At 36.7% G+C, this 72,089-nt stretch overlaps 2 protein-coding genes and 1 non-coding gene across 7 annotated transcripts; all 3 read right to left on the reverse strand.

The window, feature by feature from the left end:
* Positions 1 to 27: 27 nt before the first annotated feature.
* On the reverse strand, positions 28 to 13,841 carry GTF2A2 (general transcription factor IIA subunit 2). Of its 2 annotated transcripts, XM_012783002.3 has the most exons (6): positions 13,687 to 13,839; positions 9,741 to 9,852; positions 7,818 to 7,939; positions 6,509 to 6,613; positions 2,918 to 3,044; positions 28 to 321 (listed from the first exon to the last, which is right to left on the reverse strand). In XM_012783002.3, exons 3-6 carry the CDS (start codon positions 7,887 to 7,889, stop codon positions 296 to 298), a joined length of 330 nt encoding a protein of 109 aa, XP_012638456.1. In that variant the 5' UTR covers positions 7,890 to 7,939; positions 9,741 to 9,852; positions 13,687 to 13,839; the 3' UTR covers positions 28 to 295. The 2 variants fall into 2 exon arrangements, with proteins under 2 accessions (XP_012638456.1, XP_012638455.1); XM_012783001.3 differs by lacking the exon at positions 9,741 to 9,852 and having other exon boundaries at positions 13,687 to 13,841.
* Positions 13,842 to 18,223: 4,382 nt separating this feature from the next.
* Positions 18,224 to 40,267, reverse strand: BNIP2 (BCL2 interacting protein 2). Of its 4 annotated transcripts, none has more exons than XM_076004432.1 (11): positions 40,029 to 40,267; positions 34,388 to 34,494; positions 33,068 to 33,135; positions 32,269 to 32,445; positions 30,448 to 30,624; positions 27,004 to 27,106; positions 26,011 to 26,160; positions 24,461 to 24,547; positions 24,032 to 24,130; positions 23,276 to 23,311; positions 18,224 to 19,443 (listed from the first exon to the last, which is right to left on the reverse strand). In XM_076004432.1, the coding sequence occupies exons 2-11, from the start codon at positions 34,435 to 34,437 to the stop codon at positions 19,392 to 19,394; spliced, it is 999 nt and encodes a 332-aa protein (XP_075860547.1). In that variant the 5' UTR covers positions 34,438 to 34,494; positions 40,029 to 40,267; the 3' UTR covers positions 18,224 to 19,391. The 4 variants fall into 4 exon arrangements, with proteins under 4 accessions (XP_075860547.1, XP_012638452.3, XP_075860548.1 ...); XM_012782998.3 differs by having other exon boundaries at positions 26,011 to 26,142; positions 40,029 to 40,266; XM_076004433.1 differs by lacking the exon at positions 23,276 to 23,311.
* A 15,848-nt stretch (positions 40,268 to 56,115) lies between these two features.
* LOC142871635 (U6 spliceosomal RNA) lies at positions 56,116 to 56,222 on the reverse strand. The gene has a single exon (XR_012919868.1). It is a non-coding gene; the product is annotated as a U6 spliceosomal RNA (small nuclear RNA).
* Between the last annotated feature and the right edge of the window lie 15,867 nt (positions 56,223 to 72,089).

A 72,089-nucleotide genomic window follows, 5' to 3' on the forward strand; every position in this document is an offset into this window, starting at 1 on the left:
ATAGCTTCACCAGTCATTACTCGCATAGAGTTTTAAAATGAGTTTATTAAAGAATATTCTTAGGAAGGCAACAAGTTTTGATTTGTCATTAAAAAAAAGTTATGTTTTTGCATGCTGTAAGAGGCTGTAAGGTAAGAGGCTACAGAGTTATAAGCTTCTTTCTACTGGAATTTTCATATAACACAGTGTAATCATTTCTGCAATGCTAGAATAAATTAAAAAAAGTCTCTTCTATGCTTCTCTTCAAAAAGTGATGAATAATAGAAGACAGCATAAAAAAGGCATTGTTTTCTATTCATTCTGTAGTATTGGAGCCAGTATCTAGGAAACAAAGGAGAGAGAGAGAGAGTAAATTCAAGGAGCAACTTAATTTTAAATTTGAATATTTAAGAGTATCTTTTAAAAAAGAAAACAAGACTAATGGTGGTAGTGGTCCGAAGGGTGGGGAAGAATAGGAGGCAAGTATGAAGAGGGAAGTTGACCATGGAAATACCTTGAGAACTTCAATAATTTTTCTTCTAAGGTAGAGATAAAAAGACATATAGCTATCCATGGTTATGCTAGATAAAAACCAGGGTGAACCACATTTGGTTCATATAACTACTATGTAACCACATTTTTTTCAGGTCCTCTGTCCTAAGATTTTAAATCACAAAGGATCATAACATATCATCAGAAAGAGAACTGTATTTAGAGATATTTCCTGGTAAGATGTCAAACACTTTTTACCATCACAGGCCGGTTCTAGCTATTATCACTTTTTCTCTGCTTCTTTATTAGAAACTCAACTTTATTTCAGAAAGTCGACTTTAGAATAAAATGGACTTACTTTATAGTAGTCCCTCACTTATCTGGCATCATTCAGGAATGTATTTTTTTTTTTTTTTTTGGAGAGAGTCAGTCTCACTCTGTTGCCTAGGCTAGAGTACCATGGCGTCAGCCTACCTCACAGCAACCTCAAACTCTTGGGCTCAAGCAGTCCTGCTGCCTCAGCCTCTCAAGTAGCTGGGACTACAGGCATGCACCACCATGACTGGCTAGTTTTTTGTATATATTTTTAGTTGGCTAATTAATTTCTTTCTATATATTTTTTTTTTTTTTGGAGAGATGGGGTCTCACTCTTGCTCAGGCTGGTTTCTAACTCCTGACCTTGAGTGATCCACCTGCCTTGGCCTCCCAGAGTGCTAGGATTACAGGCGTGAGCCACCGCGCCCGGCCAGGAATGTATTTTCTTAATCATTTAAATTTACCTATACTTGTAAATGCCAAACCATTTTTATTTTGGAAAGAAAAATTTCTACAATTGCAGTCTTTTCTGTAGGTATATAGTAAATGGAACACAATCTTAGCTTTTCTTGAATCTTCAACAATTTTTTCATCGAAAATCAATAACTACACTGTGCTATAAATGGGGGAAGCTCCTCAGAAACTACTGCTGACTTGTTACTTCTCATCTGCCAAAGTTTGCAAAAACAAATAATGTTGTATCTTTAAGTAACACACTCTAAGGACCACCAGATAGGACATATCTTTACATGGACACTTTGATATTATTAAGTTTGTTTAGAGGCCTTCTTCACTGACTTTTTGGTTCTTAGCTATGGTTCAAATGGCTGAAATGGACTATTAATCTACATCTGTGTTGTCCAATATGGTAGTTGTTGACTAGCCACATGTGCCTATTTAAATTAATTCAAATTAACTAATAGAAAACTAAATAAAATTAAAACATTAAGTCCCTCAGTTGTCCTACCCACATTTCAAGTGCTCAATAGCCATGCATGAAAAATGTAGACATGAAACATTTCCATCATTATAGAAAGTTCTACTAAACAGTGCTGGTGTATATCATGAACTCATTTTCACAGAGGTCCAGGAATTATAAATGCCCAAATTCTATAGTCTAATAAAAACTTAAAAACTGAAGGGTTATGAGAATGCTATTAGCTTCAATTACAGGAAAAATTATGAAAAAAATTATACATTATCTCTCAAATATAGAAATGCTATTATCTTGTGATCCAAGAAATAGTACCACCTTCATGGGAATTAAAAAAAAAAAAAAGACCTAAATATAAAATTGTTTCTTATTATAACAACAAAAAGGATGTAAGTATCTGATTACTATATTAAAAAGGCAACTATGCTTATATTCTCAAAATGATTATTCCTATTTAACCTTAACGATACAAATCATTGTAATGTTGCTAGGTTTAGAGACTTCCTCATTTGGAAGAGACTATTCTTAAATAGCTGCTCTAAATACAAATGGTTCAGATTATAAAGCAAACATAAGCATATATTTAAAATACCATTAGCAAAATGGATAATGAATTGTGAAACAGAAAGCAGTAATGTATAGCTTCTGAAACATTGAAGGACCTAACAAGTTCCTAGGTCTGGTGTGGAAAATTCATCACACAGGTGTAACAGATTAGAGGAATGGATATTTACCATTGTGACTGCAAGGTTCTTATGGTTAAAATCTGCTTTAAAATAATAATCACATATAAAATTTTATATTTCCAGCAACACAGAAACCAGAGAATATATTGTCAAAATTAAACACTTCCTTAAAGAAAAGTGTCCATGAAAAGCCTGATAAAGACTTAAAATTTATGACTACAATAGGGAAGAAAAGCTTTTAATTTGCTTTTCTTCTTTTCCATACAAATTCAATGTGTGTTAGTGGTCTGTGTGTCATTTGAAACGTATATATACCTAAAGTCAGTTAAGAGGTCTGTTTGAGATCTGGAATTCAGAATCTAGTTGAGACAGAAACTAGGTCTCCATCAGGGAGTTGATCATTTGGACATTTTCCCTGTTGGGCTTTTCATACAGATGAAGATTTTCTAAAGACTCATAGAAACAAGATTTCACGTAGTTTTGCTTTCACAATAATTAGGCAAACACTTACTTTTACCATCACAGGCTACAATTTTCACTTTATCCACTTTAATAAGTTCTGTCACCTCTCTGAATTCAACATCATTCAATACAAAAGTCCACACGTTATCGCAGAATCTGTACGTATTTAGAGAGCCCTTTAAAACAAAACATTTAGACATACTATGAAAAGTCATCTTTTCCTCTCACATTTTTCTCTAAAGCAATTTAAGAGAACTTTCTACTAAGTACATAATTAAAACAGTATGTTTAATCCTTAAGATTTTCCTTCATTTTAATCCTATTTACTTAAAAAACAAGGACAACTTTAGATAAATTTGCTGAGAGTTAAAAACTATTTCAGTTAGCAGACTATTTTCAGCACTGTAAAAGCCTGCAAATTACTTACCTGAAATATGAAGAAAGGTGGAATGAAAACTTGAATTTGTATTTGTACTGCCCTCATGTGGCTAAATTATGAAAGTTCATTTGAATTTTTATGAAATACTTTCAAAAAACTACATATTTTGTGTATGTTAATTCTCCATACTTATTTTAATCCTGTGACTTAGCTCAGATGCATTACTGTATTAGCCACTAAAACTACAATATTCATTATCCTGTGCAACTTGCATTCTTCTAATTAATAAAAAAGCTGTTAAGGAGCAGGAATACATATTTGAGCATTAAAAGGAAATTTTACTTTATTTTTACAGATAGGGTCTCGCTCTGTCACCCAGGCTGAAGTGTGGTGGCATGGTCATAGCTCCTGTAACCTGGAATGCCTGGGCTCCAGCGATCGTCCTGCCTCAGCCTCCTGAGTAGCTGGAGGTGTACACCAACATACCCAGCTAATTTTTAAATTTTTTGTAGAGATGGGGGTCTCACTATGTTCCCTGGGCTGATCTTGAACTCCTGGCCTCAAGTAATCCTTGGCCTCCTAAAGTGCTGGGATTACAGGCGTGAGCCACCACACTGGCCTAAAAGGAAATTTTAAAGAGTGTGGTGAAAGTCAAGGACAGATGCTAACCAATAGAATACAACCAAAATCTGAGATACACACATGCACACATATAGTCACATATGAAATCTAGCATTTGATAAGGCATTTAAATGTCTAAAATCTTCAATTCAGAAAAAAAAGCATCAAATGCACAAATACTCTCTGCAGTATAATAATAATATTAAAAATTGGTAGTAGCAGTAGATTCCAGAAAACAGCATGTGTCAGGAGGTCCTAAGGTGAAGGATATCATGGACAACCTTGGAAAACTTTTGCCCTATCCTATGACAATATTGGGAGGTCAATGAAGGATTTTAAGCAGAGGAGTCACATGATCAGATCTGCACTTTTGGTGATGACATGAAGAATGGACTAGAGGGGAATACGACTGAAGGAAGAAGACCATCTAAGATGATGATGCCTCTTAGTTGAATCAGAGAAGTAAAAGTGGCTTTACTACAGTAGCAGCAAGGAGATCAATAGAAACACAAAAAGACTTAAAAAAGGGAAAACAAAAATGAAGAGACTTTTAAAAGGTAGAACCAACAGGACTTGACAACTATAAATATGGTGGGGTAGGGAGACAGAAATATAAGGTAACTCCAAAAGCAATATAGCTTTGAAAATAAGATTACCAATGTATTATCTCTCTTGTCCTGGCCATGTGCTCCACCAAGCTAAACAGAATGCTATTTGCAAACCTTCTGGACTTAAAATTGGCTGTAACCAAGGAGGGAGCAGAGTGATGAAAGCCTTAGCTAGAACAGTAACAGCAGGGGAAAAAAAAGCAAGAATGGAAAAGTCCTGGTCAAGACTGAGTATTTATAGCTTTTGGAAAATAGAAAAACTTACAAAACACTATGCAAAAGAAATTCAAATGTCAAATTACTGTTAACTTTTGCTAACGAGATCCAAACTACAAACCCATAATAATTCAACTAGAAGATTATTCAGCCCTTGTGAACTTTATAGCCTCCACCAAATTTTCTACATGGGCAAAGTATATATATTAACATGAATCAACTGGGCAGGTTTTTACATATGGTTATACAAACACACACAAACTAATTTTGCCAGAATTGTTACTATTAAAACTTCAAGAATCCACTGGTCGAATTTTATAGTCTTAATTAAAGATACATTTTACTCCAGAAAATGTTTTGTCACATGAAACTGATAAGAAACTTATTTATATGAATATAAAATACACATGGATTTTATCCCTTTAATAAAATATAAGTCAAACTACCTTGTCTATCATGTTCATTTTTGTATTTACAATATCTAGAACAATGTCTGGTATATAGCAGGCACTCAAATGTTCATTGAATAAATAATAAATTTTTCCTTTGTGTTTTTCATCACCAATAAAACCAAAAATAAAACCTAAAATACTAAGGTTCTTTTAAATGCAAGGTAACCTCTAAGTTCTTTTTATATATTCACTATCACATATTTTATTTATTTTTAGTTTTTTTTTTCTCTTTTGCTCCTTGGAGTATGGAAGATTTTTATATATTTTAACCTTTTAATGTCTATATTTTGGTTACACCTTGTAACATAAGCATAAATATTAGATAAATATAATTGGCAAATAACCAAACATCATTATAAACTATGTTATATGACTTCTTCAATATCATCATATTATGGTAAAATTATTTCTATTTTACCATAATTTTTCCGATGGGCCCGTAATTTGAATTTACTATGAAATTGGAACATAATTTTGTTCAGCTCTGAATGGATGATTTTTCAAAGAATAAATGACTCAAATGGGATTAAGCTATCAAAATAGACTATTATCTACCACTAGATCAAGTTTTGTTTTGTTTTTTTTTGAGACAGAGTCTCACTTTGTTGCCCAGGCTAGAGTGAGTGCCATGGCGTAAACTTAGCTCACAGCAACCTCAAACTCCTGGGCTTCAAGTGATCCTCCTGCGTCAGCCTCCTGAGTAGCTGGGACTACAGGCATGTGCCACCATGCCCGGCTAATTTTTTCTATATGTATTAGTTGGCCAATTAATTTCTTTCTATTTACAGTAGAGACAGGGTCTCACTCTTGTTCAGGCTGGTTTCGAACTCCTGACCTTGAGCAATGCGCCCGCCTTAGCCTCCCAGAGTGCTAGGATTACAGGTGTGAGCCACTGCGTCCGGTCTAGATTAAGTTTCTATAAGCCATGTTATCAAGGAGTGGGTGGGAGATAACATGAAGTTTCTAGCAATAACTGTGTACTTCCCTGATATGGGTGAAAGCCAGAGTTTGAAACATAACTGTGAACCTAGGAGATTACTCTGCCACTTACCTTCAGTCCTGCTGATAATGTTTCAGGTGTATGAAATCTCTGGAAGTCTTCAGGGAAGGTAACCAACATACACAGGCTGGTTTGTGAAACAATGGAATAAAAATCTACAAGCAACTCTATCTCACATTAAGTGGATGAACTTAGTAGTATACAGTTGATTGAAAAGTATTATAATTGAGTTATTAAAAAATAAATTCCCTAATTTGATTAAACCATTTCTTCCTCTTATAATTAATAAATATGTAGGGGTCCTAAAAAACACTGTTGTAACAACCATTGGTGCAGGCTTCTAGATTTAGGAAAATATCCTTACCCTGAAATTGACTCTGTTCCTGACCCTCTGAGCCAACGCTGAATTTATAGCCTTATCAAACTGAAGTAGAACTTGAAGGGCAAGTTGGGGGGTAATCTGTTGAGACTGAGAAAAAGTAAAGGTCATAAATCCTCTTAGCAGGAAAACATCAAAGTAGGTAAAAATATATACATTTTTATCTAAAATTTAACTGAAGTTAACCAGAGCCTCCAAACTAGAATTCTTTATTCTCCTTTGCCAAAATTGACAATGAAGAAGCAAAGCCTGAACCTGAAAATATCTTTTGTACCATCTGGACACAAAAATAATTAAAAAAAAAAAAAAAAAACCAACATGCTGTGATGCTACAAAGCCAGAATAAAACTTTGTCTATCTTCCTTTCACAGTGTCCGGAAAGAGGTTTTCAGTAACTTGAAGAAACCATTTCTTTTAAATAAAATACATAGGGCCTATATTAAAAAAATGTTAGATATTATGAAAGCCCATAAAATATATCAACAAATGGAAATACTTAATTTGTTCTTAGATGTAACGTTTACATTAAAAAGTTAATTCTCTTAAAATTAAAATATAAATTCAAAATTCTAATTTAAATCTAAAAATACTGAATTGGACAAAATTATCTCTTTTTTTTTTTTGAGACAGAGTCTTGCTCTGTTGCCTGGGCTAAAGTGCCGTGGTGTCAGCCTACCTCACAGCAACCTCAAACTCCTAGGCTCAAGCAATCCTCCTGCCTCAGCCTCCCAAGTATCTGGGACTACAGGCATGCACCACCATGCTCGGCTAATTTTTTTTTTCTATATATATGATTTGGCCAATTAATTTCTATTTATAGTAGAGACGGGGTCTCGCTCTTGCTCAGGCTGGTTTCGAACTCCTGACCTCGAGCAATCTGCCCACCTCGGCCTCCCAGAGTGCTAGGATTACAGGCGTGAGCCACCAGCCTGGCCTGGACAAAATTATCTTAAAGCTACATAAAATGTAAATCTAAAACCAACAATCATCTAAATATTATTTTTCTTCTAAATATGAGTCTAAAAACTAACAATCTTAATTTTTATGTTTAACAAAAAATTTTGAAGATTTAGCTCTATTCAACTGTATCATTGAATCATCATTATATTTTATGTTCTGTTGTCAGGATGGTATAATAAACAGGAATCTCAGGTTAATTATCGGTGAGTGCTACTGACTTGCTAGGTCAAATAGTCTAAGCGACTTTACCTCATATCTCTTTGCACGGGATAAAGGATATGATGAGAATTATTGCAGACCCATCGAAATAAAAATGTTTGATTTTCAGTCTCACCTGTATGAGCTCATCTAGGCTCTCCTGAAGACTGTTTCCCAAAGTGGTATTTCTGTATAACTGATATGCCATGGCTTTAGGAGGAAGAAATTGTTATTCTTATTCAGGCTTGCATTGATGTCCTAAAAATTTAATATAAAATTGTTAAAAAGAGATCATACTGTAACATTATAAATTATGTAATACAGCCTACTTCATATAGTGTAAGATAGTATTAATACTAGTATCATTCTTAGTAATTGCAAGTTACTATATAATAATTTTATAATTACAAGGAATAATGTTTTTTCTCTTTTCTGTAATTTTGACACAGGCATTTATACTCCTTTATACATTACAGATGTTATATTTATAAAAATGTATTATCTTTACCACTTTTTCAAAAGTCTGTCTTCTACAGCAAGAATTTTTCATGTACCATCCTATTTGCTGTCAAGTCACTGATGCAGACAATCTTAGCTCACATTTGCATGCCTGCCCCTTTATTTTCTTGTTCTCTTAAAATCCAGTATTTATAGAGTGCCTACCAAAAGGATGGCACTGTTACAGGTACCAGGGAGAGGAAGAGGACTAAAGATATATTCCCGATCCTAAATTTACATCCTGGAGAGGGTAATGGACATACAAAAAGGTTAAATTCAGTATAAAATAAGACTTATGATAGAGATACACAGCTGCCTGTGTATCTAAGCCATGGAGGTTGCCTGCGGACCAAGAGAACTGGCTCAGAAAATCTTCCTAATTCTTCAAACTGATTCTTCAGTTTGAGAAACGAATCCACATTATTAGTGCAGTAAGTATGAACAGAGAGTGGCTGAAAGAGATGGCATGGAAGGACTTATTCTGCAGGAGAGGTTCAGGCAATGGGGTGCCACTGAAGCATTTTGTATAAAAAAGGTCAAATTGGTTTGAGTGTGAGATTAGAAACAGATGGGTAGAAATATATAGTCAGAAGAAATAAGACTCGGTTTTGATAGATCAGTAACATGACTATAGTTAACGTTAATATATTGTACCTTTAAAATAGCTAGAAGAGAATAATTCAAATGTTCCTAGCATAAACATGAATATTTAAGATAAAGGATATTCCAATTACCCTGATTTAATTATAGGAATGTATATTATCTCATGTACCCCAAAACATAAATCTATTATGTATCAATAAAAAAAAAAAAGAAATGGATGAGGGATGAGGGCTTAAAAAGGGTAGCAGTAGTACAGATTCAACAAATACTAACTGAGCTACTACTTGTCAGGTATAAGATCCCTGACCTCATGGCGCTTTCAGTCTAGAGATGGATGGGAGGAGATACATTTCAGTAATCATCAGGTAAAATTCAGCAAAATTAATGGTTACCCATCGGTCTTCACATCACATGCCTTGTCTGCATTTGCTACAACAGATCATTTCTGCCTTTTTGAAATATTTCTTTGACTATGGGACACCACTCTCAGTTATCTACTATCACCTCACTAGATACTACTAAATTTCTTGTTTTTTCTTGCTGGTTTCTCCTCAATTCCCTGACTTCTAACTACAGACCTGCCCTAAGGCTTCTTAGGTCTTCTCTACTCCACATGCTTCACTCCCCCCCAATTTGTATCTTCACCCCTGAATTCTCCCTTTGTACCCATATACAAGGGCTGTCCGGAAAGTATTTAGCCATTGTCAATGTAATTTTTCATACCACATGGCTGGATACTTTCCAGACAACCCATGTATAAAACTGCTTACTTGACAATGGATAAAAATATCAAGCAGGTAGGTCAAATTAAATTTATGAAAAAAGCAAATTCCTGATACTACCTCTCCAAATTTGCTGTTCTTGGTTTTATCCACCTCAGTAAACAGAAAATCTAGTCATCCAGTAATATAGCCCCCAAACCTTAGAGTCAACATTAACATCTTTCTTTTTTTCTTACCTGACATTCAATCTGTCAGCCAATCCTTTCAGCTCTTCCTTCTAAATAGAGCCAGAATCTGACAACTTCTACCATCTTCAATGCTATCACTCTAAGTCACCATCATCTGTGACTAAAATTAATGTGACAGACCATTAAGTGGTCTCCCTCTTTCCACCCTTCCCTATCCCAGCCCCATCCTCATAGCAGCCAGGCTGAGATTTTAAAACATAAGGCAAATCACATCATTGGTCTATTCAAAACCACCAATGGCAGCATCCCATCTCACTCCAAGTAAAAAACACAAAGTCCTTCCCATGGTTTGCAAGGGCTACAGGATTTGGCCCCCCACTGTCTCCTACCCCTATCTTTATCTACTAAATCCCCCACTCACTCTGCTCCAGTTATAGTGGTCCCCTGGTGCTCTTCGCCATGGGAAGCATGTTCCTTCCTGAGGCCTTTGTGCTGGCTGCTCTTTTTGCTGAGTGTTCTTCCCAGATACCTGCATAGTTCACTTACTCATTTGGTTCAGATCTCTGCTCAAATGTCACCTCATCAGAAAGGTGTTCTGTGTCCAAGCTATAAAAAAGAACTATCCCTCTTCCTTCTCATACTGCTTTCATTCATACCAATAACTGAAGTTGATATACATATGCTTATTCTGTCTCTATCTACTAAAATAGATGATCTATGAAGGTGGGGACTTCAGTTATATATCTGCCACCTAGAACAATGTACGTAGTAAGTATTCAATAAGTTATTTGTTGAGTGAATAAATAACTTAATGGCATATCAAAGCACTAATATCAAATATGAGAAATGTGATACAAAATTTTCTGCTTTACTGAGGAAACTGAAGCAATGAAAACTTCCAGACTCACAACCACATCTAACTACCTACCAATATCCGTGCAGGTTGAACATCCCTTATCTAAAATGCTTGGGACCAGAAGTGTTTTGGATTTTAGGATATTTGCATCATATTAACTTATGGGTTGATCATCCCAAATCCAAAAATACGAAATCCAAAATTCTCCAAAGAGGATTCCTTTTGAGTGTCTCATTGGTGCTCAGTTTTGGTCTTTGGAGCATTTTGGATTTGGGATGTTCAACTTGTACCCATATACTCTGCCTTCCTGTTTGTCACCATAGTTGAATTCTACATGCTTTTATCTAAATCCAATCCTTCTACCTTTGTATCAGGTGTTATCCCTTCTAGTGTACTGGAGGATACTGTTCTAACAATTTAATTGTTCTTTCTCTCCCTCACCATCAAATTTCCTCTCTCTACAGATCATTGCCATCAGCAAACAGGTGGCTAATTATCTTTAAAAAACCAAAACCCCAAAATACTACCTTAAACCACTTCCCCTGTCAGCTACACTCTATTTCTCTTGTTCCCCTTTCCAGAAGGACTTTACTTAGAGTTGTACTCACTCTCTCCCATTCTTTTTTGCCCCCATTTTCTCTTTTTTTAATATTTTAAAAATTTTCTTTATATTTATTTTTTCTTTTTGACTGCCATGTGAGTTTTTTTTAATATTTTTAAAATTTTCTTTATATTTATTTCTTTTTTTTTCCTTTTTGTCCCATTTTCTCTTAAACTGACTTTTGCCTCAGCCCTCTAATGAAACAGGTGAAGGTCACCAATGGTATTGCTAAAGCTAATCTTCAATCCTCACCAGAGGAGAGCATTGCACACAGCTGATTAGTTCCTCCTCTTTGTTAAAGGATCTTTGCTCGACTTCCCGGACACTACACTTTTTGGGTTGTCCTTTTAACTTTAACTTGCTGGTTCATTCTTCTTTATATTGTTTGTTGGTTGATTCTCTTCTCCCTAAACTCTTAATGCCAGAGGACACAGTCCTTGGTCCTCTGATACTTTCTGTCTACACCTACTCCTTAGTGATAACAGTCACTCTTACAGCTTTACATACCATTGCTAATGAATCACAAATTCATACACTGTATTAGAACTTCTCATTCCTAGATATAGCTGCCTACTCAGTATCTCTACTTGTTATCTTTTGTGTTTCAGTTGAAATAATGCCATACTTCTATAGGCTTAGGCAAAACCTTTGAAGTCACCTTCCACATCCAATTCCTAGAAAATCCTGTAAGGTCTACCTTGAAAATGCATTCAGAATCCAACCATTCCTCACCATCTCCACTGCTATCACCCTGGCCTTGGCCATTATCATCATGATTTGGATTACTATAATAGCCTCCTGACTGATTTCCCTACTTCTACACTTGCCCTCCACACTGTAATCATAACTCACAGGGCGATCTTCTAAAACATAGTTTAGAGCATGTTTCCTTCTCTACTCAGAATCTTTCATGGGCTGGGCATGGTGGCTCATGCCTGTAATCCTAGCACTCTGGGAGGCTGAGGAGGGAGGACTGCTTAAGACTGAGAGTTTGAGATCAGCCTGAGCAAGAGTGAGACCCTGTCTCTACAAAAAATAGAAAAATTAGCCAGGTGTGGTGGTGCACCTGTAGTCCCGGCTACTTGGGAGGCTGAGGCAGGACTGCTTGAGCCCAGGAGTTTGAGGTTGCAGTGAGCTATGATGATACCACTGCACTGTAGCCTGGGCAACAGTTCCTTGTTGAGACCCTTTTGAGACCCTGTCTCAAAAACAAACAAAAAAACTCATATGGCTTTCATCAGTCCTTACAATGATATGGCTACCATGATGTCACCTACTTTATCTACTATTTAAGCTCTCCCTCTTCCTCCCTTTGCTCATTCCTCTCCAGACATTGGCTTCCTTGCTATTCCTCAAACAAGACAGGCTTAAGAGGCTTTGTAATGGCTGGCTGCTCTTTCTGCCTGAAAGGCTCTCCTCAGCTCTTCAGTTGGCCAATTCTCTTAATTCCTTCAAGTTTTTGCTCAAATAGCACCTACTAAGTGAGGCCTACGCAGACCAACATATTTTAAATACCAATTCCCACCTCCACTCTGGAACTTCCTCATACGCCTGCCTTATCTTCTTGCTCAATTTCTTTGATGGTACCATCGCCTTCTGAAACATTATACATATAATGTATTTCTTTTACATTTATTTTATGCATCCTCCAATAGAAGGTAAGCTCTATGAGGGCACAGATTTTTGTCTGTTTTATTCACTGAAGTAAACTAGGCATCTAGAACAGTACCTGACACACACAATAAAACATTTGTTCCATAATGAATGAAGGCAAACAGTGTGGGAGTGTGTGTGTGTGGGGGGAGTGTCAAAAGGACAAGGAGGTATCAATAGGGAGACCAAAACTTTACAAAGTAGGAGATTAAAATGGTGCTGTGCCCCATTTGACAAAAGTCTAAGAGTCATCCAGAATTCAGCTAGTTATTTAAACGTTAAAATTACTCGCTTTAATGATCTTAAATGCGGTTATCAGCTACAGAAATTTATTACTCCTCTCTCATTTTGCAGTCTAGAAAATCAGAAAGCTCCAAACTCGGAAGTAACCAGTCCTAGTTTTTCTTGATTAAACCACTCTGCTTAAATTCGTTCCTTTGTCGGGAGTTCGCACGAAGAAAGTTGAAAGCAGACTCCAAACGAACGACGAAACACAGAAAAGAGACACTTAAGAAATGCTCCCTGCAATCCGGCATAATAAACACAAGCTGCTGCTGGCCTGGATGCTTTAAGACATGCACCTGGCTGCAAATACGGTGCTGAGCTGAGGACCTCCCCCCCCCCCCGCCCCCAGTCACTTCTGCCGGCGCCGGGTGGACAACAAGCCTCCCGCCACAGGACGTAACCGCCCCCGGCCGCCTCGCCTCCCTTCCTCGGTGCCGGCCGCAGGGCCCCGCCGGCACCGAAGTCGGTAGCGGGCCGCCCGTGGGAGGGAAGAGCCCTCCAAGTCGCCCTCGGAGACGACCCAACCGACCGCAGCCCGAGCTCCGCGGGCCGGCGGGGAGCGCGGGCCCGACTTCCCCTCCCTGTCACCCACTCCCTACCTGCGGCACAGGCGCCTCCCGCCGCAGAGCGGACAGAAGCGGCCAGGAGTCGAGCGCGACGTTCCCACTCCTCGACCGCGGGCTCCACTCACCGCAGAAACCGCAGAGCTGGGCCGACGACCCGGAAGTGCTCGCGGAACCTGGAAGTGACACCCTGTCCGCGGGCCGGGAGGCCCCGCCCAGCCCGCTCTCGCACGCCACTCACGCGCGGCGAGGGGAGGGCGGGGGTGTGCCGAGAGGAGGGGCGCGGGGCCGGAGCCAACCCTGGAGCGGCGGGCAGCCTTCCTTTTCGAGTTCACCCACCCGGCTCACAGGATTGTAAGGGAATTTTATTTTTAGGAACTAATCTTGTCCACTGTTAGATGCGCAATGAAAGAAAGGTAGGACGTTCACACTTTATGCCTGACGTGTGTTCAGGGTAATACCGTTGAAGACCTTGCAATACTACATTGAAGTCAAATTCTGAAAAGATTACAGCAGGGCATCTTTTTACCACTCAAAATAGGGCGGCAATTAATTTAGACTGGCAAGCTTTTATAATAGTTTGTGACTGATTCATGAAGAATTTTAATTCGGAAGAATTTGTATTTAAAATTTGTACCCAATATGCAAGACAAATACTTCAATATGTATTTCGAGTTTGCACAATCCCAAATTCCTGTAGGTGCCAGGATGCATGGGTTAAAACAGCTGTAATGTGTAGAGCAGTGTAAAAACAAGTGCTACCAACTGGGACCTCTGGGCAGGCCCTTAAACTATCTTTACTCCTACAAGGAATAGAAAGCCCTCAGACTATAAAAAGAGAAACAAGACTAAAGGTCTTAAATTACTTGAAAAGGCATGTAAGGTAATTCAGAGCAAAAAATCGAGTAGCATAATGGAAGACAGAAAAATCTGATAAAATGAGGCAAAAACAAGTTTTCCAATTTATTTATTTAAATTCATTAACGTTGCAAAAATATGTGCAACAAATCAAGACAAGTTATTTGTATTCCTAATAGGTCAAAGGAAAAGAAAATATATTACATCTGCTTAGTAAATCAAGACCAACCCTAGTATTTCTTACAGGGACCACATCAACATCTTGCACACACAGACATCAGAACTAAATTTCTCACACTGTAAAATGACAGTACTAGACTAGGTAGGCAGCATCATCCTAATAGTAGTAAAATGATCACAGTACAGTAAATTTTGGCTTAACTGACAGCATGTGAACTTGTGGTAACAAAAATATTTTTGAGATGTATCCCAAAGTGCGTTAGTGTCTAACAAACTTTGAATTGTGTTCTATGTGACTAGTGCCCCAAGGGCTAATGCAAGTCAGTGGCCTTGAACACCACCAATATGTACTAGCTATGTTTATGTAAATAAACAATGAACCAACTGTTCAAGGGACATTAAATTTTAGAAAGTCTGTATACAAACAGTGGAGTAGCTGATAATGTTATTTTTCAAGTTCTTCCTCAAACAGAATGCAAAAATGCATAAACATTTCAAAATGCAAATGTTTTCACCTCTTGTAGAATGTTTCAAAATCAACTATTTGAAACAAAAATCTTATTTTTGTTTTTTGAGACAGAGTCTCACTTTGTTGCCCAGGCTAGAGTGAGTGCCATGGCATCAGCCTAGCTCACAGCAACCTCAAACTCCTGGGCTCAAGCGATCCTACTGCCTCAGCCTCCCGAGTAGCTGGGACTACAGGCATGTACCACCATGCCCAGCTAAGTTTTTCTATATATATTAGTTGGCCAATTAATTTCTTTGTATTTATAGTAGAGACGGGGTCTCGCTCTTGCTCAGGCTGGTTTCGAACTCCTGACCTCGAGCAATCCGCCCGCCTCGGCCTCCCAGAGTGCTAGGATTACAGGCGTGAACCACCGCGCCCGGCCTGAAATAAAAATCTTAATATCATTCTTTAATGAAAGCACTAAACTCTTGATTTTCATCTGATGCTTGATTTATTAAGTGCTTTACGTGAATTTTTAATAGCACATTTTATTTAGTTCTCAAAACATAAGAAATTAAATAGAAGATCTATTATAGTCACAACTGTTCTATCCAAATTTTAGTGTCACTCTTTACTGTTCAACATAATATACTACTTTATTTTCAATTATCATTTAGAACTTTAAGGGAAAGTTACATTACTGAGTCTCCCTATTGATCTGATTCAGAATCTCAGGAAGGGCGGAGGGAGATGAAGAGCTCATCATGTAATTCTTTTGTACGTTTAGAATATTGAGTAGATAATGTCACACTTCCCTTACCAGTTGGCCTTTCCATGTAAGCCTAAGTTCTTGACCTTCTCCCAGCAACTCCAACTACACAATTCCTATTCCTATGACAAGATAAACTATTTAAACAGCAAAGTAGGTCTACTTATAAGTACATTTATTCCTCCTTTTACTCCATCCCTATATTTGTTTGTGATCCATTTCTCAAATATCCATAGGCTAGGGGAAAAATCAGGCACAAAACAAAATAGAATGTTGTATCAATCTCTATTTTCAGCCTATTGCCTCCTCCCACCTTACTGAGCAATCTTAATAATTTTCCTCATACAACAGAGGAAAAGAAGGATGAAGCTACTGTCACCTTACATACAACCCTACTTAACCTCATCAAGAAACTGGCCTGTTCTACCTGATATATCATAATGCTAATTTATCCATCAACTGAAAAAATCTTAAAAGCCACTTTTGTATTAAATCAAACACTTTCCCAAATTCCCTGAGCATTCACATAAACCACCAAATAGAAATGCCTATATAGTCATTTTAAAGTCTTTATCTAAAAGCAGATTCCTTACTTTTTTCAATTTTGGAAGTGCATTTCAAGAAATTCTACTTATAGATATATACCTGTCAATCAGCAGATTTCAGTATTCAGTGCAGTTACTAAATAGTGATGTCCATTTTGGAAGACTACATTAATGTTTACCAACTGTGAAATATAAACTAACTCAATACTAACTTCAGTCTAAGCACTGTAATTGCTAACTAACCCTCTCTGTTCAAACTTGTTTCAGTATGAAGAGACAAAGAAAGCAGAGGAAAGTAGGAATTCTCAGCCAAGATATGTATTATGAGCCTTTCCCCCTTTGATCCATGGTCTCCTTATTCATATATTCTGTGGGTAGCCTTTTGGATATAAGAAATGGTGTCACCAGCTGCCACATACAGTACTTCCCTTAAGAGGGACATATTCAGTGACATCTTAGATAACAGCTAAGTCTTTATCCCCTTTTAAAGGTTTTCTTTCTCTTTCTAGTTTTATCTTTCTTTCCAACTACACTGCTAGACCCTACTTAGAATCATATTTCTTCATACCCATCCCTCCAGGTTAAAGACTATTAAGCTTAAACTGTGGGGTCAATATAACATCTTCCCTTGGTGCTTTCTTAGAAATATGACCAAGCAGAACACAGAATCAAATCACTTCAAATGAAAAACTGAGTAAAAAGGGGCACTCAGAGCCTATGTGTAACAGAAAATAGTGACAGAAGCATCAAATTAAATAAGTCAGATCCATGACCACAGCAGAAAGATAAAATAGCAGAATTATATGTAGTTTCACCTCAATTGGTAAATGGAATAATGTGAGAAAATATTACATAGCTATAAATTATAAATAAAGTTAAATGCTTTTCTTTTAACCTACTAGTTATGACCTTAGCTGTCACAGTTATGTAACATTTATTGTTGGGCATATCCCTATACCAGATTCCATTAAAGTATAGGTTAAAGCAGATTATGTTTTTAATCTAGTGATTCACAGCACATCCCAAGGGTACCACTGTTCCCACTGAATTTCAATGTTTAACAGAATATAGGCCACTTCTATCTTAAAAAGATACTTAGAAAAGCATCACTTTTGCAACAAGTTCTATCTGTAATTAGGAACAATGCTGCAAAAGCTAAATCCAATAAACACACAAAAACTGAAATTATTCTTTTGTGTTTTTCAAACTGAAGAATCAAGTATATGGTGGAAACTACCTAGTAAATCTATTTAAAAAATCCTCATATGGTAAATTCAGAAGGAATGCCTAAATTGTTATTGTTAGTTTGCTTCTTCAACACAAAGTGTTTCTAAGATGTGAATAAGCACTAATGGTTTTGGCCTAATTCACTCTAACGACATTAGTTCAGGATCTGCTGAGGAATGTCTCATCCTGGGAACCTTCTAGCATCTCCCATAGTTGGATTATGGAGTTAGCATGCCAAGTTTATGATTGAGGACAAAAAGTAAAGGAAAATTCCCTTTTGTAACAGAAACCTACTAAAAAATGGCAATGGTAAAAGCCACGTGTGTGTTCAGTCTGTAATAGAAAAATAAATCTTAAAAGCTTAGCTCACGTCCACTTCAACTTTGCTACTCCAGGCCAAAATACCTTACGGAAAGTGTTGGAGAGTAGTGTGACCCTCAGATTTGGAGGGTATTAAGTTTACTAAATGTCTAAGAATCTCTCACATATGTAACACAATATTGTACCAATCTGTTGTTTTAGAATGATTTTGTGGGTAATCAGCTCTGTTTGGAGGCACAAACACAATTTATTTCAATGTAAAGGTATTTAACATATGAAACAATTTATATGCTTTGTACAATATAATGACATAATAAAGACTTACAAAATTAACCTAATTTGCAGTATTGTGAAACATTATTCAATACAAACTTGAAAGCACACCATATTTGACTAGGTCATACAACTCTTGAGTTCAAATAACTGATATGGGAAGTATTTTGGTAAAGTGCCCACAGTGAGAACAGTTTAAAAAGCAGCCCCTGTTTTCTACAGAAAAAGCTGTGATAGTGATCACAACTTTTTGTGATCACAGTCTCTGCAAAACTACACAGCACTCGCCTTCAGGGGAGCAATACCCTGGACACACAGCTTATTTCACATTAGTGAACAAACTCAAGATTTTTATAAAAGTTCTGGCTTTGGGCCAGAAGATAAAATGTCCCATATATACATGTATAAAACCCCCAATTTCTCGCTTCTTAAATTCTCTAGTTCTAAAAATGGCTTTTTGACTTGTCTTTAAGTTTAAAAAGGAAAAAGTGTGCAATGCACTTTGAATTAATAATATATAAATGAGAAAGATGCTTGTGATGGTACTAATCTACTTAGAGTATATACATGATCTTTGGGTATTGTGAGAATCAGTTTAACTGTCCCTCACCTTATGAGCAACTTAATTTTCTAAGTTACCCAGGAAATGTACTTAACCATTTACAAAAACAAAAATCCTAATACACACTTTACAAAATCATGGTCTTATTTACCTGCACATTTTCCCACAAGACAGGTACATATTAAAAAATATTGCTCAAAAACATAAAAATATATATTATTTCTTTCCTTTACCATTTATGCATATAAATATTTTACTGAAGAAAATGCATCATTCAATAAACAAATGCAAAAACTGCTTTATATAAAGTGTGGTTCTCTGCTATGTAGCAATATAACATATAAAACGATTACAATGTAGTTAGCTATTAATGAGCTAAATTCAAGATAACTTGCAAACCAATACAGCAGTGAACAGTCCCTTGAGTCCATTAGGAAAAGTCAAGTCAATTTTCTAACAGATTACATAAAAATATGGGCCAATAAGTGCATTATAAATGCAAAAAAAGCATTGCTTCATCAGCACATTCTTCAGTCTTGTTTGGACTAGATGCCAAACTTACTGTTCACTTTTCGGTTCATCTTGTTTTCCATTAAGCTCTTGATCAACTCTGTTTAAAGAAAAATATACGATAATAAGACACAAGCAACTGAACAATTTTCTTTCTAAAAATAATGACTATGTTTAGCATAGAAAATTATTCTGTTAAAAACAAAGCTTTGCAAAGAAGCAGACATAGTAAAAAAGTTGCCCAACATTATTTCCCCAACCAGAAAAGAGAATTTTAAAAGACAGAGGACACTGGCAAGAAATGTGGCTGTTGTTTCTTTAAAGATTTTAAAATACTTTACATACAAATGCACATAAACTTTCTTAAAAGTTCAAATTACAAAGGCATATTAAAATGGTGACTTGTAGCTTGGCTCCAGCAGGGATCCAAGTGGTAAGACTGGGAGGAAAAACAACTCCCTGAAAAATGATTTTGTTAACTAAAATATGAAAGTGCCACTAATGCCATCAATTGATCAATTAATATTTTTAAAATTCACTGAAAAAAACGCATATGTATAAAAACCACAATTGTTCTCCAAAACCTACCGGTACACTTAGTCTGTGAATGCCTTTTATTTATTTTGATGGTAAGAAGCCATAAGAAATTAACATTCAGAACTACCTAATGTAGATTAAAAATCTCATTCAATTGTGGTGTTGGACAAAGTTCTTATCAAAATTTAGGCATGTGGGGATTAGGATTTCATAATTAGCACATAGTAATTACAGACAACCCTTCAAAGATAATACAAAACAGTCCATTACTATTATCTTTGTAGTAGTTTGAACAACTGATGTGAGATGTTTAAAATAATCTGGTATGATACAGAAAGACACTTTTCACATTTGTTTCTATTACTATGATCACCTGAGCATTAATGAATCAGACCTAAAAGCAAACCTTAGTTTGTGGTAAAGCCAGATAGATGAACATTTTAAAATATTTTTAATATTGGTATCAAAAATTGAAAGGTCTTGATAAGGCAAGCAAAATATATCCAATCTTTTCAACATGTGAAATATCCTTAAGCTCACAGCTTCTATGGCTATTCCAAAAAAGGGGAAAAGAAATAGCCTTAAGAAGTTCATAATTATTTTAAAATACCATTGCAACATTTTAACAATTTGTATCTGCCTAGCCATACTTGCACTGAGTTGTTTGAAAGAAATATCTGAAACATTTAAAACTGCTCTATACTTTTCCCACAACTGTCAGGCTAGGTAGATCCTGGCATGGCCGAGGACACTGGAGCTCACCTTCCCTGGCATTTGTTTGACCCTCTTCTCCATAAGCCCTTCAATAAAATGGTTTGACACACTCTACTCCCCGCAAAACAGCTATATTTCAATATTCATAGTTTCTTACTCTCCTTAGCACCAGTATTTATCATGGAGATGACACCTTAAATAAGTTGCCTTGCACCTATCTTCCTGTAAGGTTTGGTTTTAAAAACATGCCTTTCTATTTAATTCAAAAAATTAAATCTCATCACTTTCATACTGACAAGGATTTAGTATTATTATTATTATTTTGAGACAGTCTCACTCTGTTGCCCGGGCTAGAGTGCTGTGGGATCAGCCTAGCTCACAGCAACCTCAAACTCCTGGGCTCAGGCAATCCTTCTGCCTCAGCCTCCCAAGTAGCTGGGACTACAGGCATGTGCCACCATGCCCGGCTAATTTTTTTTTCTCTCTCTATATATATTTTTAGTTGGCCAATTAATTTCTTTCTATTTTTTTTTTTTTTTAGTAGAGATGGATCTCCCTCTTGCTCAGGCTGGTTTTGAACTCCTGACCTTGAGCGATCCACCCACTTTGGCCTCCCAGCGTGCTAGTATTACAGGCATGAGTCACTGAGCCCGGCCGGATTTATTATTTTTTAAGGCCCAAGAAACTCTGTTCAAAAGCTAAGGGCCTGAAAGATATGTGTAATGATCCTATTTAAGGTTAAACACAAAGGAAAAAAACTAAAAATAAATTACAGATTATATTTTGAATTTTAACTACTTGTTTGGCAAATGCACAGCAATGCCTAGAAAGGAATGAGCAATCAGCATGATCTAAAGTCATTGTCTAGGGGGGAGAGGGAGCAAGGGCAATGTATGTAACCTTAACATTTGTACCCCTGTAATATACTGGGGGAAAAAAAGGGAAAAACCCAACCACTAAATAAATAAATAAATACAGTAAGTCACTGTCTACATCTCTATGTTAAAGTTTGGTTAAACTGTAAAGTGTCATACAGAAATGTAAAGAATGATTCTATGACATGGCCTACTGAATTCTCAGTCATCAACAGAACCAAAATATGTTCAAAGTTAAGAATGTTTCAGTACCAGCTAGTTACAGCTGGTTCCTTAGAATGGTTAAATAACAACATATAAATCTCTCACCTTAACTCTTAAGAAAGAAAGATTGTATTTTTTCTTTTTTTTTTTTTTGAGACAGAGTCTCACTCTGTCACCCGGGGCTAGAGTGCTGTGATGTAAGCCTACCTCACAGCAACCTCAAACTCTTGGGCTCAGGCTCAGGGAATCCTCCTTCCTCAGCCTCCCGAATAGCTGGGACTACATGCACGCACCACCAGGCCCAGCTAATTTTTTTTATTTTTAGTTGTTTGGCTAATTTCTTTCTATTTTTTTTAGTAGAGATGGGGTCTCGTTCTTGCTCAGGCTGGTCTCGAGCTCCTGAGCTTGAGCAACCCTCTGCCATGGCCTCCCAGAGTGCTAGGATTATAGACGTAAGCTACCATGCCCAGCAGAAAGATTGTATTAAACTATGCTTTGCTAACTTAACTGTCAGTATTTTAAAAATCTATTAAGAGGGTCGGCACAGTGGCTCAAGCCTGTAATCCTAGCACTCTGGGAGACCAAGGTAGGTGGATCACTCAAGGTCAGGAGTTGGAGACCAGCCTGAGCAAGAGCAAGACCCCATCTCTACTAAAAATAGAAAGAAATTAATTGGCCAACTAAAAATATATATATAGAAAAAATTAGCCGGGCATGGTGGTACATGCCTGTAGTCCCAGCTACTCAGGAGACTGAGACAGAAGGATTGCTTGAGCCCAGGAGTTTGAGGTTGCTGTGAGCTAGGCTGATGCCACAGCACTCTAGCCTGAGCAACACAGTGAGACTCTGTCTCAAAATCAAAAACAAAAAAATCTGCTAACAAATTAGATCCAAATTCTACATTTTTCTAAATTACAATAAAAAATCATAGCTATTTTATATAACCCTTGCCTTTCATCTTTTATGCTAAGATATTAATAGATAATAGTTTGTTATGCTCAAAGCAGAAGTGTTCAAAATTAAATTTAAAATAGTAAGCAGAGTGTTTAACTGTTAAATGGTACATTGAACTTTTAGGTATTTTATCACATGTAGAATTTGACTGGTTAGCAAGCCATTTAATTTAAGCATAAAGGGAAATCAATGTTGGTTAGCCAAAGAATATATGCATTGCAAATATAATCATCAACCCCAGGGAAATAAACTGATTCCTTTAAAAAGTCTGCCTAAGTATTTCAAAAAGACAAGTTGGAGATTTAAAGAGGATGGTGAAACAGATAAAGTCTTAAAAGGATTTAGTGTTCCAAACAGTATTCTTAGTAATTTCTCTGGTTTCACCATTAGCATTTCTTCCTTAGACCAAAAAGGAAGAAGGGGCTATGGTCTTTAATTTCTAATTGGCATTATATTAAAACAAAGTGAATCCAAGTCATATTCAGCATTAGAAATTTTGGATTCGCTCTATATTTGGAAGTTGGGGTATATTTATATTTACAAATGCTATTATCTTTGTTTAGAAGCTAACCAACCAATAAGGAAGAGTTAGTCTGTGCAATGCAAATGGACTAGTCTAGATGCAACCCATTCAAGGTGTGCATATACCTTTTTTGTTTCTTTTTTAACTTTTCTTCTTCATACCTTGGTAGGGAAGAGTTATTTCAGTAAATATACATGTTATGAGGATGAACACAAACTTGAAAAAAGGCACTAAAAATAAACTCATTTAAGTTTGCTGGCAAACCAAAAATATTTAATAGATGGTGTAGAAAGTAAAAACTGACTTAATAAATCTGGCTTTGACACATTAAACAGACTAAAACCATAGGTTAACAGAACAAAGAAACTTTTTAGATGCATTGTGATGCTCAGGTATTTATGTTAACAGCCTTCTACTAAATCCTTTCAGAAGTTAGATGGAAGTATGTGAATTTGATAAATAGAACAAATTCTAGTCACTGGAAAATATTAAGGTTATGCTGATTTAAATATTTATTTCCTTAACAATATGATTATTCAATGCCATGATGAGTTTACTCAAATTTGGAGAGCACCATGTTCAAGTTTGGAGAATGTTCCTTAGTAACCAATCAGAAAATCATCTCTTAGATTGCAGTCTATAAAAATATAAATGAATCACAACCAGAAATCATTTCTCCTAGTTCTTCAACTGATAGCCTGATGAAAATGAGGACTTAAGGGGACAATGAGGGGAAATGGTTTCTTCCTCTTTGTTACCAAAAAAAGAAGAGCAGTTACAAAATATTAATAATATAGAAAGAATGAGTATTCAAAAACATTACCTCTTGCACATCAAAATATAAAGATCCAATACAATTAAAGAAATAAAATAAAACATACTGTTTTATGCATTCTGGTATGCCAACATATTCCATGGGGACAAGTTCCGCTAGTTCTGCCAAATTAAAGACGTATCTAATTTTTTGGCTGAATTTTGAGCTATGGAAGAAAATAAAAATAATTATCTCAATATTTCTCACCAATAGAACTGACAAGAAATTTATACAAGGAATTTTTTTTAACAGTCAGTGGCATTTTGAATGTCTACAACATAAATAAATGATAAAATGATTCAGGTGACAGATATGTTAATTATCCTGATTTCATCATTAAACACTAAATGCTTGTATCAAAATATCACTCTGTATCCCATAAATATATACAATTATTATGTGTCAACTGAAAATAAAAGGGGAGAGAGCAGAATAAAGTAAAAAAGACCATAAACAAAAACACCAAAAGACAAAGTGAATGGCTCTAGAAAATTACCTAATAAATGGTCTTGTAACAGCCAGAAGTGTTCTGATAAACCAAGAGGGATGTACAATGATTAGAGATTTTAGGTTTTTCCGTAACCTGGAGTTTAAAAAAAACAAAAGAAAATTAAAATATCTCTATAAATTCTAAAGCTAGATGTTAAGACATCAGTATGTGTAAATTTATACAAAATAATTGAAATATCTCATGCTAGAGTTCTCATTTAGGTATGATACTCAGGAAAACAAGAAAATTCTCTCTTGAATTCCAATGGTCACTCCTACTGCTATGACATGAACATTACTTCATTTGGCCAAAGCCTGTATTAAATGTCCCCTAGAATTCATTCACTTGTCTTCAGGACTCTGTGAACTAGGGGAAAGAGGCCAATATTGAATACAAACGTAAACTATTTTCATTTTTTAAGACAGGGGAGAGATTGGTACTAATTTCTTCAACATCTTGAAAGGCACTGTGCAGGCAGAGAGGTAGGAGTGGAGATGACACGAATCAGACAAGAACAAACATGAATCAGATCTAACTCCTATTCTTAAGTTGATGAGTTTAAAATTTTGATTAAAAATTAAAGCATTATTCTAGACCTCTTTTTAAATGATCAAATAAAAACTGTTGTTGTATCATTTATATTTCACACACAAAGTGATCATTAAGGAGATATTTATATATATATTTAACCACAAGAACTAAGCAATGTCAAGTTTAGACATGAAGAGAAACCTATTAATGCATCTGGTTTAATTAAACTAGTTTCAATTAGCTATGGCTAAATCAAATCAATTGGAAGATCAAATTCCTTCCATTAAGTATTGATGACTAAATCCCAAGAGAATACACTTCTAGTTCTTGTTCCAAAGAAAAGATTATGGCTAAAGAAGTATCTTTAAGAAACATAAAACATGCTAAACACTATAAATTACGCAAAACTCAGAATGTAATAAAATTATGGCCAAAATTAATTTCCTTCAAAACCTTCTAAAACACTATCTTTATAAATGAACAGAACCTGTTATGAAATTATTACTATGTTATTATTTTTTTTGAGACAGAGTCTTCTGTTGCCCTGGCTAGAGTGCCGTGGCATGAGCCTAGATCACAGCAACCTCAAACTCCTGGTTCAAGCAATCCTCTTGCCTCAGCCTCCTTAACAGCTGGGACTACTGGAGTGTGCCACCATGGCTAGCTAATTTTTTCTATTTTTAGTTGCCTGATTAATTTTTTTTTCTATTTTTACTACACTTGATCTTCGCCAAAAGGCTGAGAAGCGATTAATTATTTTTCTTTCCTATTTTTAGTAGAGAGGGGGTCTCACTATTGCTCAGGCTAGTCTTGAACTCCTGATCTCAAGTGACCCTCCTGCCTTGGCCTCCCAGAGTGCTAGGATTATAGGGTGAGCCACCATGCACAGCCCGTTATGAAATTAACAAATGTAATTTAAGAAGTGATTACATGGCATCTTTAAGTGGCAACAGAAAATAAAATTTAATCTAATAAAGCCATTATAAAAATTATTCAGACTAGCTGTCAACTTGTATTTACATTACCTTCTATCGATTTGCTGATAACATTTCCTGAGCCATCCCAGACTGGGCATTTTTCTTCGAGTTGTTGCACCATTTAAATAAACTATCATGTAGTTTTCTGCTACTAACAGCTCCAAAGTGCCAATAACATATCTGTAAAAACAAATTAAGCTTTAAATATTATTGTGCAGAACTGAACTAGTTTTTCCAAATTATATAATTCCCTTTCCTCCTTGACAATGAAAGCAAATGCAATTAAAATTTTAAAACTGCATTAGTTAGTTGGCATTATGATTATTTTAAAAAGAGCATTATTTTTTAGAGATACATACTGAAATGTTTCTACATGATATGATGTCTGGGATTTGAGGGAGAAGTGGGAATAATGTATAAATTGTTAATTGTTGAAGTGAGTGACCAATACATAAAGATTCAATATATTTCTCTTTACCTTTATGTGTTTAAAACTTTCCATAATAAAGTTTTTAAGAGCTATACTAACCTGAGAAATGGAATGACTATGGAAATAGAACTAGTCAGCTCAGTTACACTGGGCTTCTAGATGTAAATGTAATTTAGTTCTATGATTTTGAGATAAAAGTCACTGAACAATTGATGTGCCCTTAAATGTAAAATAAAAAAGTTGGAACAGATAATCTGAGATATATCTTCCAGTTTTATTTATTTATTTTTAATTTTTTATAGTAGAGATGGGGTCTTGCTCTTGTTCAGGCTGGTTTCGAACTCCTGACCTTGAGCAATCCGCCCGCCTCAGCCTCCCAGAGTGCTAGGATTACAGGTGTGAGCCACTGCACCAAGCCTATCTTCCCATTTTACAATGACAATTTTTTTTTGAGTTGGAAAACTACCTTTTCATAATGCCAAAGAATAAGGACTTAAAAGAATCAGAACTGGGATATTTATAATTTTTACACAGCTTAAGCTCACTTACTTAAGATGGAGATCTAATTAGCTCAGAATTCTGTCCAAACATTTCTGTTAAAATATACTTACTTAAAGAGATTGTCCATCAGGTATCTATAGTTAGGTTGACCACTTTCAGGCATAAAACAGACAGCAAACACAACAATGGCATTTAGTCCATCCCCATAATATCCTGAAAAAGAAATCAAAAATTATTTCACACCAGCATGATTTTACTTGAAGAGTTTTTTAACGGACATTGGTATGACTGATAGATTATAGTAGTTTAACTTTCACAAATTTCTGGATCAAAAAGCATGTTTTTTAAAACCTTATATGGTCTTAAACAGATCTTTGAATCTCCTCTTCCTAAAAAAGAGAATAATAAAATTTGAAGCGGGAAGGGTAGGTATAAAAGCAAGAAAACCACTGAAGCTAGCATAATTATTATTTATTTATTTTTTTTTGAAGACAGAATCCTACTCTGTTGCCCAGGCTAGAGTGCCATGGCGTCAGTCTAGCTCACAGCAACCTCAAACTCCTGGGCTCAAGTGACCCTCCTGCCTCAGCCTCCCAAGTAGCTGGGACTATAGGCTCATGCCACACCTAGCTAATTTTTCTATTTTTATTAGAGACAGGGTCTTACTCTTGCTCAGGCTGGTCTCAAACTTCTCAGCTCAAGCAATCCTTCTGCCTCGGCCTCCCAAAGTGCTAGGATTATAGACATGAGCCATCTCGCCTGGCCAAAGCTAGCATAATTAAAAAGCCAACCCTATTTTAGTAAGTAGACAAATACAGTGATATAATCCAAGCAGACAAAATATAACATCTGAAATAAAGCATTCTTATGCTTATGGTTAAAGTGAGTGCTTTTTAAAAGACAGTTTTCAGTTCAACAATGCTTAGCATTTTGCAGAATTTAGGACATTAAAAACTAAAAAAAAAAGATTACATCTGACAAAATTTTCAATGAAGAAAAACAATGCTAAAATAGTATGTATGTTTCAATTGCAATCTTTTTGTTTTTTTTTTTTTGAGACAGAGTCTCCCTCTGATGCCCAGGCTAGAGTACTGTGCTGTCATCATAGCTCACAACAACCTCAAACTGCTTGGCTCAAGTGCTCCTCCTGCCTTAGCTGGGACTACAGGTGCATGTCACCACACCCAGCTAATTTTTCTACTTTTCGTAGAAATGGGGTCTCATTCTTGCTCAGGCTGGTCGAACTCCTGGCCTCAAGCAATCCTCCCACCTTGGCCTCCCAGTGCTAGAATTACAGGTGTGAGCTTCAATTGCAATCTTTAGATAATCTTAAGCCTGTATTCAGAAACAAATATTTTTGATTTAACTTTCATTTCTATTTACAAACCTGCACTGAAAAGATCTGAACATTTCAAGAACATTAGACTCTTCACTACCTCTTTCTTAATCCTTTAGTCACAAGATGGCCTTGATTATTTTCCCCTAAGAAAAATAAAGTACTATTTCTGAAAGATATTAGGTTTAAACTAAGGCAGGTCACCCTTTGATTCCTATGAACTAGCTGAATTAATGTTGCCTATGGACTTCCTGATCCAGATTATCCTGTTTTCGTCATCTCAATAAGATTAAATTAAGCAGAAGAATATAACTACAAATATTCAAGTGAATTGCTTTCAGATGAATGAAGACTGTAGAAATAAGCAGGGAAATGCATTTGGCAGAGAGTAAATTAAGTGGAAATGGTTCTCTGAAAAAAATCAATCTGCTTGACCCATGTGCCCCTGTGTCCTGTGTTCAGAGGATTTAAGTTAATATGACATGTTCTACAGAGTGAGTTTTGTTTTGACTCACCAGTAACATTCCAGCACTATTTACACAGTGCCTAGGTAAACTTCTATAAATAGTGTAGTCAGACTGCAAGGAGTTATAAGTTGTATTTTCATAGCTTTTCCTATTTGACTTGTAAATTTTTAAAGGAAAGGGACCAAACCCTGTTTTTTGTATACCTCATAAATATGCAAAGTGGGTACTCCATAAAAATGTTTAATGAACTAGTTTTCTACTAAAGCTAAATGATTTACTCAGAGTTTTAAGGTAAATTAAGAGTTGCAGTTTAAAAAGTCCAAGTTTTGGCTGGGCACAGTGGCTCACTCCTGTAATCCTAGTACTCTGGGAGGCTGAGGTAGGACTGCTTGAGACCAGGAGTTTGAGATCAGCCTGAGCAACATAGTGACACCTAATGTTACAAAAAACTGAAAAATTAGCTGGGTGTGGTGGCACATGCCTATAGTACCAGCTACTTGGGAGGCTGAGGCAGACAGATTGCTTGAGCCTAGGAATTTGAAGTTGCAGTGAGCTATGATAACACCATTACACTCCAACTCAGGTGACACTGTGAGACCCTGTTTAAAAAGAAAGTCTAAGTTTTACTTGTATCCACAAAAAGACTTGTATAAGAATGTTCAAAGCAGTTTCATTCATAATAGCCCTAACTGGAAACAACTCGCTCACCCCTCACAAGGAGAACAGATAAGCAAATTATGATTTATCCATGCAACGGACTACTACTCTGCAATAGGAAACAATGAACTATGGATACATGCAACAGCATGGATAAATCTCAAAAAAACATTATACTGAACACAAGTAGCAGACAAAAGAGTGCATACTACATGACTGCAGTTACTGTACACGAAATTCTATAACAGGCAAAACTATGGAGGGTAGACTTTAGAATAGTGGTTACTGGAGGAGTATTAAAGAATTTTTCTGGGGCACTGAAAATGTTCTATATGTTTAGGGGTGTGGGTTATATATATGGGTACATACGGTTATATGGGCATTTGTCAAAACTCATTCAACTATAAACTTAAGATCAGAGTATTTCACTGTATATAAATTATAAATGAATAAAAGGGGATAAAGTCAAGACCTAGTTTGGGGAGGCCTAATGATAGGGGTGAGAGGGAGAGAGTTTTCACTGCATATTCTTTTGTACTTTTCAAGCTTACTATATATATATATAAATAATTTTTATTTATTTATTTATTTATTTATTTATTTATTTATTTATTTATTTATTTATTTATTTATTTTTGAGACAGAGTCTTGCTTTGTTGCCCAGGCTAGAGTGAGTGCCATGGCGTCAGCCTAGCTCACAGCAACCTCAAACTCCTGGGCTCAAGCAATCCTCCTGCCTCAGCTTCCCGAGTAGCTGGGAATACAGGCATGTGCCACCATGCCCGGCTAATTTTTTCTAAATATATTAGTTGGCCAATTAATTTCTTTCTATTTATAGTAGAGACGGGGTCTCGCTCTTGCTCAGGCTGGTTTTGAACTCCTGACCTTGAGCAATCCGCCTGCCTTGGCCTCCCAGAGTGAATAATTTTTAAATGTTTGTTTTATTCTTTTACTTCAAACCTGCCATTTTCTAAAACTGTGAGAAATGTTTATCATTCTTTCACAATTATATAATTTTCTAGGGAGATCATTTAAAAGCATTTAGATTTCTGATATTACATTAAAAAATATGAACAATCTTTACTAACTCTTACCTCCATGGCTGATAACTTTTTTATAGGGTTCGATTGCCTTCATATCAACCCTGTGGTCCTGTTCTCCGATCCTGAACATACGCCAGCGTCGTCCATCTTCTTTTTCCTCTGCTGCTGTGTACTCAGTAATTGAGCCTTTCCTAATAACTTCAGTAGTTTTTGGTTTTGGAAGATCATCTGTCAAAATGAAAGGTTTTTGAATCATAAATCTGTATACAATAAAAATCAAATTGTATGTTAACCACTTTACTATCTAGATTGTTCAGAGAATTTTCATTATTATCTGCAGAATTTTCAATCTCTTCCATAATGGAGAAAAGGCTTGTTTTTCATACAAGGCCATTTTATGTCTTTGGAAATCGTAATTCTTTAACTTTTTTTATTGCCCAATTCAGCAAAGTACCTAATCACAGTGCAATGTATATCCACAAGTTCAGAAAAGAAAATTCATACAGCCATCAAAATCTTAGTACATTAGCCCTACAATGCCTTTCCAGATTCAACTTGTGACAACACTGTCCTTGGTAGTTACTACTATAGGTTACTTCAAATAGCTATCTGGAGACAATTTTTTTGTTGTTGTTGAGCACGTAAATTAATTCCCAAACACTATAATACCAGATAGAAAAGTGGTTAACTACTAAATGATCATTCCTCATTTGATCACCTTTATAAAGCAGAAATATATTTATAATATTCTGAAGTGTACATGCAAAACTCGATTTAAATTAACATTAGCCAAAGCATAAGCATCAATGATTAGGTATAATTTATGTTTCAAGATTGCAATTTAGCTGATTTTTAATGAAGTAATGATTTGCAAAATTTTTGTATCATAGTCCTTACCAAAAGATGGGGGAAAGGGGAACCTACTGCATGTTAGTTGTTTGTTTCCAAGACATAGCTGTTAACGGAAAATATCCTTCCAGGAAATGACTACAGCAGCATTAAAGAGAGAAGAGACAAAACACATAGGCAGAAAACTATTTCAGTATCTTTACAAATTATTGTTTATTTCTGGACTGCTTATTGAACCAGCAAAATAGGAAAAAAAAGGAACCAAAGATACAGCCATATCATTCTCTACTGCAGATAAAATACCTAATGCTCTGCTTTGAAGAAAAAATTATTTTAAAGATGGAAAATATATATCTAAAAATTACTAACATCTATACAAAGATACTGCAGGCAGCAATTATCTAATTAAAGAGAGCATGCAAAGTAAAACACATGCCAATTCCTTTGAATTTCAAGTAGTTAATAAGGAAGATAAGTTTGGGGGCTAAGAGTATACATTAATTCCAGTTGGTTGTTTCACACAGTGGAGCACTATTAGGCAAACCTATTTAAAAAAAAATCACCCTCCAAAACTTCCCTTTCCACTAACTGTAAAGTATTTTTAGCACATTTCCTAAATTATGTCTCTTCAAAAGTTTTTTTCTTAGCTGATCAACTGAAAAAGAACATGTCTTAAATGTCAAATAATATTTTTGGAGAAACTATGAAAAAACATAACTTTACAGCATTGGGCAAATAGGGAAAAAAAGGCACTGGTGTAATCTACTATAAGAGCTTTGAAAATTCTGAGAATATTCATGTGTTAGCAGAATTTTATATCACAGAAACAAATATATGCTATATATGAACTTTAGAAAGAAAACTAAATCCCTTTATGTATAGATTTTAGTCAGCTCATGATCAAGTTTTAAGGTCTTCCTATTATCCTAATTTTCTCAATGAGAATGCCATTATAAAAACATGTATGTATATAAAGACAAACATTCATTAATAACAATCAGATAAAAACAGTAAAACATTTACCTTCCCACTCAAACTCATTACTGTTCTCTGATGGGGTGTCTAAGCCGTCTAAGTCAATCTCCCCACTTTCATCCAAATCATCTGACAAAACAGAGCCATCACTAGGATCCAGTGTAAGGCTAATGTCTGGAGCCATTAGTTTCTTTCTTGCTTTATTTCCATTAACTTCTAGTGAGTCTGGAATGGGAAAATAAAGAAAAAGATACTCAAGGAAGAAAAAAATTTTAGCCACTTCATTGTTTTCATTTTTTTTTTTTTCCTATTTTTATTTTTTTTTAGTCTAGAGGGGGTCTTCGCTCTTGCTCAGGCTGGTCTCCAACTCCTGGGCTCAAGCAATCCTCCTGTTTCAGTTTCCCAGAGTGCTAAGTTTATGGGCATGAGCCACCGTGCCCAGCCCTAGCCACTTCACTCTTGAGAAAAATAACATTAAACACAATTCCAAAGCACTAATTTACAAAATTTGCATTCTGATCACCATTGCTTTTATGTCACTGGCAAGAGATCAATGAGGTAGCAATGTCTTTTAAATAATATAGAAAGACCTTATAGTCACTTCTTACTACTAAAAAATCATTTCCTCCCACCAAGTCACTGTAAAAATTCTCCAAAACCAAGAATATGTTTTTGGAAAGTTAATTTTCTCGAGCATTCTAAAAATACTTTCCTCAATGTTCAACTTATACTTCAGCTCCCTATGATGGGATAAAAGCTTAGTGTATTATTATTATTATCTTTACAAAGAAATATGTTTAAAAATAACACAAAGTCCATCATTTCGTGAAAAGTGTTAATTTCTTACCAGGCTCGCTCTCTGGTCCAGTTACAGTTAGTATATCTGCTTCAATACTATCATCTTCTGGTAAAGGTCTAGAAGACATAGACATACTTTTTACCCAGAAATTTTAGAAAAAAAATTTTTGAAGTTCAATCTATTAAAAATATAGCTCACAGAAACAATTATGTGGAAAATATAACAAAACAATGTTTCTTAAGCTTAGTAATTTACAAACCACTTTTAAAGAAAAAATTCTCAGACTGTCAGAATTAACTTACATACCTATATAAGTAACACATAAAAGTAGATGTAAATCCCTTATGTAACAGCTCTTATACAACTATAAAACATACTTTAAAACTTTAAGCAAAATACAAAACAAATATAACTGAAATGCATGAATATAATGGGATGTATGATGCAATGTATGACAAAGCTCAATTTTATTCAATGAGAATATGGTGATAATGGCTACAACTCTTTTGAGATCAGCATTTCTACATTACTATCATCATCATATGTTGCTATGACTCACTTCTCCCACCAGCTGTCCATCTTCCAACTGCTAAAGCACCTCACTGTGCACTGGGATGATTTCTGACCATGAAGCCATGAAGGCATCATTTAAATATAAGGTCTACTTTTGCTCTTTTTTCATTAGCCCACTTGGTATCAATACAATTATAAATATAAATGCAAATGTACCAAGGTGGGCAGATTGTTTGAGCTCAGGAATTTGATACCAGCCTGAGCAAGACCGAGACCCTGTCTCTACCAAAAATAGAAAAAATTAGCCGGGCATGGTGGCGCATGCCTGTAGTCCCAGCTACTTGGGAGGCTGAGGCAGAAAGATCACTTGAGCCCAGGAATTTGAGGTTGCTGTGAGCTAGGCTGACACCACTGGCACTCTAGCCCTGGGGCAACAGAGTGAGACTCTTGTCTCAAAAAAAAAAAATCCTTGTTTATTTATTTAATAAGTTTTTTCTTAGAAAAAACCCACAAAATTTAAAAATTCTTGCAGACAACCAAAGATTCTTTTCACCAAGAAACCCTAAGACCTTAGTTTTAAAAATACTGCATTATTGTGTATAAAACAATTTTGAAACTTAAATGATCAAAACAAAAATGAAAGATTATTGAAGATTACATATATATGGGGGTGGAAAGTAAGATGGAATTTTATTCTAATTAATGAAGAGGAACTTTCATTTCCTAGTATCAAATGATCATCTTGTAATACTGGGTTTCTTTAAGAAGCCTAATATTCATTTAACAAGTGACATCTCAATAAGGAAATCCTGAAGCTTTGTTCTGAATTAGTTTTCATTTAAAAGTATTATTCACATTGGAAAGTCTTCATCTTGCCATTCTTCTTTAAGTTCTACACCTTCCATCCTCAGCCTGGATTCAATGTCAACTACAGACTCCTGATAATCCAGAGAGCCAATGTCCTGTGATAAAGAGAGAAAAGTTTAGAACAACTTAATTTCCACTTTACTTTTTAATCTACTGAAAAGGTGCAATAACCTCACACCTTAGTTCATACCTCCACTCTATCATCTATAGGCTTTAGTTCAGTGGTCTAGGCATAAAATCAATTTATTGAGTTGCAACTTTTTTTTAAAGAATTAGAATAGAAAATATTCTAGTATATATATTCTAGCACATATAATACACATATCTAGTAAAGTAAGTATTGTTTGTAGTAAAGATACTGTTCAGTGAAAATATTTGTTTTCAGTTGTATATATAGTATTTCAGGTTGTGATTTAAAATATATTTCATACTATGGACTATATAAAAAAATTTGAGGTGGAAATAAGAAATAAAAGTAAACATATTCTCTACTATAGATTCATGATTAAATTTTCTGTCCTTTGGATAGAGGTTGATTCTAGAAAGTGAACACTAGTAAATAACATTTACCACTCTCATGATTCAGCAGATCCAAGTGGTGTGCTATCATTTATATTTTCCAATCTATAGTTTTGATGCAGTAACTTGTCCAGTAAATGAATTAGGCTACCTTTTTATTTGTTTCATATCTACACCATGCCTTTCTCGTTTGGCTTGGCATAAGTTTTCAGACACTAAACTTGTTGAATGTCTTTGTTTATGCAACTACTTATTTTAACTTATGTCATGAACTTTAGTTTTTCCAAGGAAGGGTATTGAGTGTCAATATCCTCATTTTACAAAGAGAAGAAAAAGGGAAGAGTCTAATCCCTTTGATTGATGGAATAAATAATATCAGTTTAGGTATGGTATTTAAGAAGTCATGAAGATCAACTGGCTAACAGTGCAACAAAATACTGAAAACTATAGAGGGCAAGAGGTATAAATGAGTATTTAGTTTATTTACATTACAGTCAACAGATGTCTGAAGTTATTCAAAAACAACAGTGATACATTTCTTAAGAGATAAAAGTGGTTGGCACCAGTAGATGAGGAAAGAAGGTGAGATAGGGAGAATGACTGATGCTTTCATAGCAAGTCCTTCTACACTATTTTATTTTATTTTTGAGACAGTCTTGCTCTGTTGCCACAGCTGGAGTGCAGTGGCACAATCACAGCTCACTGCAACCTCAAATTCTTGGGCTCAAGTGATCCTCCCACCTAGCCTCTCAAAGTGTTGGGATTACAGGCATGAGGCACTGCAACTAACTGATTTTTAAAACTATGTATAACTTTAAAAAAATACCTATCAAATAAAAAAAATTATGCTAGCCATTCACATTCATATCAACTAGTCTTCTAAAACAAAAACGTCATCATGTTTTATGGTTGCCTTACCTGCTATGTCATTACAATACTCAAAAAAGGTACAATGTTACATAGAAAAAAGCATTATGTTCCAGAACAACAAAAAAATTACAATCAAAATTTCCTAAAGTGCTAGATTTCACATAGTAAACTAAATTTATATATCCACCAAGACTTGAAGGCTCTCCTCTCAGTTTGAATTTTTACTTATACTCAAGAGAAGGTTCCAAACATTCCCAAAAGGTTTATATTTTTTAAGATCCACTTGTTAGCATAGAAAATATGACAGATGCTGGCTTTTCCTAATATATTTGACTAGAAACGTCAGTTTATTTATATATACCAGTAAGGCATTTTTAATTCTCTGGGATTAAAAATGTGGGAGAATTCTCTGGGAAAACTCTGAGCCAGATAATTTTGAGAAAGGAAGAACAGTTAAAATACAATAACTCTTATTTAGTAGTTTCTGATTCTAATAAGTAACCTATACTTTAAAGCAATTAACACACATCTGCAATGATTACTTTATAGATTGCTTTCTGACAACAGCTCTTCCTTTCTATAGAGGGGAAAATAAATGAGGGACACCTACCATACCAAACTATTCCTATTCAGAACACAGAACTAGGAAAAAAGAAAAAATTTTTTTTAAAAAAAGAGCCCAGAATTATAGCCAATACGTATTACTTCAGAATCATGCTCAAGTGAGACCAAAGCATTTTATCAGTAAAGGCTAAAAACCCAGTCTCTTCCAGATTTTTACTTTACTATCCTTCTCAATGTTAAGTTTTCTCAAGACTTTGGCACTCACTTTAAAGTGAACAAATATATTTTCCTAAAATCAATAACCAGAAAAACTGTACACTATCTCATTTCACCTTGTTAAAAAAAATATCAGGATGTTCTCTGGGTATCTTTTTCAGATATCTCAAAGACTTAGAAAAATATTTTAACATTTCAAAAATAAAAGTAGTGACTGAAATTTGCATCCAATATACTCCCAACACTTACCCCAGTGCCTGGCACATAATAGGCTTGTAAAAATTAGTTAAATGAATAAGTATTTAACTGTAAAGTATGACACTGGATAGCAAACCTTTGCTCAATTTCTTACATTTACTTTGCTTATTAAACTGCTTAAATAGGATTTCTATTATGTTTTACCTCATAAAAATGTAATGAAAATATTCTGTGGGAACCTACATACATGCAATATAAATTTTTGTTGGTAAAGTTATTCCTTATTTGTAAGAGGAAATATCTATCATAGGAAATTCTAGAAGATAACCCATGCATTTTAGCTGCTAAATCACTTGAACAAGTTGTCACTTGAAAATAGCCCCTCTAAACAAGTCTTTCAACTCTTTTAGCCTATTTGTATCATTTTTACTATAATACACCTTAGCATATGGACATGGATATTTAGTTTGGAGATAATCAAGCTGGTTAAACAGAACAGAGGAAAGATAAAGATGGATTCACTTGACTATTTCATTATGAATTTTAGGGGAAAAGTACACTAGGTAGATGCAGACAATTTAAACAATTGAGAGAGTACTGTTCTTGGAAGCACATTATCATCAAGCAGCTGTAAGAACCGGAAACAAACAAGAAAGGAATTAATATAAGCACAACCACTTTGAAGGAAATCAGGATACTGCTGACTCACAAGTTAGCTGTGGTTGCTTCCCATTTTTTGTTTATTGATTTTTTTTTTTATTACAATGGGGAAACAACACTAAGATGCTATTTGTTAAAATAACCTAATGCAACAGGAATGACCTGATTGCTCAAAAGACTGGCGGTAGTGTTGGCACATCTGCACTAATGCCAGTTATCTGTGGAGGTAATAAAGATGAATTCAAAACAGTCCTTGACCTCAGTAGTTTAAAAATCAAGGTAATAATGGATTTCCTCTTGACACAGATTCAGAGGAGAGGTGTGGTGTAGACCCAACCCAAGATGAAAAAGGGGATTCCCCTTGCAGCTTAGCAACATAAGCAAAAACTAAATGTTAAGATCGTATTTAGAACTGTCTAGACTACAACATAATTTTACATGGCAATTCTACTATAAGGTAGTTTAACACTGCGGCTGGAAGAGGTGCTAGTAACAGCCATTTATGCTGAAATCAATTACGGTTGGCAGAAGGAAGTGCCCAGACAAGCCGTTTACTTCCCCACTTAGGCCAAAAGAATTCAACTGAAATATTTATGCTCACTTTTTAATGAACAGCCTATATGTTTATGAAGATCACCAAAACATCCCTAGAAAAGTCCTATATGCTTGCTTGTCATTGCTCCCTTCAGGGTAGGGTCATGTAGGTTTTTAAGAATGAAATAAGTTGCTCTTTCAGAAATGTTAACACAGAAGTTAGATAAAAACTAGAATGGTGTTGACTTCTCTCAAGATTGTGAATATAAAGCAAAGGATAATTATGTCACCTATAAAAGGTACATTCATGCAGAACATACTGGAGATGCTCTGAGACCTTTAAAAAGACTGAAGTCTAATAACTGATCACTAACACTGTTGTAGAGTTATAAATATTAGTTGTAATATAAAATTATAATTTTGGAATATTATGATCACCACGTTGTACTAGAATTCTGCTTTATGGGATGTAAGCTTAACAAGACATCTTTTGATCTACTGTCAGCCCACGTTAATTTATTGGATTTGGTTATACACATATTTTCTTTCTCAGAAGTCTTCCTTATCACTCCTTCTACCATAGTTACTCCAGACAGAATGAATAGAACCACTTTCCCAAATGGTAATTTTCATATTTATTAATCACTTTTACATCTATCCTCTCATATGTTCCAACCAACAACTTTGTGAGGTATAAAACACTTGTGTTATTATCCCCATCTTATATCTGAAGCAAGGACACTACATCACTCCACATTCTGAACCTCAGATCTTGTCCATAACTGTTTCTAATATAGCACACTGCCTTCCTTTAACTGGCAACTTTATACACAATAAGCCCGTAATACCAGATTTCGTTACACTTGGCTTCAAAGGTCCTGTAATGCCTAAAATGATCATAATAGCACTGACTTGCAATAATAATCTCGCTTAAGTTGTGTTTGCAGAAGTGGATCTGTCATACTTCCTGTCTAAATCCAACAATATCAGGCTGCACTAGAGATTATGAATAGGAATTCAGTTTACAGAAAATGTAAAAATGACAAGAACTAAGGAGAAAATGTACAAGATGACCAAGAAACTAGCCTGCAGGTTAACTTTAATTGGGTAACTTCAGTTGTAATAATTTTGAAGTAACTTATCCTTTTACGAATTACAGAATTTCTTCTGTGCAATTACAGAGATTCCTATAAAATGTTAGAAAAGGAATACACTAAAAATAAGAAATCAAGCATTAGGAGAAATATGAGATTCTAATTTAAAAAAAAAAGGTGAGAATGAAAAACGCAATACTAAAATGCAATCACATCTACTTCACTCAACTAAATGGGAGCCACTATAGCTACCTTGATGAACGTGGCAAAAGCTGTGTGTTCAAAGCTCCCAGGACAAGGTTAAATTTCAAAGAAACGTAATAAAGGCCTAAATGAATTTCTGATTTAACTTTACTTGATCTAGTAGCTCTCCAGTGGCCTCAGATGCACCCAGAAAATCCAATCCATTTGCCAGGAATTTAAAAGGAAAAGACAAGTTCCTGAATTCACGCAGGGGCAGGGACTCGGCTTTTGAAGTACACACTCTGTATTTGGTTTAGCTTGCTCAGTAAGACCTGTTAAACCTCTGATTATTTATCTTGCTTCCGTGTCTATTCCCCGAGGGTACCAGAGGGACACCAGAAGTTCAAGTTTCTTTGTTCTGCACCGGGACGGACGCCGGTCATAAAAGCGAACCGTCGCGGCCCAGTCACCGCGCCCAGGCCAGGGCAGAGGGGTGGAGCAGGGAAGGGGGCAGCTTCCATCCCAAGTATAAGTACCCCAAACGGAAAAGGGGTGGGGGGGGCAAGGCTGGCAGAGACAAACAGGAGCCAAGCCAAGGGCGGGGACCGAAGCTGGGCGGGGATGCAGGAAGCGCCTCCCGAGCCGAGTCCACGGCGCCCCCGGCAACAGATAACCCCGCGGGCTCCCACCCCCGGTCCGCCGGGGGCCCGCGCCAGTCCGCCGTGCGCCCCCCGGCCGGTCCCCAGCGCGGAGCCGCCGCGCCGAGTGCCCCCCCCCCGGGCCGCACTCACCCCGGAGGAAGCCTTGGCCCCCTCGTCCTCTGCGTCCCTCCAGGCCGGCGACGTCGGGCTGACGGCCAGGTCGCAGAAAGCGGTGCCGAGCGGAGCCCGCTCCCCTCGGCCGGCGGTGGAGACTCACGCCCGGTCCCCCGGCCGCAGCAGCGCCGCTGCGGTAGCAGCAGCTGACCCGGACGCAGTGAGCCGCCCCGCCGGACGTGACAACATGCTCCAGGCGCGGCAGCAGGCGGAGGCGGAGGCCGAGGCGCCTCTCTTGGAACCCACAGCGCCCCCCGCCCCTTCGGCCGTCGCGGGCTGACTCCCGCGCATGCGCGCGCGCGGGGCCGGCCTTTTCCCTCTCTGGGCATGCGGGTTCCGTTGACGCCTCGTTGGCGGGCGTCTCTGAAGCTCCAGAAGCATCTTTCCCCTTTCCTCTCCTCTGGGAGGTGGCCCCGGGGTCTCAAAGAGTTATTTTTATTTTCTGTCTGCTTGTCTTTATGGATCATTACAGATCAATACGTAATGATCAATAATAATGTACGTTATAAACTGGATGAGGCCTGGCGCAGTGGCTCACGCCTGTTATCCTAGCACTCTGGGAGGCCGAGGCAGGCCGATTGCCTTCAAGGTGGGGAGTTGGAAACCAGCCTGAGCAAGAGCCAGACAGTCTCTACTATAAATAGAAAGAAATTAATTGGCCAACTAACATATATAGAAAAAATTAACCGGGCATGGTGGCGCATGCCTGTAGTCCCAGCAACTCGGGAGGCTGAGGCAGGAGGATTGCTTGAGCCCAGGAGTTTGAGGTTGCTGTGAGCTAGGCTGACACCCCCTGCACTCTAGCCTGGGCAACAAAGCAAGCCTTTGTCTCTAAATAAATAAATAAAAATAAACTGGATGAAATGAGGGGAGGAAAAATATCCGAAGCCTCGTTTTGGGGAACTGGACTGCAGAAGAATTCTTGGAGTTTTGGTAAAAATCCTGAAGTGCGAACAGCTTTACTCTGCAGCAGTGCTTCTCAAAATATCTGTGGGGAGTGGTCAGTTTATTATTTTTCAAAAATTTTCAATTAGTTTGTGGGCCATACTTTGATAAAATAAAATAGAAAAATGAAAAAAAGATATTGAAATCCAAGTCAAAACATTTTATCATTAAGAGTCAAAAGCCATAAAATTACCTGTGAAATTGCCATAAAGGTTTCTAAAGGCTGAATCTCCATTTCTGTTCTTGTCTTGCTGGTAGCAAGAGTTCTGTGGAGAGTCCAGGTCTGTGGACCATACTTTTATATATATTTTAATTTTGAAGAGACGGGGTCTTGCTCTCTTGCCCAGGGTGGTCTCAAACTCCTGACCTGAAGTGATCCTCCTGTCACAGGGCCTCCCAAAGCTCTTGTGTTACAGGCCTGAGCCACAGGCTGGCAATTCTGCTCTACAGCTTTAAGGAAGTGAGATTAGTTTGGAGAACATGATAATCCCTCTCAGGAATTTTATCTACTAAATCCATACAAAGGCCTGGCAGTCAGTTAGTTGGGTAATTCCATTAGGGAATGATTGGGCCTGAGGGATATGGAAAAGCTCAAAAATTTTAATCATAACCAAAAAAATGCATCATTCTAGAGCAGCTGCCTACATTCACATTACTTTGGCAACATTTACTCACTGTTGCTAGATGATTAAACTCTGTACCTCATCTGTAATATGGAGAAAAAAAATAATACCTGCCTTGTAGGGTTTTGTGAGATAAAGTCATGTATACTACAGTGCTTTTTATATTACAATCACATATAAGTGTTAAATATTATCATTTTTATCATATTCTACCAATCTTACCATAAATAGCTGGCAGAGAAAACAAAACTGATGAACAGTTTTAGCTAAACAACTTCTTGGGCCATGCTCCTGTACAAAATTTCATCTTCAGTTACAGATTTTTCATAGTTTCAAATTTTGCTTATTTCAGTTCTGCAATGTGTAGAATTCCCCACAGGGTGGCAGAAAATCATTGGAAATCATACACAGTTTGTGTCTGTTCTTCATTTTAGCAACTTTATCATTTAATAAGCTTGATCAGTGTTTGCTTTGGTTTTGAGTAAGCCATTCTACTATTTGTCTTTTTATCCCCATCTCATGAATTATTCATATTTATTGTTGAAACATTACAAACTACAGACAAGCTAAAAAAGATAATCACTATTAATATGTTTATATATATCCTTTCAGATTTGTGTGTATGTATATATATATATATACACATATATATATAAAACTGTATAAATTGTACATATATCCCTTATAAAAATGAGATAATGTACTTAATAGTTTACAATTTCCTTTTCCTTTTCATTTAAAATCTATCATGAACTCCTTTTCAGGTCAATGTCATCATTTTTATTATGGATAATTTATTTAGTAGCAATCCTTTATTGAACATTTAGGTTGCTCCATTTTTTTATAGTTAAAAAAACACTTCATGGAGAGTCCAAAGTCAGAAACATAGGACTAACTTATTTCCAAACTGTATATTAGTCACATTTTAAAATAATAGGCTCAACATATTTTCCTTCAACTTCCATGCACCTTCTTCCATGAAGTGTTTCTAAAGCAACAGATCCAACTGTTAATCTAAAAAGTATTAAAAATACACTATTTTCCCTGTGTTTCCAGACTTTTTGGACAACATTTAGTATGTTTTTACAACTTACTGTTTCTATGTGTCCCATTGAGTGGGCAGTTGTTTACACTCTTAAAAATTGGGAAAAAAAATTCAGAGGAAAGTATGGCTTCCAGACCATATGTAGAAGGTATCACTTTTCCAAGTAGATCTCTGCACTGTTATCCCAGATCTAGGGTTTAGACACCATAGGGAAAGGGAATACTGCTTAAAAAGGGTGTGTAGGATAGTTGAAGTCGACCTTTCAGGGAAAGGCAAGAAGGCTGTGTACGTCACAGTCTATAATTTACTTAAAGGCAGGATTTATGGTAAGTACATGTTTATGATAGCATCAAGGGTGTTTTGACATAAGGGCAGGATTTAAGGTAAATAAGTGCTAACAGTAGATAAAGTTGGAATCGTGGGGTCATTCCCAGAACTGGGGTTAATCAGAAGTCAACTTGGCAGATTAGCATCTAAAATGGAGTTACTTTAGCCTCTACAGGCCCCCTGCCACCTTCTTGAAAGTCAGAATGACAACAGTGTCTCAGGGTAAAGTGGCTTTTCTCTGGGAAGCTCTGTCTGTTATTAGGCACATGGTTTCCACGGGGAAGGACCATTTGTAATCTGGAAATTACTAATTATTCCTCCTACCTGCTCCCCAATTTCCTTATTTTGTTTTTATTTATGTTTTTATTTTTATAGAGCTAACAGTTAGACGTTGTCACGTACATGTTTATTATTATTTTGTATTGGCAGGTTTTTCATATGGAAACTCTGGTCTTGGTACACATTTTATGTCCTATTTCCCTTCTCTACCTGGTCCACTCTGCTACGAAAGCGTGAGAGTCTTAAGCTAACTTCACTTCAGCGCACAGATTCTTGGGTAGCCCTTTTTCTGCTTCTTTGTGCTTTGCTATTCCCATTGCTAGCTCTTGGTCCCCTCTTCAAACCAGTCTCATGGCATCTCCCAACAGATGGAGAATTTTGTGCATGCTATTACTCTACTAACCGGGTATATTGCACTCCTTCGGATTGTTTTTGTAAATAAAAGAGCATCTCCTTACACAGCTTTTGCCTGAATATTTCTCATAATTCCTGACTTACAGATGGCAAAATCAAGGTATCTATTCAAATGAGAAAGTTCCTCACACAGAGATGCTGCTACTCCATGTGACAGTTTTCTGCAAAGTAGCCAAGGGAATCCCCTTTGGATGGATAAAGCTCCTTGGATCAAGGTTGGTGAGCTGAACACTACCTTTTGTAATTATCATATAGGTGCCTTTGTGCAAAGTTTCAGAAGATACCCTTCCCCTGTGGGCAGGTAGAGCCTTGCTCTTGAGCATGTGTCTTCATTAATGGAGTGGTCCCTCAGCTGAGTGCAGTACACAGCCTGCTCAACCGTGCGGACCTGCTCTAGTTCCCCACCAAGATCTTGAAATTGAATCTAATTCTTTTATTTAGGATAAGAAGACCCCCTTGTTGTTATTTTAAGAAAGAATTTCTGGAAGACTGGCTCTGAATATGAAAATACAATTTCTAGTTACATTCACATATGCTACTTAATGATGTTCGCTAGGCCTACTCCCCAACTCCCAACCCAACCTGGGACCAGAGGTAAAATAAGAGAGGATGAAGAACAAGACATTGGAGGCAATGCTAAGAAAATGCTCGTGTAAGTTCAAATTTCAGAAGGCACATAGAACAAAACTCTTGCATGCTGCTTCACTCCCCATTGTATGATTTTATAGACAGCTTGTTATTCTTACAAGCATGTAAATTCAGTGATGTTTGGCAGCTCACACGTAATTTTCGAAAAAAACCCATGAAGTACCCTTTTTACATGGACTGAAGATGTCTTCGCTGGTTAGGCTTGAGGGTAAAAATGGATACAATTATATATTCATTTAATTATTCATAACTTGAGTTGAAATGAATGTGTATATATTTTTCACTTATTCACTTTATAAAATTCAAAACTAAACCCAGCAGCAGTTTTATCTTTGGCATGGTGACAAGTTTCTTTTCTACAGTGAGCCAGTCAAAGAAATTATTGTTCCAGAGAGAATTTGTGCTTCCCTATTTCAGAAAATCAAATTGGACTATACATATATATTACACATCACTCTGTGTGATGCTTCCACATCTCAGAAAGTACTAGAAGGAAATAGCAACATACACTTCTAATAAATACTTCCGCATTCAGAATTAGATTATAGCCATTTTAGGGAAAAGCTAGGCTTATTTTCGAGAGGATTTTAGTGCACAGGACTTTAGGGATTTGACTCGTTCAGGGAGACGGCTGCCTAGGTTATGGTTTGAAGTTAAGCAAGAGTGAGAGTTCAGTTGTGGATGTAGTCATGTCTGTTGAGGTTAACGGGGTGAGCATTTCATCCAACAGAATTTAGGAAAGACTAATACTAGTTTAGGTTATTCATCAAAACCAATAGTGTGAACAAATCTTAGAGTCCATATACAAGTCCTCTGTGAAGATGTTTCTGTGGCATCATAAAAAAATGACAAATATGAGTTTAAAACTGTCTGAGGATACACATTTTATAATATAAAATAATAACATTTGGAAAATTTTATTATTATTATTACGGTTGCCACTTGGAAAGATGATGGACAGAGACTGAGTCTTCTACACGAAATAGTGTACAAGACCTTTTATCCTGAATAGAGGTTGTTAAAGAAAGACTCTCTAAAAAAAGAAAGCCAAACCAACAAACAAACAAAAAAGAAGACACTCCGCTTAATAATTAATGCTCTTGCAAAAGTATCAAGACATACTATCACCATGTTTGGTTTATAATTAAAATAAAGATTAATCTTGAAAAGGGAAGATTTCATTCTTCTCTCCTTTAAGATATGAAATGTTAGCAGCACTATGACTATCTATATTTAGGAAAATGTGAATAGTAGCCTCTGACTAGGAAAAAAGCAGAGTTTGATTGATTGATGATGATGATGATTTTACCAGTGATAATGCTTTTTAAATTCTTTCTGGGCTGGGAAGTACAAATGGGAATTGACCAATGTAAGGGAGCTGTTCTGCAGCCAATTTTAGTCTTCTTATCGAGATATAACACTGTCATTCACCAAAGCATTAACCATTCATTCTGCATCTTTACAGTCAAAGCACAATCTTACTTGTTTTGAGAAAACAAGTGCATTTCAAAATACAAAAGTAATTGTTGGGTCAATTGGAAATCTAATATTGGACAAAACAAAGCACTAATATGGCTCTCTATAAGGCCAATGCATTTTTATTGAATACAAATATAAAAATTAAAAGGTAGTATCATCTAATTCATTGTTGCAATGGATAAATGTCCTACAAATATATTTCCAAAAATACTTTATATCCTAAAAGTAACTTATTCAACTGAGAAAATCTAGGTGGTTATTTGTATTTTAAAACATGGGAGTCTGTAAATAGGTAAAATGTGTTAATTCTTTTTAATGAATTTCAGTACAATTTAGAAGAAAATATTAAAATTGTAACATTATTTTCCATTTACATGGATTCCTTTATGATAAAGGAGAAATGCTTTCTCCTAATATAATTGCTAAGGCATCAAATTATGCTTACTAGGAAAAAGAAGAAAACTTTCCAATTTCAGGTATATATGTAATAGGGAGAGATGAAATGACAGCAGTTTAGTATGATTTATCATCTTCAAAAGATCTTTAATCTATAAAATTCTAGATTTTTGGGGGGAGTACTAGCTTTTTAGCAGGTCACCCATTAATATGAATGATTTTATATATGAAACATATATGTATATATGTGAATGAGATACCATTCTGCCTAACAATGACCTCACCCAGGCATTATTTACAAAAATTGTATCTAATATGCCTTGTGCTTAACGTATGAGGGTGGGGGCTGGGGATTTGAATCAATAAGATGATTAATGCCTGAAATTACATTGTTAGTCTTTCCTTAATTAGCTTATGAGACTGATCCTTGTTAAAATGCAATTATTTTTCATAGAAGGGCTTAATGCATAAACCTTATGCTAAAATGGAAGGCGTCCTGACTGGGTTGGGGTTAGGAGAAGCATTCTAGTCTTTATTTTGCCACAATCTCTGTGACCTTGGGCAAGTTACCTAACTTCCCCTAATCATCAATTTCCTGGTCAATTTTTGAGGTACCTAAGATTCGTTTTATCTAATTTAGCATTTTCCTAAAGCTGGGATTATTGTTGTTGTTTTTTTTTAATTTGTAGAAATTCACTAAAATGTTATGTGAATGTTTAAGTACAAACATCTGAAAATTACATCTTATATGTATATAGTCTATCTTTTGAAAAAATGGCATAAAACAAGAAGACAACCAACGTACACACATAGTTCCACAGGAGGTGATAGGAAGGATATTCTATTTATTTAATTTTTTTTTTTTTTGAGACAGAGTCTCACTTTGTTGCCCAGGTCAGAGTGAGTGCCATGGTGTCAGCCTAGCTCACAGCAACCTCAAACTCCTGGGCTCAAGTAATCCTCCTGCCTCAGCCTCCCGAGCAGCTGGGACTACAGGCATGCGCCACCATGCCTGGCTAATTTTTTCTATATATATTAGTTGGCCAATTAATTTCTTTGTATTTATAGTAGAGATGGGGTCTCACTCTTGCTCAGGCTGGTTTCGAACTCCTGACCTTGAGCAATCCACCGGCCTACGCCTCCCAGAGTGCTAGGATTACAGGCATGAGCCACCGCGCCTGGCCTAATTTTTTAAAACTAATTTAATTTTTTAGAACTTTTTTTTTTTTTAGTAGAGACAGGGTCTCTCTATGTTGCTCAGGCTGGTCTCAAACTCCTGGCCTCAAGCTATCCTCCCTCCTCAGCTTCCCAAACTGTTGGAATTATAGGTGTGAACCACCACACCTGGCTTTTATTCATTTATTTATTCATTAATTTTTAGGAAAGATATTTTAAAAATCTGGATATTCATAAGGGATGTTGGTATTTACAATTTGCAGGTTTTGCACAATGTAGTTGATAGAGCCGTGAATTCAGAATCAGCAAATTTCCTTTAAAATTTCAATCTGACTTTTGTATTTGTGGATTCCTCCGCTTTCCCATAAGCATTCTATAAGACTAGGAAACAGGCAACGTCAAATGAAAAAACCAATGGCAGTCTCAGGGAGTCTCAAGCGTTGCCTTGAATTGATAATTCTTGTTTAGGACCATTCTGAAAATGGGAATTGAAAGTTTTGTTTATAAGACTGCTGCTTCTTAGGGTAGTTTTTGCCTCAGTTTCTTATGCAACCTGGCATATAGGAATATAGGTATGTAGGAAACATGCTAAAATACGATCACTTGAAGCTTGTTCCTTTTTTCATTTTAACAATTCTTTTTGTGTTTTGACTATTAAAAAAAACCCATTCTCTAGCAATGAATTTCTTGACTTAGCCACATATTTTTAAAGTATTAACAAAAATGCATATAAAATTTTTAGGGTCTTTTAGTTAGAGTATATTTCAAAGGTGTCCTAGGAGCCTCCTAAATAAGGGATCTTTCGTTAAATTAATAAAGTCTATCCAAAATTAAGCTTCTTATTTCAATTTATTTTAGGAAAAATTTAGTCACAGGTTGTGGTCTTCACTGCCTTTCTTCTCCCACACCATCATAAATTGGTTTTGGTGTTTAATTTTTGATCTAGGAAAGAATAATTCATTTTTATCTTCATTTAATTTTAATAGTCAAGGAGTAGCCTATAAAGATTGAATAAATTTAATCCTCTGCAATTAGTGTCAAATTAATTCATTCTGGATGTGGATAACTGAAGAAATACAGACCCTCCTACATACTGACAGACACCTTTATCAGGTTTAATGTTTTATGTAAATGATTCTACTTGAAAGGAAGTTATCTTGTTTCTCCCTCCTCCCTTTCTGTCCTTGTTAATTGTTTGTTTTTAAACCTAAACTTCCTCTCAGTATTCTGTCAGGACTGTGGTACTATTCTCTGGGTCAACTGTGTGATTTCTACAGAGATACATTCTGCTGCTAATTTGGCTCCTTTGGGCAGAGAAATTCAATTTTCTCCCTCTCATAAAAGTTCACAACCACGTAACTTCTGTGAGTTGCTCCAGAAAGGAAGATATGATCAGACCTCATGAGGATTAAAATGATCTGGATATGTCTTGTGTGCAGCGCGAGCAGACAGGATTATCGTAAGTAGCCATTTGTCTCACGCAACACGATTCATCTGGATCATCCCACATTTGTTACCCAGAGATGATTTTTCAGAGCAGGGATATTTTCCCTCCCACAGAGAAGCCAAGATACAAAAAGCCAGCAAGCAGATCAGCGCTCAAGTCATTCAAAAATACCCTTTCTTCTTTCTGTCCTTTAAAATCAACAGTTGGGGTTATATAGTTGTTATCTATGTAGGTTTTATGATTAACCATTTTAATACAAGCAGACTATAATAATCTAATATATTTCTCTCAATTTCTAGTACAGCTATAAATGCACACTGGCTGTTACTGAACATGACTCATCAAGATTTTTAAAAAAGATAATTTAGTTATCTCTTGTCAAGTCACTATTTAATGTTACTTTCTCTATTTGCTGTGATAAGCATTAAAATCTGTATATTGGTTGATAAATCATTGTTTAGGAGTGTCTAAAGGGTTCAGTAAATGGTATGAAATTGCCATAGTGTAATAAATGGTTATTTGATAATGAATGAAATTGTTTGAAAATACTGTTAAAATGTCAAGTTTAAACATATAGATCATTACTCAAAAGGAAGGCAAACATGGAAACCACAGTGACATCATAAATATACTGCAATAAACACATTTATTTATACCAGGCAAGTTGTAGGTACTTTGTACAAATGTGTACAAATTGATATATGAAGTTAATTTCAATCTGTAAAAGTAATTGCATTGGTTTAACTTATTTAACTCTCCTTACAATAATATTTATTGCAGAAAAAGAAGGTAAAGAAATAAATGATGATAAATAGATAAAATACATAGGAAATGGGAATTGTTTTACAACTTAATTACACTGTCACATAAAATTATCACACAAATACACCAATCCGACAGCAGAGATACATTAAAACTCTATTATCCAATGCAGAGAACAGTTTTTTGTTGGCCTTTATTTCATCTGCACATTTGAAATAATTTTATTTTTTTCGACCAGCATTAAATGTCTAGGCAATGTCAAAAGCAAAAAAAGAGTAAGTTGAGAACAAAAATTGTTTTCTAAAAGAAATGTTCTGCTTTGCTCAATATTGTGAAGACTGACATATAATCTAAGAAAGGGCAACAAACCCCATTCCTCCATGACTAGTATATTGAAGAAATGTAAACTCAGGAACTTGCAATAGAAAATGAAGCTAATTGATTTGTTAGACTGTGCAGAGCTCACCTAAGATGTGCAAATAACTTAGCAGCTGTACATCTTAAGTGACGTAACCTTCCATTTTGGGATAAATAGATTGATACTGCAAAGATTAATTGGTTTTACGAAGTCAAGTAACATTTATTTCCTAATATTTATGAGGCATAGGGAATTTATGTCAAACTTGGCTACTTATTTGCTGATCTATATATTGGATTATTTTGCACTAAGTTTTTAAATAATAAATTGGGACCAGAGTATAGTGTCACAAAACCTTCCAGTAAAATTCTTAAAACTTAGAATCAATTTCTGTCTTTGGTGTCTAAACAGTTTGTAACACATTTACTAATGTCTATACTAGTAACACATTTAGGTTATTAGAGCAAGGATGATTTTATTCATTTGATAATGGAAAATGCAAAATTCAGTTTGGTAAAAGTGAACATGAAAATTAAACTAGTCAAAGGGAAAAACTAATTGGAGGGTTGGGTGAGAATTGAAAATAATTATGGGAGTGAAAGCTCAAAGGTTTAATGCAATGAATAATATCAAGTGATTCAAAAACATATCATATAATTTCTTTATGAGGGTCAAATATTTAACCATAGACAATAAACTAATTTTTTAGATGATATTTAGTCTTTATGAAGTAAAGCCGTATTTCTTTCTCTCTCATTTTTCTCAATATCCATTCAGATTCAAGGCAAACATGTGGATCTTTTACAGTGTGGAGGTTAAAGAAGACATTATAAACACTGGCAATGCTTGGATCGTAACAAATTGGATTTATTCTTCTGACTTGTTATAAAATGCCTGGTGGGGAAACATAAATGATGAATGAAAAACCAGAAGAAAGTTTTCATGGACTTAGTTGACCAGAAATGGGTTCATCTGAAATTAATTAAGCTGTTCTCTAAAGAAATCTTTGATAATTTTCTGATCTCTGGTATTTGAAGAATATTTAATAGTATAGGTTTTACAGAGTCATTGTATAGTATTATCTGCTGATACATATTTATATTTATTTTATATATTTATTTATGTATAGGCTTTGTTACTTGTACATCTTTCTTTCAATGGGTAACTCATTTTTGTTCTTAAGTAAAACAAGCAGTGGGAATGATGGAAATACAACAGTATTCAAATTGTTTAAAAATCTAAAAATAATAAAATAAGAACATGGTCAATGTTTAGTATTTATCTCCATTTTTATTACTGTTAAAAGATAATTTTTAATAAGTCCAATTTAATGATGAGGTAAATGTAAACAATTCTTATCTGAGAGCTATATCTGATTTTTTTAATTGCATGATATATGGTAACTAAAGTGTGTTTTAAATCTTAAGCATTTTTGGCTCATTTTGATTTCAACTGGTTAATTCATTTATAAAAGAAAAGAAGTAGACATTGAAATAGGTAAAATACAATAATAAAGGTAATTCAGACATGACAATGGAAAATGAAGATGCTTAAAAAGAAAATTTAGAGTATCAGATATTGATGAGAGTAGAATCATAAAATGTTATTCCTAGAACGTTTTTCATATTCCTATAAATTAAATAAATTGATTCACTTCTGAATGTTAGGGTCTTCAAAATGATATGTATATACTGAAAATATGATCTTTTTTATTGGCTATTGCTACAGAAAGGGTCGTAAGTAATGCCGGCCATTATTAGAATTTAGAAGACATCATTTATTATGCTTCAGAATGGCCTGTTATATACAATCCCTATTTAAGAAAATATTGAACATGGGATGTAGTTAACTTTTAACATATTGAAAATACTGTTAATTTAAAATGAAAATTCCTCTATTCTCAAAGGGAGCAGCATTTAACCATTTAAAAAAATTTGTACCCCTGCCTTGAATTTAAAAGTAAAGCTGAAGAAAGGCAATGAATATAGTAAAGCAGAAATACCTACATCTTCCTGAACGTACAAAATACCATCATGCTAAAATAGAACTCTTTTGTCTTTAATTTAGTCCTCTCAGTACTAATGCTTTCATTAATACTAGTACTATTGTTACTGTTCCTTCCTATACCGCTGTGACATCACATTTTCATTTGATTTGTTTTCCTAAACTGTGTCATCGGGGTGCATGGGGACGTTTTGTATGCTGTGTATGAAATTGCAAGAAAAAAATAGGATAAAGCCTCCCCCTTTCCCCTAAGCTCAGAGGGGGGTCTTGTAATAGTCTACCCTCTCTGTTTATACAGAAATTACATTCAAGTTAGGTCAAACATAAATCAGATATTACCTATTGTGTCTGCATTTTATATCAGTAGGAAGATGAACATGGGAATACTGCCACAGAGCTTCTTAAGGCTCGACCTGTCATAGCTACCTGTGAATGCCTATAGGCAGAGACCTCTCTAGGATACGGAAAATAGTGATTAAAACTGCCCAGAGTCCTGTGTTTGGAGTGGTTCTAAACTCTCTCACAGGATTTAGCAGCTGTTGGTTGCTACATGTTGCCAAAGAGAGTGAAGGAAGGAAGATTGCTACCAATTGGTGCCCAAAACAAATTGGAAGCACTGATGCATATTTGCATAAACATGTGCTCTGAGCTTGGCAGGCCCTCCTTGCTTTGACCTCTTCATCACCCTGAGCAGGGCCTTTTGAAATATTTTCTCCTTTTTTTCCCCCTGTTTAGCACAGCCATTGTTATTGTTAGATTTTTCTGTGTAAAAATAAATTATTTTACACATATATATGTATATACACACATTTCTTGCAGAGATTGGGAGGTGGGAGGTGGGAGAAAGGAGGATATTACCTATGATGCTTTGATCCCAGCCTTGAAAAGCCCTTAAGGTCTGGATGGAGGCCTATTCCACTAGACAGATAATAAAACTACTATCGAATCCCTCTTGGTGCATTATAACTTTTGTTTAAGTTTTGTTAAGCTAGGCTTATCAAGGTGTAATTTACATCTATTCAAATTCACCCCATCTAGATGTGCAGTTTCACGAATTTTGACAACTGTATGCAGTCTTGTAAGCACCATGAAAATCAAGATACAGACTATTTCTCTTATCCTAAGAAGTTCCCTTTTACCTGCCACCCACCCTCAGTCCTTGGCAACCATTGATTTATCTTTTGTCCTTACAGTGTTGTTATTTGATAGTATCATATAAATGAAATCATACAGTGTGTAATCTTTTGAGTTTGGCTTTTTTTTTTTACTTAGCATAATGCTTTTTGCTATTATGGTTCTGTTTTATTGCTGAATAGTATTCCATTGTGTGGATGTATCATAATTTATCAGTCACTTGATGAATATTTGGATTGCTTTAAGTTTTTGATGACTGTGAATAGAATTGCTATAAACATTGAAGTACAAGTTTGTATATATATATATATAAAATGCCTGCTTTTCTTGGGTAAATACTTAGGAGTAGAATTTATGGATTGTATGATAAGTGTATGTTTAACTTTATAAGAAACTGCCAAAGTGTGGTTTCCAAAGTGGCTATATGATTTTTAATCCCCCCTAAAAACAGGACATATACAAAGTGATATTGGATCAAGTCCAGGTCAAGAGGCTGTGTCTGTGTCCTTTAATTTCCTTAGACGCTCATTTTCTGGTAAACCATATCCCTGGGCCAAAGCATCCTTGAGCTTAAATAGAGGAGCTCCATTTTCGTCATAGTTTCAAACAGAGGTGCTCTCGTTTTCCACCTCTTCTTGGGCACTTCAGTCTCTGTTATCTCACAGAAACTGAAATCCTCATCTCCTCTATAAGCGTCCAGATCCAAGGTGTATTCCACAGCTTCAGCCTCATCTGTTGCAAGTTTTTGGGCAGATGATTGATGCAATATGGTACACATTTAAAAAGAGTTATTCTGGCTATTGCATTGAGAATAGGGGTTTGGATCAGAGTGGGCTTGGGGGAGAAGGGTAGAGGCAAGGAGACCAGTAAGGGAACTACTGTAATGATCCAAGTCAGAGATGATGGTGGCCCAGACCAACATGAGAGAAAACAGGGAATTAAGGATGAATGCCAGAGTTCTGCTGTGAGCAGCTGTGTGGATGCTGATGCCATTCACTGAAATAGGGAAATGAAGCTGGATCTTTTACCAAATGAGTGAAGTGGTTGCCCAAACCCAGGTGACGATAGGTCCTTGCAGGTTCCCTGACTCTAAGTGTAAAGCAAGCATTTACGGGACATTCAGTCTCCAGCATTAAGGTCAGAGGTCCCTAAAAAGATGGGCTCCTCTAGAATTGGAATGGAGCCGGGGATGGTGGCACATGCCTATGGTCCCAGCTACTCAGGAGGGTGAGGCAAGAGAGCCCTTGAGCCCAGCCTGGGCAACATAGAAAGACCCTATCTCAAAAAACAAAACACACAAACAACTCCCTCCTGCAGCAAAACAAACACACACAAAATAAATAAATAAAATTGGAATGGATCACCCTGGGCTGGAGGTATTAAGAGAGCCGTTTGGTATTGACAGTTGATGACTTACTTCAGACCCAGTTTAAGCCTCTGTTTCTGATATTCATTGCCACCAGCCTGCCAAAAATCAGCCTGTGTCCAGACCTTCTGAGATGGGGCCACAGCCCTCCTGGGTGATACCTCTGTTACCTTGGCAGCTAGCCTTAGCTGTTGGCCTTGGCATTCACACTGTCCATGAGAAACCAAAGGATAATTCAGATTCATAACCACAGAGTCATTTAGGGCATATCTCTTAGTAGAAAGTGAAATCAAATGTTGAGGTAATTATGAAAATTATTCATATTTTTTTTCTCCCTTATAGGGATATCATGAAAAATTTTGGGGCCTGTCATTAACTAACTCATTACTTTAATTAACCACTTCATTATGGAAGTGTAGACACAGCTTTACAATTATTTATACTGTTTCTTCCTGTGTGTAAATAATTGTGAAGTAAAAATATTAATTTGTGAATGTAATTGTATAGGTGATCACTCTGCATTCACTTAGAACTAGCAATTAGTGCATGCAAATCAGCTATGACAAAAGTCTCTCTGATCCTGTTCAGAATACAGGAAGCATTAATTTGCAAGAATGCCTGATCCTGGCCCATCTGATTCTCAAAAGTCACGTTCTTGCTTCTGAAAATCAGAAACTGACCATATTTGTTGTGAGCTTTATGATCACTCTTAATGCCCTGGCAAACACAGGAAATAAAATGCTAACAAATCATCACCCATTACCTAATTATATTTATCCAGACAGATAAAGTTGGGGGGAAAAGAGTGGATCGTGTTTTTTTTTTTTTTTTTAAAGGCGTTTCTCATTTGGCAAACAAAGATGAAATTTATAGCTTAATTATTCCTCGTAGTGCCATACAGAGCCTTTTCTGTTAATCATACCCAGGCCCTGAGATTTTTTTTTTTCCCAAAGAGGTGTAAATGTGTATTGACTCCCAATTAATGGGACCTAAATGTTCATGAGGTTTCACTGGGTCCACCGTAGGAAAAAAATCTCTGACGCAGGTAGATGGAATGTTACTCCTTCAGCAATACAAATATCAAACACAAAAGAGTTCAGCTACCTGGGACATCTTGAATTATGGAATCGACTACGATTATTCATCTTCATTAAAAATCATGCTGTTGAATAACAGCAGTTGAGTTGCTCTGATCGTTGGACAACATTTGGACACTTATTTCTGTTTATTTCAAAGTATAACTGTCCTGAAGTTTTATAAGATGCATCCACAGGTCTCTGTAAATGGAGCTCCATCCCCTGGCTACTGTGATCACACATTTCTTTTCTTTTTTTTTTTTTTTTTTTTGAGATAGGGTCTCACTCTTGTCACTCAGGCCACCAGGTTGGAGTGCAGTGGTACAATTATAACTCACTGCAGTCTCGAACTGCCGGGCTCAAGTGATCCTCCTGCCCCAATCTCCCAAGCAGCTAGACCTACTACTAGGTCTAGCATGTGCCACCATACCCAGATAATCTTTAAAATATTTTTGTAGTGATGGGGTTTAGCCATGTTGCCCAGGCTGGTCTCAAACTCCTGGCCTTGAGCAATCCTCCTGTCTGCTGGGATTGCAGGCATGAGCCATCATACCCAGTCTGGTCTGCATATATATTCTTTTTAAAAAAATATGGAATGCTTCACAAATCGATCTGTCACCCTTGCACTGGGGCCATGCTAATTTTCTCTGTATCATTCCAATTTTAGTATATGTGCTGCACAAGTGAGCACCGGCATGTATTCTTAACTCTTTGTGTGCCTTGGGCTTGGGGAAGATAGCCAGGTGCCCATGACCCTTGTCCCTAGTCCCTAGACTGCCTTGAAAAGACTCAGACTGGAGTGGTTAGAGAAGATGAAAGTAGGTATTGAATATACTTCTCATTTACTTATGAATTCAATGTTTCGATTTTTATTCCTCTACCTTGACATCTCCACCAGAGAGAGACGTTAATGTTGGAAGAAAACCCAAGTAACCTTATATCATGACTCACAGCCCTGATAGATGCTTTATCTACCAGAGGCTGATAGCTAAGTGTCGGCCATATGCTAGGCATTTCGCAACATTATTTCTTTATTTTTAATCCTTTAAATTATATGATTTATTTTTAACAGAAAACATATTCACACATTTCAAAATTTTAAAAGTACAAAAGAATATACGGTGAGAACCCTCCCTGCTACTCTGAACCTCAGCTTCTCGGTTACCTTTCCCATCTACAATGATGACGCCGGTTTCTTGTGATCTTTCATTCCACAGGCACTTAATGTTATCAATTTCTTTAGAGCTAATTGATGCATATATATGTAAATGCATACATTATGTCCCTAGCCCTTTTAAGATAAGTGGTAGTATACAATACACTCAGTTTTGCACTTAATGATATATCTTGGAGATTGTTCCATATCAATCCAAAAAAATCTTTCTTATTCTTTTTTTATGATGTCATTGTTTGCATATATTATAATTAATTCAGTCAGTTCTTTATTGATGGACTTTAGGTTATTTAAAATCTTTTGCAAATACAAATGATGTTGTAAATACATCATTTTTTAAGAATGCAAGTTCACCTGTAGGATAAATTCTGAGAACTGGAATACGTGGGTCAAAGAGTGTACGAACTAGTAGGATATTTCTAAACACTGAACCATTTCACACACACTAGCACTTGGAGAAGTGAAGTGACTCCCTCATGGATACATGGTTATTAAACACAAGGATTCACACACAGGGTGTGTTTGTTCTAAATCTTCATGTTGCTCTTTTACAGGCTCATAAGATTTTTCCTCAGTAATAAGATCGAGTACGTATAATAATATGTGTAATGTCTTGTGGTATGTGCTCTGAAGGATACAAACAAGTAAAGACATGGCCAATCAGGGAGTTTACAGCTGAGTAGTTTTGGTAAAACATTTGAAGGAAGAAAGTGTATGGAGCTATTGAAAATATATATATTAATATATATAGGCACACCCCCCCCATGCACCCATATTTTATATCTGTATCTACATATATTTACACACACACATACATACACACATTCATATACTTTAAAGTACATCCAAATAATGGATATGAATATTTAAACAGAAAAGAAATTAAGAGTTGAGTATCCATTTAATGAAAGAATATTCACATTAAAATAGCTTTAAAAAATTTAAAAGTAATACAATGCTATCGCAGGGATAAGCATTGAGAAGAAAATAAACATTCTTAATTCTATTATCCAGAGAACTGCTCTTAACTTTGGGAAAATATCCTTCCATTGTTCTTTTTTTTTTTTTTTTTTTGAGGCAGAGTCTCGCTTTGTTGCCCAGGCTAGAGTGAGTGCCATGGCATTAGCCTAGCTCATAGCAACCTCAAACTCCTGGGCTCAAGCAATCCTCCTGCCTCAGCCTCCCAGTAGCTGGGACTATAGGCATGCACCACCATGCCCGGCTAATTTTTTCTATATATATTAGTTGGCCAATTAATTTATTTCTATTTATAGTAGAGATGGGGTCTCGCTCTTGCTCAGGATGGTTTCGAACTCCTGACCTCGAGCGATCCGGCTGCCTCAGCCTCCCAGAGTGCGAGGGTTACAGGCGTGAGCCACCACCCTTGGCCCCACTTTTTTCTCTTAATAATAGTTAATAATTATCTTTCAAGGTCATTAAATATACTTCCTTAACATCATTTTTGTAGCCCTGGGTTTTCCATTGTATGAACTGAACCAACCAAACTATAATTTATAATATTTAACTAAATCTCTTATTGTCAGATAGGGTTATTCCTACTCTTACCCCTTTAACTATGATAAATAATTCTGTGATGAACATTTTTGAAGGGGATTTTTTTTTTTTTTTTTTGGTCCATCCATTATTCAGCACTCCCCTCCTCCCTCTTTAACATCTGGATCTCCCTCTTGGGGGAATCCAACATTGTAGCTAGCCTGAATGAAAGGGCAATTCCCAGTGCGCCCAGCCCTCCCCCTCCCTGCCATCTCTGGACTTAAAGAGAGATGAAAACAACCTGACTCTTACTCAATTCACTCTCTGGCACAGCCATGGTACACTTAGCCAATCAGGCACTAGCTCCCAGGACTTTGGATCCTGACCAAGTGGAGGCACAAAGGGAATGTCAGATAATGTCAGGATAATTCTTACCAGAGTGGTGGTCAAGGGCCATCCGTTCCTATGGGGTGGCCTCAGCACCGTCTGATATCTGGTTCCCTTGTGCCCTACTTTTCAAATGTGATTCTCCAGCCTCCTGTTTTGGTGAATCCCTGAGACCGTTTCTATACATTATTTCTCTGTTTGTTTAAGATAGCCAGCAATTTAGTCTCAATTGCTAACATCTGAGAACCCTCATAGATGTAAAAGCAATTTTAGGCCAGGCGCAGTGGCTCACACCTGTAATCCTAGCACTTTGGGAGGCCAAGGCGGGAGGATCACTTGAGGCCAGGAGTTTGAGACCAGCCTGGGCAACCTAGTGAGTGCTCCTGCCCCCAATCATCCACAAAAATCTCCACAAAAAATAAAATATTAGTCAGGTGAGGTGGCATGCCTGTAGTCCCAGCTACTCGGGAGGCTGAGGCAGGAGGATCGCTTGAGCCCAGGAGTTTGAGGTTGAAGTGAGCTATGATGGTGTCACTGCACTGCAGCCTGGGCATCAGAGTGAGACCCTGTCTCAGAAAAAAAGCAAAAAAAAAAAAAATTAAACATGATCCATGATTTCTTCTTTAGGTAAAGAACTTACATCTTGAAGGAAAGGAGGATTTCTTTAAATAACAAGATCTTCTCATGCATTTTAGAAAATCATGTCTAAAATAAATACTAATTTTTTTTGTTTTTTGAGACAGAATCTCACTCTGTTGCCTGGGCTAGTGTGCCGTGGCATCAGCCTAGCTCATAGCAACCTCAAACTCCTGGGCTCAAGCGATCTTTTTGTCTCGGCCTTCCAAGTAGCTGGGACTACAGGCATGCACCACCATGCCCAGCTAATTTTTTTTTTTCTGTATTTTTGGTTGGTCAATTAATTTCTTTCTATTTTTAGTAGAGACGGGGGTTTTGCTCTTGCTCAGGCTGGTTTCGAACTCCTGACCTTGAGTGATCCGCCCACCTTACCCTCCCAGAGTGCTGGGATTATAGGTTTGAGCCACCTCACCTGGCCTAAAATGAATACGTTTTAAAGTTATTTATTGACTAACTTGTCAAGGACTACTTGGCTTCTCATTAACATAACAAACTATACATTTGTCATGAAAGCCCATCAGTACTGTGAAGAGGTAATTAATTATTCATATGAAAATTAGGTGTGTTTGGCCTTAATCAAACTCACTATGTACAAATTCAGATCTATTACTCATATAAATAAGGGAGAGAAGACAAACTCTTTAGAGTTGTGAAATTAAAAAACCTAGAGCTTGTGCCTGTCACTTCCTAGTAGTGTCACCTTTGGCAAGTCACCTAACTAAATAAGACATTTTTTTTTTTTTAATTGAGACAAGGTCTCACTCTGTTACCCAGGCTGCAGTGCAGTGGCATCATCATAGCTCACTGCAAACTTTGACTCCTGGGCTCAAGCCATCCTCCTGCCTCAGTCTCCTGAATAGCTGGGACTATAGCTGAGCACAACCACTCCTGGCTAATTTTTCTATTTTTTGTAAAAACAGGTTCCTCTTTCTCAGGCTGGTCTTGAACTCCTGGCCTCAAGTGATCCTCCCACCTCAGTCTCCAAAAATGCTAGGATTACAGGTGTGAGCCACTGTGCCCTGCCAAGATTTTTTTTTTTTTTTTTTGAGACAGAGTCTCGCTTTGTTGCCCAGGCTAGAGTGAGTGCCATGGCGTCAGCCTAGCTCACAGCAACCTCAAACTCCTGGGCTCAAGTAATCCTCCTGCCTCAGCCTCCCGAGTAGCTGGGACTACAGGCATGCACCACCACGCCCGGCTATTTTTTTTTTCTATATATTTTTAGTTGTCCAATTAATTTCTTTTTATTTTTAGTAGAGATGGGGTCTCCCTCTTGCTCAGGCTGGTTTTGAACTCCTGACCTGGAGCAATCCGCCTGCCTCGGCCTCCCAGAGTGCTAGGATTACAGGCGTGAGCCACCGCACCCGGCCCAAGATTGTTTTTTGATTCATAAAAATTGAGGTAATAGCAGTACCTACATCACAGGTTGCTGTTTGTAGTCGAAACTTTAGGATGTATGAGATACATGTGAAATTATGTTATAAGCTATAAAATGTAAACAACATTTATTTTTAAATTGTAGTAAATGAGAACTTCTGGACTTTTTAGAGCTTGTTTATTATGAAGTTTTTATCAATCACCTTTGGAGCGTTTAAGGTGATTTCATTTATAAGAATTCAGCTTGGAATCCATTAATTACTAAAAGCATTTCCCTTCCCCATCCCTCCCTCCCTGCCTCCCTCCCTTCCCTCCCTCCCTCCCTCCTTCCTTCCCTCCCTCCCTCCCTCCCTCCCTCCCTCCCTCCCTCCCTCCCTCCCTCCCTCCCTCCTTCCTTCCTTCCTTCCTTCCTTCCTTCCTTCCTTCCTTCCTTCCTTCCTTCCTTCCTTCCTTCCTTCCTTCCTTCCTTCCCTATGGTTAGTGGCAGAAGCATAAAAGTGAAAACAAAGGCCATAGTTATTTACGGTTCCTCAATTAAAACAACTGAACTCAGTACATCTTGACTCAGTGCTTTTCTCCAAAACCTCTACAAAGCATTGAAAACTGAAAATTTAATTAATCCCACAATTACTTGGCTGCCACAGTGTCCTGCTATTGTGTTTTGTAATAGATTCTCCTGGTGCAAAATGAGCTCTTGAAGTCCATGACTTAGGGCTTTACTGTACAGGTCGCCTATGGACCAACAATAAGGAAAGGATATGTGAAGGAGTGTCCCTCCACGGGGATCACCCCCACGAGCAGGTTGCCCACTGGAGAGAAGAGAACACCTACTCTTATCCCTTCATCCCGTCTCCAGGGCCAAGACCTCCATCTAAAAGATTCCAAACATAGTAACTTTCCCATAGTTGTTTTTCTTGCTATCCTTGTAGTGATTTACAGTCTGACACTTAGACTCAAAAGGGGTTGTGTGTTTCTTTGGGGCAACTGAGGCAGTCTTATGGGGAACATGCCTCTGAAGGACAGAGTGGGATTCCCCAGAGAAGAGGAAAGTCAGCTAAATCCTGGACCTGTTGCACCAGGAGAGAACAGGACCCAGCCTGAGTCCGGGGATGGCCTCGTATCTGGGGGCTTCTTGGTGTGACTGGGACTGAAATGTTCACCTCCAATCTGAAAGTCCTGGCAAGACTCAGATGTTGGTTGAGACAGGACAAAGGCTCGTTCTCTTGATTGCACTCTCCCTTCCCTCTACCAGAACATTCCTCTCCACTCAATTGGCCATACTAACTCCCATCCATTAGTCCTCAAAATTCTTTTACAGACACTTCCTTTTGGAAACCTTTCTTCCCCTGTCCTTCTTGTTTCCCCTTTCCTGGGTAGGAGTGGATTCAGTTTCTCAAATGATGGCCTTCTGTTCCATCATTCATTCATTCATTCATCCAGTCCCTCATTTACTGTCTTTGGGTGAAGGGGCTATGGTGCAAAATAGCCTGATAGATGTTTGCGGAGTGAATTAAATATAATAATATTATGAAACTAATTGAAATAGAATGCTAGGGTGGTTGATAAACAACTATATTAGAGGGGAAGTCATAAAGTAAAAAAGAAGCAGAAAGAATCACCAGTGAAGTAGTGACATATTGATTTTAATGCAATGAGGATGATTATAAAATAATTAAACTCCAATTATCTGGCATCATAAGGCTATATGAGTTTAAAAATTCTCCAGAGAATCTCAAAGAATACAGGAAAACGACGATTAAATTTCAGAAAATGACAACTTACAAAAATATCAATTATTTTTTTAAATAAAAATATCAGTTAAGTCTTGCTTTCCATAACTACCAAATATTAAACAGGAGAAATCACATTTGACTGAATCATAAATCCTGGTCATTAAAGAGAGGAGAGAGGAAAAATCTAATAACCACAGCAATATCCAAGCAAAATTTTATTATTTCTTTATGTAAAAGGGCCAAAAATAAAATGCATCTTTTCTTTAAAAGAAGCACAGTCAAGTGAGAAAAATAGTGAATGTTGGAGCCACTTATTGGAAAAAATTTTTTTTTAAATGTTCCCTATATTCTACAGGCTAGTGAATGAATGGATTAGAATTAAGTGTTACGGTTTTGTATTTGGGATGAAAACTTTGGGGGAAAACTTTGGCGAAAACAGCAACCTTTTTTTCTGAGGCAATAACCTTGTCCATTTAATTGGTATATTTCTCATCCCGAAGTGCTGTGTTTTAGTATTATACTTAAACCAGCAGACATGAAGATCAGTCTTGTTTTTAACTTAAAGCAGGCACATTGCAGCAGCATAAACATATTCCAGTCTGGGTCAGGAAGTTCATCTTTATATTTCACCTGGATCTTTTACATTGTCGCCCTAGGCTGTTTGCTTTGCTAAGGAATTAACCCTCCGACATACAGTTTCTCTCTAAAATGTCTCTTGAATCAATTTCTTTCCATTCTTACTGTCCATACCATTGGTTGGATCTTTGTCATGTCTTCCTCTGTTCTAAGCCTGGTCTCCTAACTGTCCTTGCTGCTCTCATCTCTTCTCCCTTCCAATTCAGCTTTCATATACGCGGGATAGAATGTTAGTATGTTTCAAGTACAGCATAATATTTATGTGTTTATTGATGATCTCTCCTCCATCTTAGAATATAAGCAGGGACTTTGTTTTGTATGCTGCAGTATCCCTAACACCTAGAACAGTGCTTGGCACATAGTAGGTGCTCAATAATGAATGAACACCTTTGTGTGGAGTGACCATTCCCTTTTCCATCATTTACTAAAATCTTACTTGTTTTTCAAGGCATAGCTCAGCCTTCCTTAATCATTTCACTCTCTCGCCATTTTTATTCACATCATAGCACTCATCAAATTCTGCTTTGTATTGAATTATTTCTATACAAATCTGTTACCCCCACTAGACTGTAGTTACCTCAAATTCTGTTCTGTTCACCACTTTTTTCCTGTAAGGCCTAACACCTTAAATATGGGAGTAATCAATCAACATCACACTGGTGAATAGTCTTAATTTCTGCACCAGGTGACTATGATCAGCCTAAATGGTAAATTCCAGTGACATAACTCATTTTAAATGGGGCTGATTTCAATCAACATGTGCATTGAGCATTCATATCACATAGTTAGAATCTACAGGGGATACGGAAGGCATATACGGTATGCTGTTGGTCCTTAGAGGGCTTACTGTTTAATTAGGAATATAAGATGATCCTATTGATCACAGCATCAAAGCAACCTGAATACTTGTCAAAAATTTCTGTGCCCTACCCAAGATGGCTGAGAATCTACATGATTAGGAAGCTCCCCTGATAAGTCTTATTGTCAGTGAACTTTGAGTTAATGATAGCCCCAGTCAGCTTCATTCCTCCGTTCATCCCCAAGATGGTACATTTGATTCCTAATTATAGATCCAATTATCTTCCAGTTCCTAGGAATAATACCAGTTCGGTTAGATCAACATACCGTGGCTACATAACTCTGATATCTCTTTCATTGATTCATTCATCACGATTTATTGAAAACCTTGCTGGATTTATTTTTGTACCTTTGAGTCGTGGGTTTTATTTGTAGGTTTCTACGTTGGTCCTGATTCCCAAATACTCATCTGTTAATCTTCCTATTAGAGATGTTTCCCTTTAGTCTGAACTCTCATCGTACCCTTGTTGTTCCTCCCCCAGAGAGAGCTCTGTCTTGAGCTCTAAACCAGTTGTTGGGGCCCAGCTGTTTTTTGATAAATCTCCTAGAGGCTGAATGCTTATTACGTCTGGTCTCTGGCTTTTAATCTGGCCCATCGAATGCCAGGTCTAGAGCTTTCCGATCTGTGCCGGCCCATTTTAAGTAAATGGGTACGACCTTTATGCGGATAGTAAGGTTCAAAAGATATAATGTGTGAATAGGTAGCCTTTCCAATTATAAAATGTAATGCAAATGCTAATTGTTATCATGAAAGTATAGAGACCCAGGTATAAATGTGATGTGCTGTCAGCACAGAGATACCGGAATCCATCTCTGTCTGTTCAGCCCATTGAAAACGCAAGAGACCCCATGGACTTCTGAGTCCACTGGGCTCAGGCGGGCCTGGGGGAGGGGTAAAAATAAAAAAAATAATAAAAAAGAAGAAAACACAGGAGAACACTAACAAACATCCTCCTTGCAGTTGCAAAGTTAAATAGAAACACAAATATGCCATATTCAGAAACACATGAATTGCAACCGATAGCCTTACTTAATGTTTACTTGGAGCTACATAAAATGCCCAGTCCCTCTTCCCCTATTTCTTTCTTGCTGGAAGCACCATTTTTTCATTTCAGAGGCTGAATGTCAGAAAGGCACTTTCCCAGCTTTCTTGCAGCTAAGGCATTGGCATGAGACCCAGTAAGTCTTTGCCAATGGACCTGAGGGGAAGTCTGCTGGTAATGTACTTTGAATAATTTTCCTCCCTAATGAAAAGAGAAACATATAAGGAAACATTGCCCCTTCTGCCTTTGGGCATGCCTGTGTGATAACTTGATGTCTGGAGCAGCAGCAACCACTTTGCTACAATGAGGGGAGGAGCCTGAGAACGACAGACAACACACTGAAGAACACTGAGCAATTAAGATAGAAAGAACCTAGGAGGTCTTTGAGGCTGTTGTTCACCTGCTGAATTAACTTCCTTGTAGCCCTCCTGCAGCTGCTCACTTTAAACCTCTTTTTATGTGAGATAGGACATATTCTTTTTTTTCTTTTGAGTCATTTTCAGTTAGGTTTTCTATATCTGAAGCTAAAATAATCCTAAATTTAAGCATAATCTTTAAATTCAACTATCTTAATTTGCTATTGTTCTGGTATTGGTAAGATCAACTTTATTTACCTAGCATCTTTTTCTAATCGAGACTTTGGCTTAAGGAGCAGCAACAGTGGTAGAAATATTATTGAGTTATGACCCTGTATATATTATATAAACTTAATGTTTACAAGTCAAGCTCAACTGGTTCTTCCACCACACAAGGTAATTATTTATTCTGTTTTGTAGATCTGATAAGTGAGGTAGAGTGTGCTGTGGAAGTGAATATTAGAATTCTGTATCTCTGACTCATTGTGCTGGTCAAATTTCTGACCTCATGATATAAAGTTCTGACTTAGGTAGTCAAAAATATCTACCAAAGTACAACGACACGATTAAAGAATGTACTCTTCATTCAAAACATGCTGGGAATTGCTGTTTCAGTTCATTGGAGATATGTATATGCATCTAGGTTTGAATAGATTGCCAAGGCCCACTATTCATTTTCTTTTTTAGCTAAACTGACCCAGGGGATATTTATAAAAGTTCGCATGCAATAAAGTGCACTTACTGTATATTTTCAATGCTGCATTCTATACATTAGGGGTACAATGACCATAATGGCAAATTTACTTGTCAGAATCTGATGAGGAATTTCACATGATTTGCAAAAATCATTTTCAAGTTCCTTGCTGTGAAAGCCCAGGTCAATACGTAAGTGTCTTTATGTCTTCACAGATGATAAGAATGTTGAACACATTTCATCTCAATTCATACAATTTAACAAGAGTTTCAAATTCTTTTAGCAAGAGTTTTCTAGACAAAAGATATTGCATACACTGGCAATGTTACTAATTATTTCAGTCCTGTTGGTATTTGTATTTATTCTTTAAAATAAAGTTTATAATCATAACATGATCTTGAATGAATTAAAAGCAATAAAAAGATGTTGAAACCTACAATAGCAAAAGGCAATTATTTTAGCATTTTTATATCCACATAAAAAGTAATTAGAATAGCTAATCTATTCTAAAAGTTCAATTGTAAAATTAGGAAGGAAGTGATTCAGTTACAGTAGATTTTTTTTTTCCAGGAATACAACCAGTGAGCAACAGGTTATATAAACAAAAAGATAAATAGCTTTTCAAAACTATGACCATTTTCCACATTTTAGAAATGCTTTTTTTAAAATTTTCTTTTAAAGATACACCTGTTTATTAAAAGGAAAAACAGAAATGTACATTTTGGTTCTTTGTTTTAAGAAATTTGATGAAGCTACAAGGAAATGTCTGGGCATGGCTCACATTTTAGAAATGGAAAGTAATCTTACAGTGATTCAGAAGTATTTTATATATTGTGGAAGTTAATTGAATTATAGATGAAACAGTTATGCTTTATAATATAATCTTACTATTTTAAGGCTGAAAATTACTAAAATGCATGAACATACATTAAAAAACAACAATAATTTTTTTGCATTGCTAAATACATACATATCCAATTTTAACAAAAAATATAGATAAACAAAAATATAGATAAAAGTCAAAAATGTAAATGAACACAGTCTCATTACTTGGAAATAAACATAATTTGATGTATATTCTTTCATTTTCATTTATATATTGTATATATTGTGATATACAAATTCTACAAAGTGGGATTATGGCTTACATACTGCTTTATACCCTGATTTTTTATCTTGACATAATTTTAAATTTACAGAAATGTTGTAAGTGTAGTACAAAGAATTTCCTAAGCCCATCATCCAAAAACCCCTCCCCAGCTGCTCAATCTGCCTCTATGTAGCCAATCTCTCAATTGGCTTTACAAATTTAAAAAGCATTTTAAAGAAGTCTATAATTGAGACTTTCACTAATTCAGAACAGCCTCCCTTTTATATCTTGTAGTACATTTTTCTTATTAGAACACTTTATAGCACATTTTTATTATTAAAAAAAGATTTGGCTTTACAGAATAATTGTGAATTGAGATATTAAAAATTGATTTTTCAAATTCTGGGACAGTCTGGTCACTTTTCTCTTTAGACACGTAGACTTATTACAGTATAAATTCACACTTTGGCCTAGATGCAGAAATTGGCCTACTTAAGGTACATTAAGCTTAAAAATTCAGACAGTAGCCTAATGCACAGCTTCTTTGTGCGGGGGGCTTTGCTGAATGATGCATTTACTGGTTATGCTGGACTAGGGGTCCACTACCCCCCGAGGCGCTATGCCAGGCTCCGAAGACACCAAGATACATGAGCATGGCTCTGCCTTCCAGGAAGTAGAAAACGAGAAGGTGAACAAGTTAATAAAAAACAAAAACCTACTTTCACTAAATTAAGAACATGAGGCTTAAGGCTTTTTTTTTTTTTTTAAATCTCCAAGCAAGCTCTAAGTCCTCAGGCCTCAGGAATCTAGCACTCAGGGCTCTCCAGTCTGATAAACAAAGCGCCAGGCCAGGGACAGGAGCCAAGTTCCATGTTCTACAGCAGATCTTAAAAAGCCTAAAGTCACTGGCGAATGGCTTGGTTTCTTTATGTACCTCTGCCATAGCGTAAGCATGAAGTCACTTTGAAGTTAGCGTTCTTCTAAAATGCTGCTTCTTTCCCTCATCCCCCTTCCAACTTTCTAAGAGTTCCTAATGCCCATTGGCTCTGAGGGGCTCTTGTAGGCACGCTGATTCAGATGCACGAGTCGTGCTGACTGTTGGCCCGGGGATAAGAGGATCCAATCCTTTGAAAAAGTCTCCTCATTTCTCCAATGAATAGCACAGTGTCCTGTTTCTGCCGGGCCTCATTTATCATTCCTAAGAAAAATCTCTCGCAGACAGACAGATTGCCTTTGAGGGACCCTATCATAGTCTCTGTTTTTTCACAGGCTCTACAACTGAAGGCACCCTTCTAATTGCCTTTCTGGAAACTTTTGGAGGACGCACTAGATTCCCTTTGAATGTCTGAAGGCAGATTTCCAGATTTGAAGGACTTAGTGAGAGGGTGGCAGATTCTTTCTATTCTGAGTGCCTGGAACACTGGATTGAGATTCTGAGCTTCATCTGGGCTCACTGGGAAAAGGGGACTGGGGCCGATGGCTGGCGTTTGACAGAGGCTTGGAAGCTGGTGGCTGCCCTTGTGCCGCATATTTTCCATTGATGACTTAGGGACCTCTCAATGCTGCTTCCAATCCTTTTTTTTTTGGACTAAGGACAGGGCATAAATCATTCAGTGTTTAACAATTCTACATCTGATTCCTGGGGTCACCCTGACTGCAGCAGGGTGCTGCTGTGGTATGTTCATTTCTCTGGAGAGTTCTGTCGACCCAACTCAGTCTTTAAAGCTCAATCTCAGTGGCTCCCCACGACTGTACCTGGTGTCCCTTTTGTGCACGTGGACCTCATATACGGTGGGGGCTGGGGAGTGGGGAGGGGAGGATACCTACTTCCCTGCGATCTGCACAGGACATTAACAGAGGAAAAGTGTCCCATCACTGTCAATGGAATGAATATTCTATCAAAATGGCCCTCTCATTCTCCAGTATTGAGATTAACTTTACCTGCTGAACGTGGTAAAATTTATTTCGGTGGCCTATGACCACCATTTATCAGCATCCGACCCCTATCTATATAAAACAATAAGCATGATCTTAAGGCACTCTTAGGGGCTGTCTAAGAGATGTATATTTGCTGACATACAACCTGACTGAAGCCAAACACCATTACCCCTGTGACTGATTGGAGGGCGGCCGTAACCGAACAGTTTTATTTCCCTCCAGCAGCTGAGCTCCCTGGCCATGCGAGCTGAGCTGACACGGCATTTCAAGTCCTGTTACCAGCTCAATGGTTCTCTTGTAAAAAAAAAAAAAAAAAAAAAAAGCACCTCTTCATTTAGCCTCTCCATCTTGATCATTGCTGATGGGCTATCAATAATTTCAAGTTGGTTGAGCAGTTGGCTGAAGGTTAAATAAATTCTGCCGGCTGTTTGCATGATTGGACCCGAGCGGAAGGGTTCCAGTTGGAAGCAGTTTTCTTGCAAGTGCTCCTTGGAAATGTTTCTAGAGTCAAAAAAAAAAAAAAAAAGTTGAGAAAGTCAGTTTTGAAGGCCCAGCGACATTTGAAAGGGAAACACAATCAGATACTATAAGAACCTTGACATTTAAAAAAAATAGTTTTTGCTGTATTTCAGATTTTCCTCAAGAGTAATTCAGAATGCAAAGAACCTATGGGATTAATTATTAGCAGGGGAAATTCTCAATATACTAAGGTGCTATTTTTGATATTGGTATTTGCTTTTATTTTTATTTTTTATTTATTTATTTTATTATTATTTTTTTTCCTTTTGTTTTTTCTTTTTCTTCTTTTCATTATTCCTACAATAGTACTGAGGTTGAGGGTATTTGCTTTTAAAAAATGAACAAAAGTATATTTTCAGAAAATTCAGCCAATAACTGAAGCAATAGTTTTAGCTATTGCTGTTGCTATTCAGCCAATAACAATAAAAGTAGGAAGATCTATCATGAATTGTAGTCATATCAAATAAGATTTTCAGTTGCTAAATAGTAAACTTTTTTTTTTTTCTTTTCCTGTAGATCTTATTTCTGAAAAAATAGTAAACTTTTAAGTACTTCATCCACATGCAGGAGATAGTTCTTTTTTAAAAGTAACATTTGTTTTTGGTCTCCCCCATATTACAAAAATAATATACATTGATTATGGAGTATGGATAAAGTACAGTTAAGCAAAAAGAAAATAAAAATCAACCAACCTGGGCCAGGCACGGTGGCTCCTGCCTGTAATCCTAGCACTTTGGGAGGCTGAGGCAGGAGGATCACTCAAGGTCAGGAGTTCTAGACCAGCCTGAACAAGAGCAAGACCCCATCTCTACTAAAAATAGAAAGACATTATCTGGACAACTAAAAATATATAGAAAATATTAGCCGGGCATGGTGGCGCATGCCTGTAGTCCCAGCTACTCGGGAGGCTGAGGCAGGAGGATCCCTTGGGCCCAGGAGTGAGTTTGAGGTTACTGCAAGCTAGGCTGATGCCACAGCACTCTAGCCCAGGCAACAGAGCGAGACTCTGTCTCAGAAAAAATCACCCATAACAGTAAACCGTTCTCAACATTTTATTATATACCTTCCTATTAATAGTTTCCTCTAGGCATATATATTTATAACTTTTTCTTTTACTATGATGTGATTTTACTGAATATAAAATGTTATAGTTTTGTATACACAGTGCTATGCTCTGAATGTGTCCTGCCAAATTCATGTGTTGGAAACTTAATCCCCAATGCACCAGTGTTTGGAGGTGGGGCCTTCTGGGAGATGTTAAGATCATGAGGGCTTTGTCCTCACGAACAGACTAATGCCATTAGGAAAGGGCTTGACGGGGAGAATTTGTCCCTTTTTGCTGTTCTGCCTTCTGTGAGGAAGCAGCATTCTTCCCCTCTGGAGGATGCAGCGTTCAAGGGCGCCATCTTGGAAGCAGAGAACAGCACTCACCAAATGACTGCAAATGACTGGACCTACTGGCAACTTGATCTTGGACTTCCCAGCCTTCAGAGCCATGAAGAAATAAATTTCTGCTCTGATAAATTTCTGAGTGATCCTCCTGCCTCAGCCTCCCAAAGTGCTAGGATACAGGCATGAGTCACCGCGCCTGGCCCATTGGTTGATTTTTATTTTCTTTTTGCTTAACTGTAATTTATAAAGTAATTGCCTGGTGTCAGTTATTCTGTTACAGCAGCACAAAAGAGACTAAGACACAATTTTTTTAAAAAAGTACATAGGTACTATTAAGAATATATTTCCGAAATCTAGAAATGAAACTATTGGTGGTATGAGTTGATGCTGTCAAGAGCTCACAATAGGTTACCCATGAAACTCTCAACTTCTGGAGTCTTTTCCATGACACCACATTTCTTCTTCTTCTTTTTTTTTTTTTTTGTTTTCTTTTTTCTTCTTTTCTTCGTGGTCTTGTTCTGTTGCCCAGGCTGGAGGGCAGTGGTGTGATCACAGCTTACTGCAACCTCCAGCTCCCAGGTTCAAGCCTCAGCCTCAGCCTGCCGAGTAGCTGGGACTACAGGCACATGCCATCACACTGGGCTAATTGTTGTTTTTTTTCTTCTAGATTCAAGGTCTCACTATGTTGCCCAGGCTGGTCTTGAACTTCTGGCCTCAAGTGATCCTTACACCGGTGGCCTCCCAAAGTGCTGGGATTACAGGCATGAGCCACTGTGCCTGGCCAAGTTGCAATTTTCTGATCTCTGATTCTGACAATAAAAATGCACCTTTGTTTTCTGGGTCATAGCTAATTGACCCATAGACAAGTTTATGCAGATTTCTGAAGAGATTTTTACGTTATGATTCTTTTGGCATTGCTTCACAATTAATAAACCCCTTCCCTTACTTCTGAGTCATTTAGAAAGCACTTTTATGTATGTTTTGTGTGATATCACACCCCTGGTGGTCTCCAGGGCTCACGGCATCCTGGTTTTATACTTCAGTGGCCTCCGCATTGCTCCTTCTGCTGTTCCTATATTAATATAAAGCATTTTTACATAAATGTGAGTTCTACTCTTTCCTATTCTCTGGAAATTCTGGCCTGGTATTATAGAATGTAACAACAGTGATAAGCCTTAGTCCTCACGAACTTTCCAGTTCTGTTTAGGCATTTATCCTTCTTTTCTATTTGCAG

Source organism: Microcebus murinus, chromosome 6 (genome assembly GCF_040939455.1).
Source record: "Microcebus murinus isolate Inina chromosome 6, M.murinus_Inina_mat1.0, whole genome shotgun sequence".
Taxonomy (NCBI): Eukaryota; Metazoa; Chordata; class Mammalia; order Primates; family Cheirogaleidae; genus Microcebus; species Microcebus murinus.

What these genes read in the sequence shown, in the direction of transcription:
- GTF2A2 (XM_012783001.3), bottom strand. Translation starts at nt 7,889, where the DNA reads ATGGCATATCAGTTATACAGAAATACCACTTTGGGAAACAGTCTTCAG. An exon ending in GGAACAGAGTCAATTTCAGG is followed by an intron (nt 3,045 to 6,508) that starts GTAAGGATATTT and finishes TTTGTTTTAAAG; the next exon opens with GGCTCTCTAAATACGTACAG. An exon ending in TGTAGCCTGTGATGGTAAAA is followed by an intron (nt 322 to 2,917) that starts GTAAGTGTTTGC and finishes TTTGTTTCCTAG; the next exon opens with ATACTGGCTCCAATACTACA.
- BNIP2 (XM_076004432.1), bottom strand. Translation starts at nt 34,437, where the DNA reads ATGGAAGGTGTAGAACTTAAAGAAGAATGGCAAGATGAAGACTTTCCA. An exon ending in TGGACCAGAGAGCGAGCCTG is followed by an intron (nt 32,446 to 33,067) that starts GTAAGAAATTAA and finishes TTCCCATTCCAG; the next exon opens with ACTCACTAGAAGTTAATGGA. An exon ending in AAAAGTTATCAGCCATGGAG is followed by an intron (nt 27,107 to 30,447) that starts GTAAGAGTTAGT and finishes TTTCTTTTTCAG; the next exon opens with GATATTATGGGGATGGACTA.